Source organism: Candoia aspera, chromosome 9 (assembly GCF_035149785.1).
Source record: "Candoia aspera isolate rCanAsp1 chromosome 9, rCanAsp1.hap2, whole genome shotgun sequence".
Lineage (NCBI taxonomy): Eukaryota > Metazoa > Chordata > Lepidosauria > Squamata > Boidae > Candoia > Candoia aspera.
In genome coordinates, this window is record NC_086161.1 from 13071712 (window position 1) to 13143800 (window position 72089).

Below are 72089 nucleotides of genomic sequence, written 5' to 3' on the forward strand. Positions count from 1 at the left end.
TTTGAATGGTAGGGGCTTTTCAGAGTTTCAGGAAGGGAACTTTGGCACCTGAGCTGCAATTCTACTTCTGGTGGTGGGTAAAATTAAAGTTATGTGCACAGCTATGTTCTCACCCCCATATGCTCCAGGGTACCCTCTTGGTATCACATCTGAAGCTGTGCATAGCCCTAGTAGATGCCTTTGTGTGTGTGCTGGGAATGGTTACACAACGCCTTTACCCTTTAATCCTACTTGTTGCCTTTCAGTCCTTATTACGGTTAAGCAATTACTCATGTTGCAAACATATAATTTTAATTTAAACATATAAATTGAATTTGAAAATAAATAATGAAAGGAAAAAAAAATCTGGTTTCAGAGAAAGTACTTTTATTTTTCTATACAAGGACAGGATAGGCAAAAAAAGTTAAAAGGCCACTTACGAAAATAGTCCCGCTCGTCTTCTGAAATCTAAGAGAAGGGTTCATTCCTCTTCCTTTTCAGGCCCCTACCTTTGTCACTTAGCCGCCTATATGGAGTGCCAAAGGCCACAGCGTGGCTCCCTTTCTCCACAGTATTGGAGAAGACTGGATCTTTGCTGCTCTGCTGGGTCTACTGTATTAACAGAGTAGTGCCTCTTCTACCTGCAGAAGGCTTTCTGCTTAAGTTGTATGTAAACACTGTAGATTTTGCAGAGAAGGATCTAGCAGAAGTCAGCAATAGCTCTTGCTTTTAAATTGCAAAAGGGATCCCTAAGGAGCAGGAATCAAGACAGCCCAATTGGCAGGGGCTGGCTTACTATAAAAAAGAAGGTCTCATTAGAAATTGGAGATGCTATCACCATCTGTGGATTCTGACCAACAATTCCTAGACAAAGGGAAGACTTTGATCTCACAGTTGGCATCACAATCACCAGTGACGGAAACCTGGCACTAGAGTTCTGTTGTTCACCCTGGTCATCCTGGGAAATTCAGACTTCATGTTTCAAGGCCTTCATACATTAGCCATCAGAAATATAGATTCTCACGCAGTTCTGATCAGTCTTCCCCAGAAATGGCTCCCAGATTGTAGATGGAAACAAGGCCAGCTTGCCTTCCATCTTGGCACTGGGTATGGTCCCCACTGCCTTCTAAGAAGGTTAAGATGAGTATCCACTTGGAAATATCTCAGACTGTGACCACATGTTGAAGCCCACAATCCCAAGGCAATAATCTGTGTCAGTAAAGGCTCTTTGGGGGAAATGTTGTGGGCAGGAAGATGGTCACACTAGTTCATCCAGAAGGATTCCAATGCTCTGGTGAGGCTCTGGGGGACCTGCTATAGGTTTATTGCACATGGGACAGACACATCGAACTTCTAGCCACTTCACAAGGCACCTGCAGGAGAACATATGATATTGCCACTAATTAAAGCTAAGCATGTTTGAGCAGGCTGGTGTATGCTAAGATGGGAAACAGCCCAGGGACTCTGTCTGCATCGCTTTGAGCTCTATTATGGAAAAGAAGTAGGATACTGAAGTAAAAAGCAGGATTATTCCACCCTAAAAATATTGGTTCTAAATCAGGTATGCTGGATACCTGCAAAACATGGAAATGTCCTGAAATAGAAGATACACACAGGTGCATCCTGTACTGGAATTGTATTCCCTTAGAAGAACCATTTTTCTTCTTCCCTGATCAAGCTCACCCATCCTTTCCACTTTGGAGCTCAGTCCAAACGCCTCCCCCAAATTCAAGTGAACTCTCAAGACAAAATAGGCCTAGGCCTAGATGTTCTTGGCATTAGTGTTTGCTTCAGGCTCTTGGCTGTAGCATCCTGGCACAATTCCTGAGTGTGATGAATTAGCCCTGACAGGTTTTTATCCATTTAATTCAGGCCTGTGCTTAATCTCTTTTCCCATTTGCTGTCCCATGGCCCAAACATCTTAAAATACGAGAACCAGCCTCCCTCTTTATCATCCAGGATGCCCACCTCCTCTTCCCCACCAAAGACATGGAGTTATGTCTGAATGAAAAAGGCGGCTGCTTGCCAAGCCGAAAGGCACAAAGCAGCTTTCGGGGCCGTCCTTGGCAGCTACTCACTTTCTGTGGAAGGCATGTTGGCATGGCAACACTCCCAGCTCATCTTTCACTTTAAAGTCTTCCAGGCAGACGGCACAAGTCTGCTGCAGAGAAAGGGGGGGAGAAGAGAATGGGCAAACATCACAAAGCAGGAATCACGCATGCTCACCTGTTGTAGATCCCACAGCAAACTATGGCTGATCTATAGTTTTGTGGGCAGATCAATAGTTTTAGTGGGAAGCAGAGGGAAAAGCTTAGAATGGGAGGGTATCAGGAGGCAAAAGAAAGCCCCCCATTGTTCTGCTGAGTCACTTGCTTCTAATCACTATGCAGTGGATGTAGAACCACTTAGCTCACTGTTTCCTTCAATTTTCAAGGCTCCTTGACTATCAGAGCAGATCGGCATTTACCTAGGCCTTGTTCAATAGCATCGGTCTACAAATGTGTCTTCCACTATCCAGAAACGATGCAATCTAAAACACATTCTGAGAATGTGGGGTTGCATAGAACTGGGAGAACATCTGTTACGGCCAAAATAGCCCTAGAAAATTATTTTGTATCATATTTGATTATGGGTACATTTAGTTCAGCATTATCTACTCTGCAGAGCCTCATGTGGTGCGGAGTGGTAGGCGGCAGTATTGCAACTGAAACTCTCCCCATGACCCAAGTTCGATCCCAGTGGAAGCTGGATTCTCTGGCAGCCGGCTCAGGTCGACTCAGCCTTCCATCCTTCCGAGGTCGGTAAAATGAGTACCCAGCTTGCTGGGGAAGGTGGTGACTGGGGAAGGCAATGGCAAACCACCTCGCTCTATAGTCTGCCAAGAAAACGTTGCGAAAGCAGCGTCCCCCAAAGGGTCAGGCATGACTCGGTGCTTGCACAGGGGACCTTTCACCTTATTATCTACTCCAGCCTTCCCCAATTTAATGCCTTCTAGATTTATGGAGTCTGCATATTCCAGAACTTCCAATTAGCCTGGTCATGTTGGTTGGGTATTCTGGACATGGCAGTCCCACCATATATAAAGGCTATCAGCTTGGAGAAGGCTAGCAGGTTCCAGCACACAACTGTTCTTGAGAGTCTCTGGAAGAGGTCTTCCCCTATCATCTACCATCTCAAAGGCAGATTTGGGTGTACAGATCTAAAGTAATTTGCAGTAGATTGTCCAAGATTTCTGATTTCAACAATGGTAGCAATAATATGAATCTTGACCCTCTCTCCTAAGTTATCCTGCTTTTATGGGACATCAGAAGATAATTTCTGTTTGGAAAGACAGCAAGAGCCATTCAGCTTTGGAGTTCAGAAAAAAATTTCTGGGTTCAGAATTCTTTAAATCTGTGGCTGTGTTCACCTACTCTTGTCAGGTGAAGAAGTAGTAGCTGTATTTGCACAACATATTAAGCTTGATTAATTTTAACCCTGATTATGATTTTTGCAACCTAGTGAATTGTATTAGCTTATTGGCCAATGTATTGGGAAAGCCTGGAAAATAGCTTAATTCAATAACCAGATTAAACAGGCTGGGCAGATAACCTTTGTTTCTTGCAACAGACTCTCTTTGGTGGGGAGCGCAGATCTCTTGTAAAAGAATGAAACAGATTCTGTACGTATAGTCTGCCTGACCCTGAGCTCTCTGATCTTTAAACCAGAGATGCCAAGGTATGGCCTTCTTTGAATTCTACACTCAGCTACATTGTCAGATTGGATATTTTTCTCCTTTTTTCTGCTGTGGACTTCGCTTTGTTAGTTGGATCACCATAAAGAATTATAGAATCATATCGTTGGAAACAACTCTGGAGGTCTTCTAGTCCAATTCCCTGCCCAGAGCAGGAATTCTCAGACAATCCCTGACAAATGGCCACCTAACTATTGTTTTAAAACCAGGGTGACAGGTTCCTGGTTTTGAAACAATAGTTTCAATCATCCTCCCCAGCTTTGGGTCATCTGCAGATTTGCTAAGCATCCCTTCTATCTCCTAATCTCATTTATAAAGATATGGAAGAGTGTTGGGCCAAGACAGAATCCCAAGCTACCTCACGGCATACTTCTCTCCATGCAGACATATATTTGCATAACCACATCTATATATGTTTGAACTAGAAAGAAATGCCAGGATGTCTTGCTTTAATTATTGCTGAGAAATTCAGCTCTTTTGATTCATCAATGGATTTACTCACCCCATGTAAGTTTAGCTTTCTGGCATCACCTTTCAAAACCACCTGGAAGGAAGGAAGGAAGGAAGGCAGGCAGTAGATTAGGATCAGGGCACTGGTGCTGAATGACCAAGGCAACTATATTAATCCTGTTGAACATTGCAAAGACAAACAGCAGCAGCTGCTAAACAGCAAAAATGTTGGTTGATGCAGAAACCACAGCACAACACAGACAGACTTTCCGAGTTGGAGAGATCTGGCCCAGATAATGTAACTCTGCATTTATCTGCATTAGTAGAGCTTCTCTCTTCTCAAACTTTCTTGCCCTCCCACAAGCATAGCATATGATTTTGGCTCTTTCCTTGCATTATTTGGAATTTCTGATCTTCAAGTACCATTTTGCAGTATATCTGGTTGCAGAATAATTGCACCTCCCCCCCAAAAGATGCATGAGATTTCTTGTTCTAATCTAGCAAGACAATTCTAAAGTATTTAACAAATTCTGCACATTCAATATCAGTTTGGTAATTCCAGTTGTTGTAATCCCACCATGTCTGGAAGGCACCAGGTTGGGGGAGAGACTATGCTAAAGAGATCCTGACTGTGTAGCCTTAGTTTCTAAATGTAAACGTATCCTGGTGAAACTGAAGCCTTTTCTATAAAATGTAGTCTGCAAAAGCTTCAAATTGTCTTTAGTTTCCAACACATGATAGATTAGAGGGCAACTGAATGGCAGTGCTTAGTGCTTCAGGTTACTGTATTAGCACTGACCCAGAGTTACCATCAGGAGGTCTTAGAAACTTGGTTTATTCAAGCAGGGTTTCTTGATGTATTCCACCAGAGTTCATGTGTGCTTATGTGTCCTGCAAGGGACTGGCAGTATACTTTTGTACATATGCAACCCCATATCATCACCACTAATAAAATCAGGTTTATAGGCAAGATGGCTTTATGCCAGTGGGTATATAGCTGGCATAGTCTTGGGTGAGCCTAGGTGGACATGTTTCAGAAACTCCTTCATATGTTCAGTATTCCAGATACCAACTGCCTGAGGAAGATCAGAGTATTCAGATGTTTTTAAAGACAAGTTTGCAATGGTTTTTGTATCTCAAAACTATGAATAGGACTCTTAAGATGAGCCAAGAAGGTGGCATTTCGGCTCCTTCCTTCACCCACTTGTAAATAAAGCCTTTCCCTTGAAAGGAAAAGGAAAATGACTTAAATTGCTTATTTACCTCTTTGTATCCAAATCTTTCACTTTGTGCTTGATGCCGAAGTTTGCTGAAGAAGGAAAAGGAATATTTTTAATAAGCATCAATGCACATCTGCAGTTACCCTGATTATGAGGACAGTTCTTGATTTTTGAACTCTGTCCCTGTTAAATCACTAGTCTTTAAGATATTACAAAACCTTTTGTTGTTATCATGCTGTTAGAGATTGAAGCAATAGTTTCTCTGGAGCTTGCTCTAATTTAGGGGGGGTTTTGCCTTTGAAAAATCTGCTTTATATGCCTTAGGGAGGTACTAGCATTTTCAACTAGCCTGAACTTTTCCTAAGATTGGCAAAAAGTTTACATTCCAGTCGCTGGCAATTTTGCCATCTGTCATGGAAAAAGACTAAAATATATTTCTAGTCCCATCCTGCCTTCAATAGCTACCTGTCGCCTGATGGCAAATATTGCTGAATGTGTTACAGATTTCCTATAATAACAACATTAAGATCCATTGTGGGTTTAAACAGCCTATTAAACATTTGTATATTTTTAGAAAAGGAAACTGTGTTCATCAGTTTAGTAATACGCATTAGCAATCAGCATAGGAAAAAGGATCCCTGATTTATTTTGTCTTTTATTATTCCATATACATTTTACCTTATTTAAGCCCAATTCTCAGAGCAATTCACCACTAATAAAATCAGGTTTACAGGCAAATTATACAGGAGTCATTATGATGGATCTTATAAAATGCTGGAGAAAGTGTTTTCTGACTGTTACAAATATAATGGATAAATATACAGCAGAACGTGAAAGTTGTGAGATTCCTTTCTTCCTTCAAGGATAGATAGAAGTCTCTAACTTGGAGGGTGGGGGGAAACTAGGTATCAGATTCTCCCTCAAACTTCTCAGACAACTTCTGGGACAGACTCTGCATCAGAAAACTGGCTTAAAAGAATAAATAGCAGAGGTTTGGCAAGGGGAGAACCAGAAGGGGCTGTAGATCACAGGGGTCTTGAGTTTTTAGCATATTGTAAATGCACTTTATCATGACTGCAAAGTAGCAGACAATTTACACCAGGCCTGGTTCTAGTTCCACTGTGTTCTTTCCTGTGGTTTGTGGTGGGAAAGCAAACTAACAAAGCAAACCAGGAAGTGGCTGGAACAAAACAAACGTTTGTCTACTAATACTTGTACCATACTGGTCTGCCATTAGTAGCAAGCTGCAGAACCTCAGAAGTCGGTGTGCTCTGTCATTAAGGCTGCAGTATTTTTTGCATCAATTAATCTGGCTAATGAACCATGAAACATCATAGCTCTAACAAGAAGCCATGCACATCTATGTGTTGCCTATAACCTGTGAACCTCATTGCTCACGGTTTGTTGGGAGTGGATCAGCCTAGAAGTGCCATCAATGCCATCAAGCAAACCAACCAACCAACCAACCAACCTCCAAATGGAGACGAATTGGTACAAATGGCTACAGTAGTTCCTAAAGCCATTCAGCAAAAAAAAACAAGAAAACAAGGCAGCTGATGCTCACATCTTGATAGCTGATAGCATCTGCTGCATGAATTACCCCTGCCCTCCCAACAACTGCAAAGATGAGCCAGCAAGAATCTGGCTTTTCTTTAGTCTTATGCTGCAAGAGTCAGCTGTCACTGGGCAGTAAAGCTCCAAGTGTGTTAACAGTGAACCTGGCATGTCTCCTGGTGCTTGAAAGTTCTGGTCAAGGCATAGTTACATTGTGCCTGGGGGCAAATGTCCATTTGCTGCTGTGGAAGACAAGCCAACTGGTCTGAACTGCAGGAAGCAGAAAATTGACTCTGAATAATCATTCTGTTCGGTGTGGACAGAGATTTCTTTGTGCTCAAGCCACACTACTTCGGGACCAGGGGCAGGATAAGAAACAGACACTGTAGCTGTTGATATGACTGTTCTAGAAGACAAGAGGTTAATATACGAGGCTACAGGATTGTAGAAGAAAATAAAAGGAGAATGCAGACAGCTTTGCTTGATTAACTTTGGAAGGAAGAGCTCTTTTTGGAAGGCAAATGGTTCTGCAGATGAATAATCTGACGTTTCATCCCAAAATTAACCAATGAAATTTAAAGGAGGAGTAGGGTACTTTTTTGCGGTCAAAGCAAAATTGTCTCTTTAACTTGCTTTTTAGCCACAAATAGCATGTTTTAGCAGTATGCATGTTGGTGATATAGTTAAATCACCAGAGATATTTTTGAGGTAGAGATGGGGGGGGGGGTTGCCAGTGAACTTCAGTAGTATGATTTTGGGGAACTCCAAGTGTAGCCCCAAAGGGATGGGAGCTATATGTGGCCCGTGAAACCACGTTTGGGAAACATATGAGTCAGATCATTGGTTCACTTAGCTCATTACTTTGACAGTAGCTGCACCTTTCAGAGTCCTCCTTTCAGCCTGTATCTTCCCAACTATTCCTGGAGATACTGGGCATTAGACTTGGCACCTTTCGTATGCTTTTGTAAGGAGATGCTCTCAGCTACTGCCTTGTCTCATCTAAAACGTTAATCTGTCCATGAGGAAGGATGCAAGCAGTAATGGTTGGTTTTTAGAAAGAAGAGTTACAGGTGTACGTTTATATTCCTTAGCAAAATTCAGTAGTGGGAATGTCCACAATGCAAACATGTGGAATACCCATATCCTATGTTGTATGTGTGATCAGCAAATAAAGGAGGCAAACGACACAAAACAACTGCTGAGATAGGTGGGAGTTGCCATCCTTGGCCCTAGAAATGGCAGTTTTCCTACCTCCTGATGTGTTTTTCATGCAGGGAATTTCAGTCCTTTGAGACAGAAGAACAGGATGTGGCAACTGTGTTTGTTCCAGCAGATCTCGATGACATCATAGCTAGCAATGTAGAGTCTTCCCCTTGGATCTCTTCATCACTGATTGCTGGATAACACCTCCCCACCTCTTGCTTTTGTTTGTGTATCGTGGGTCTATTTGGCATACAGAACTTAGGGAAATCAGAATAAATGTGCATTGCCTGTTCAACTGCCTGCACAGATGTATCCTGCTATAATACAAATATATAAAGCTGCCTTACATCAGATCAGGAAGCTGTTCCATCTTGAGCAAGACTGTCTATTTTTGCTGGTATCACCTGATTTCTGAGACTTTGAATTGCAGCTGCCAATCTGGGACCTTCTGTATATCCAAATCATAATCCGTACTTCTCTGCAACAGCTTCCATCTGGAAGGTTTCCTGAGGAAAAAAGTGCCTCCACTTCCTACTTTAGTATAAAAGGCCAGCTGTTTTGAAGACCATATTGGGCTTTCAGCCATATGGATTATGATCAGAGAAAAATGAAGAATTTGGCAGTTCTTGACCATAGGAGCAAGAGTGCTGAAATCGAACTTTAAAAGTTGGAGCACGTGTGGTAGATAGCTACTTGGGCCCAAGTTTTGGACTCAGTTCTGCAGAATGGATTGTGTGGTTGGATTGCCACATCCACAATTGAGGAAACTGTAGTCCAGTTGCATTTGAAGGGTACCAGGTTGGAGACAGATGGTGTATTGATCCACTTTCAAGTCCTAAGATCTGAACTGAGCTAGCAAAGCAAGGTTGAAGAACATTCTGAGCCCCTGACTGAGCAACACAACATTTGAAAAGCTTGCAGTAAATGTTAAGGAAACTTCAGTCATGATTTATTAACCTAACAGCTCAGTGTTCACACTTCAAAACTAGGAGAGCTGGAGTTGGACCTTAAAACCCTGGGAAACTAATACTCATTGACTGGCTGGGAAAAATGCAAACCTGACCACATCTTTCCTATATCTTTCCATTTAATGTTCTGTGGTCCCAAAGCTCCAAAATGAGTTGGAAGACAGCAGCTCTGTGTCATTCATCAGGCTCTTTCTAGACATTCTGGCTGCAGATGACAGCAACGTTTAAAAATAAGCTTTCCATAAATAGATTAAGGAGCCAGGACATCTTCCATAGAGACAATAGATCTGTTCCAGCCTTCTGAATAAGACCCTCTTCCCCCAACTTCCTACCATTTCCTGCTATGGTTTTGAGCAAGCACTGGTCCTCTTAAATGTGCAGCTTCTTGCTGGTTGGCTATTATTCTCAGGATTGGCCCACAACTATAGCCTTGGAAAGGTTTGAGCGCTCAGCTCCAGAATCATGATGAAGTCCCATTCATCTGAGAAATGATGAAAATATTGGGGAATTTTTAAGTTAGGAAGCATGGGATTAGCTATAGAGGAGAAAAATAATGCAATTGTGTGCAGCTGATTTGGACCATGTTTCCTACAGTCCCTTGAGGCCTGATGGGAGTTGAAATCCGAAATGTGGATGGCACAGAGTTGCCTATCTCTTAGGGTTGCCTGGTTAAATCAGTGAGCAAAGAAAAGAAAGTAATTTTTCAGGCGTAGTATTTACAGCCAAAGAATGTGGCATTGGCCAGTAAGTCAACAGTAGATGCCATGATGCACAATATAGTTTCTGTGAATGCAATCTCAAAATTAGTAAGCCCGCATTGTCTTAACAACCCACTCGTACGGCCCCCAGAAGCAAGTGAGATGCTCAATTGGATGGGTGACTGCTCTGACCCAATAAGGCACTTTTAGTAGCTAGATTGTTTTGTGTTTTTTTTCCAGATAGTTTTTAAAAAAGCTGAAGTTTAAGATTTGTACCAAGTCTCCAGCCACTGTATTGTTTATGCCCATTGTGGGGGTTGGAGTTTAACAACGGTTTGGTTTGAGCGAACTAAATAGAAGCAGCGTCCTTTGTTTACACAGAAATGGCTTGTCAGCATGTAGCATGAGTTGCCCTGGAAATTTTATGAGCCAGACTTGTTTTAAGATGACAAAGGCTCCAAATTACATTCAGAATTTTCTACTTTGTATTTGCTTCAGGAACACTAAATCTAAGGGATCCTGCAGAACTGGGATACATTCCTTCTCTACCTAATCAATTAGCATAACTGACATAACAATGGGCAAAATTTTCTAGTGTTTCATTCTTATACCCACCAGTTGTTACATATTTCATGATGGACATGAGGCTTCAATCAAAGCCAACAGAGAAGATGGACAAAATCAAGAACAGCACAGTTGCTTACCTTGAATGGACAGGGCTGACTTCATGTCCTGGCCCCTCCTCAGTTCAATCCCAGCATGTGATTTGAATGCCAAAGAGACACACAAGCTTCCATGGGCAGTCCCTTTGCATGCAAAAATACCCAGGTTCCAATTGAAGCAAATATTTGTAGCTCAGGGTTGAACTGTGGAGTCCTTGGTGCTCTCTGAGCCTTGTTGTTTTCTTGCAGATGTTTCACTGCCAGACTAGGCCACATCTTCAGCAAGAAAACAACAAGGCTCAGAGAGCACCAAGGACTCCATACCCAGGTTCAGTTCTGGCCCTCGCATTTAAAAGAATTAAGCAGATTAGCAAGCAAAACAACTTTTACATGAGACTATGAAGAGCCTCTGCTTAGTAAATCATGATTAAAATAAGGAGTGGCTTATTATAGTATGATATATAAACCCAAGCCAATGTTTTATCATGGAAGAATCCACAGTAAGCTCCTAGGGACCTCTAATTGACCTTGGAATTTAGTTTGAAAACTGCTGCTCCCATTTGAAGAGGTTTAAAATTATTAAACGTATTGATTCTTCTTCAGTCTGCCCCCTAGTTAGGTTGAAAACAGCAAAAGGACACGAAACTGCAGCCAGTTACTCAGATGCATTTGTTGAGTTTCCTCTCTTTTGCCATCTCACTCAGAGTCCCTTTGGAAACTTGACTCACCTAATGAAGTAACAGCAGAAAATGAGGCTGAGCACAAAGATAAAGACACCTGTGCCGAAAATCACCATGTAGATGTTCAGTGGCAAGTCCTGGAAAGTGATGGGAGGCATGGTGCACGTTTTGTTGGTATAGATCAACCCCAGACCACAGAAGCATCCTAGAAGTGAGAAAACACAGGAAAGGAGGTAAAGGTTGTATTTGTACCTAATGCTGAATGAGGATCTATTTTAACCACAATTGGTTGAACATGTCAGGAATAAGCTAGGCTCAATCTTGCAGATAAGCAAAATACTCAGAGCTTGTACAACTAATTTTAGAATTGATTCTTCATTTCTTCTGCCAGTGCCCAGGAGAAATGTGTGGAGCAGAAGCTAACAAGAAGAAGCCATGATTAAAAGAAGCTAGGACTGCTAAATACTGGGTTTGGGGAGGATGGATTTCCTCATCATATTCAGCCAAAGACAAGCTACTGTACTTTATGGCATAGCTTATAGCATCATAGGTGAATCAGGCCATAGACTCAGCAGAATGAAAAATAAAAGGCAGAAAAGAGGAGAGACCTATTTCAAACTCTAGTAATTTTTCTCATTAATCCTAGCATATATTATTTTATTAGTATATATCATGATATTGCTTGGAACATAAATCTTACTAGATCTTTCATCCATAGGCTTTTCCTCAAATGATTTCAGATATCAAAACTTGCAGGTAAAAGGATGAAAATTATGTTGACAATAGGCCTGATATCCATGCATAGCATCCATATGTAGCTATTCTGGGAACTCAGTACTATTACAAGGTTCATTGACACCAAGTACAGGCAGATTAAGAGTAACCATTTAAATTTCCTACAATGCTTTAGAGCACTGTTGCTCCAGGGCATTGTGGGAAATTTAAAAAGGTGGTGACCAATACAGATTGGATGATAACCCTCTGCTGCCAAACATTATTGCCACCAAGTAAAGTTAGGAGGGGTGCCTCAGGCATAGGAGAGGGTCATATAGATAGCAACATGACAAGCCTTCTCTCAACAATGTCCAGAAAACCTGTCTGTGCTAATAAACTGAGAAACCAAGGAAAGAATTCTGTGCGAATTGGGGCAGCCATTGATTAGAAAACTGGAGAACTTCTAAAGCAGAGATGGGAAGCCTGTGGTCCTCCAGTTGTAGAACTGTACCTCCCAACATCCCCCACCACTGGTCATTTTTGCAGATGCTACTGGTAATAGAAATCCATCAACAAATGGAGGGGCCCAGGCTTAGAGTTACAATGTTAAGCAGCGAAAAATGTGCATTTCCTTTAATGTATTTAGCTAAAATATTCCTACCCTGCTCTGGGGCATTATGACATTTAAAGTGGTAGAGAAAAAGGTAGCAGGAAGAGACCACGAATATCAAGCAAAAGATTCCTTCCTCAAGGAGCTTAGTAGCAAAACAGAGGTATGCTGGTAGTTTACATACTCTAACCACAAAACCAGACTGCAAGTGGCTATGCCTTGAAGAGAACACCAGTATTGGAGGGCATCCATTGAAACAGTATTCTCCCAAACGGCAACTTAACCATGCCTCCTAAGGCAGAGGATGCACTTAAAGTGTCAGGAGATCTCACCTCCTCTTATAGCCAGTCTGGATATATTGGATTAAAGTCCCATCCTCACCAACAAAGATGTTAGGAGCATGCTGGCTGGAGACCATGGGAATTAGACTCCCAGGGAAGGGGCTAGAGAAGCCATGGAGTCCACCTCTGCCAGCCCAAAGTAGGAAATGATGAAAGCATGATCAAGTGAACTATTTAAAGAATCATTACACAAACAGAAACTCTGTTGATTTCACGCAAGGCACAGATCAGTTGGGGGCAGTAAGAGGAAGACTGGCTTAAAAGCCCTACAAACACAACTCAAAACATCAAAACAGGGTTAGTAGTAATGCAGAAACCATAAGCAAGGTATAAAAATGAAACGAGAAAGGAGATTCCATTCCAAAGCAGAGATAATTAAATGCTGGCCATTCAGCACCAAGCAACAGACTGAGTGGGGAAAAAGGTGATTTTCAGGATGAATGCACTGCCTTAATTATCTAAACACAGAAGCATATGTACACACAGCACTTGACCCTTGCTTTTCCCAAAGTGGGTGGAGGTGGCAGAAATAAGGTAGGAATTTTAAGAGCAAGCACAACATGTGCACCTCAAGAGGGGCTGAGCACAGGGATGCTCTGGGGAAGAGGGGTTCTCCTTTGACAGAGACCTCATTTTGTAGAAAAACAGTGAAGCTTCCTTGCCTTCTCCAAACACTTTCTCTGGATGAGCTTCCACATTCTTGCTTTCCTCTCAGTGCTGCTGGGGAGTAACCTTGGTAGCAAAAGCCAATATACAGGCTGAACAAATGAAAATAAAGGAGCAGCTTGCCTTCCCTCAGCCATTACAAAGGCCTGCCGGGATGATGATTCTCAAAAGGCCAAAAGTTAGAACCCGGTTTGACATCTCTCTGGCCCTAATCCTGCCCTGTGTTCCTCCAATGGTAGGTTTCCACAACCATTAGGTAGAACAAGTCTTGTGAAGTTGTCGCTGCCACCTATGGCAACTGCATTCCTGGAGTCCATTTTCACCCTCATTCAGTGTTTTCCAACTTTAAGATGTGTGGACTTCAACTCCCAGAATTCCCCAGCCAGCCATGCTGGCTGGGGAATTCTGGGAGTTGAAGTCCACACATCTTAAAGTTGCCAAGATTGAGGAACACTGCTCTAATTAAAAGGCATATTGGCTTCCATTTAGTGATTACTTCCAGGTCCCCATCTTGTGGGGGAAATTGAAATAAAAATAGCTTACAAAGGACATGATTTGCTCAAGCCCCTTGAAAGCTACTATGACTTTGGGTCAACTAGGAAGCCGTTTTTAAAACCTTCATGGAATAAAAAGTTTGACTTATCTTCTAGTGCTTCTTGACAGTTTCTCCTGCTCCAGACATTGTGTTTTAGCATGACTGGTCCATGTGCTATTGCTGCTTCTGAAGTTCTGGAAGGGTTGGAAATTTTGGAGGAATGAAGTCCTAAGGCAATAGCTTTCTATTTTAGAAGAAACAAATAACTTCTGGAAAATTTCTTGTTCCTGGTAAATAGTGTGTAATTAGTCTCCTATGATCCTAAACTGAGGTTAACACAACAAAAACATAGTTTGTGTAATGGACACCTCGGAAAATGCTTAGTAAAGGTTGGTTTGGTTGTAGTTAAAGATGCTGCAACCAGTCAATGAATCTAGGGATACATTTACTTTTTCACACTGACACATCTCATGTTGGATGACTTGGTTTATGAAATAAATGAAACAAGCACTAAATTTGGAGTCATGCGTCATTCAGATTGATAGATCTTGCCAACATATAAAAGCATGAAGCTCTGATATCATTCGATGGCACAGATAAGCAAAAATTCAGAAAATCAAAAAAGAAGCAAATACCGTTTTGAGAAATGTATGCATTGCTTCTCAAACTTGACTTTTTATTCTTCAACAAAAGGACAAGGAACAGCAATATGGTCACATTTTTTTGAAGGTGTTCTGTGCATAACATAATTTTCCAGGCCTTTCCCATTTCTTTGTTTTTATTCCATTGTCATGATTATTAATTTTGAGGTTACCTTATATCATTAATACTGTTGTATGTTCTCAGATGAGCTTACTACAATGAAATAGAATTTACTGCCTTTCAGAATAATCATGGTTGAGTAAGACTGACTAGTAAGTCTACTTCACATCAGTACCACTTCCTGTCTTCCCTGAGATTACCCCCACAATGACTCTGAGAAGGGGAAATTGCATTCAGAGAAAACACTTATGCCAGCTGGGATTATAGATCCCCAAAATCTAGGCCAACATGGTCAAAGGCCCAACATTTGTAGCAGGTACCTGACTGGGGGATGGCTGTTCTGAGGATGCATGATCTCCTAACTCAAGTTGGAGGATGGCTACAGAGGAATTATCACAGAACTGATAATATACCAATAAGCATGAAAGCCGGCTGGGTGACTTTAGGCCAGTCCCTCTCTTAGTCCAACTCACCTCACAGGGCTGTTGTTGTGAGGAAAATAGGAGGAGGAAGGAGTATTAGGTATGTTCCCCACATTGAGCTATTTATAAAAATAATAAATGGGGTAAAAAAAATCTAAAAAAGAAGTAGATCTGTCTCAGTGCAACTGCTTTGACTTGTTGTTTTGAACTTACACTTGTCCTCTAAGATGAATATTCGGATAAATCTTAGGAAACTGCACAGTGGGGGGAAAATCACTGCTTCTTTAATAGGCTACTTCAGTGAAAGCTGATTAAGGACATTATTCAGGAGGAGGCACAGATTGGTTCAAGTGTTGCGCTATGCTCCGGAGTAGACCCTGAAAAACAGCTTGGCACAGAATTCAAACCCATTGCCCCCTGTTAAAGACAATTTTTCCAACTGCTGCCGATTTTGGAAGATATACAGGCTAAAAACAGTTATATTCCATTAAGACCGACGTTACTGACATGACTAAGAATGCTTCTACTTGCTCACATGTCAAACCAGAAGGGGGAAAGGTGTCTTTTGAAGAAGTCAATCTTATCACAAGGATGCAGGTTTAGCAGGTTGGTTTCCCCTGCCATCATTTCTGGCATGTTCTACAAAACCACATTTCTCCCCTTTCTGGGCCTGTTCCACTCTAGTACTGCTCCTAAGGAGACGGCAAGATGAAACTTGCTCTTCTTCCTTTTGTTCACTTGTTATGCAGTCAAGGATGGTAGGTGATTAACTGTAAATAGTAAAATAGAGGAGCCCAATTGAGTAGATGGTTCGTCACATGCTTCTTGCTGCATCATTACATCATATCATTGACCTATCTCGCTCACTCCTGCCTGCACAAACAGCAGTGATCCACCAAGCAGGATTCTTTCCCAGTAGGAACGAGAAAAACATTCCAAATGCCGTCTGTGCCCCAATCAAAACATGTAACTTTCAGGTGTCTTTGCCCATGCATGCAGTGAAATGGAGCTGCTTGGTTCCAGGCAAGGGAGGGAGCTGGGAAAAAACCAAGGACGTTGGCAGCCAAGGAGGCAGAAGAGGGAGGATAGGCAACAGGAAGATTGGGGGTGGGTGGACAGGCCAGTGGGGAATGGTGTCCCAGGAGCTGTTGAGAAAGCAGTGGTACTTTCAGAGAAGGAACAGAACTATTTCTCTATCTAGCTGGGTATGGTTGGCCCTGACTGGCTGGTTTACAAACCTCTGACTGAGGTTTCTTCCACCACCTGCTCCCTAAGACTGTCCATTGAGGATTGCACAGATGGAAACTTGGCTGTTCGGCACACAAGGAAGGTGCCCAGAAGCAGGTTGCCTCATCAGTTGAGCATCAAGGTACAGGAAGGAGTTTTCTTCTTTCCCAGCTTGAACACAGTTTGACTACATTATTTAATAGCAATAGAAAGTTTATCTTGTGAAATTCAGGGTAAGAGCACTGAAATTAAGGTCAGCCTCCTCTAAAGGAAAATGAGAGAAATGCAGAGCTTTCCCCTTCTGTATTCCCAGAAAATTTAAGATATAGCCTCAACTCCCCACCCCACCTTAAAGGCAAGTTATTTGGGAGAAAGTGGACTTTCTTTTAGGTTAATGCAGTATTGAGAGTAATGATGTTTTTCTTTTGTTTTGGATTCTAATGTTTGTCTGATTGCTTTAGCATACTGTAGTCCAATGTTTCTCAACCTTGGCAACTTGAATAGAGGTGGACTTCAACTCCCAGAATTTCCCAGCCAGCATACGGGCTGGGGAATTCTGGGAGTTGAAGTCCACCTGTCTTCAAGTTGCCAAGGTTGAGAAACACTGCTGTAGTCTGTCCTCCATTGCTTATCACCTTAAAGAAAAGTTGGTAACCAAATTGCATTACACTTCTGGTACAAACTGTAGAGGCAAAGTTGCCCTTAAGTTGATCTTGACTCCTAGTGACTTCATAGAGGCATCTGCACACATTGATCTCACCAAGAGACTAGAAATTGATATTGGCATAGTGACAGGAGCATGATTCACACATTTTTCTGAGTCAGAAAACAGGGGCTGGGCTTGCACACAACACAATCAAAATCAACATGCCACAGTATGGCTTACAGCAAAGCATGAATGTAGCCAACATGTAACTCAGCTTTCCTGTGTTAACTCTTCTTTCCCACGCTCTCCTTCCCTTCTGGAATGAAACTGGTAAGTTCAGGATTAATGGGAGCAATCTTAGGTAGTTGCTTCTGCCCAACAGGACAGCCAAAAAAAAAAAAAAATCAGAATTAATAGTTATTTGCAGTGCCTCTTCTAAGCATTCACACCCAGAGAAATATCAACAGACTAAATCATCCAGACAGTAATTTCATGTAACCTCCAGACTTGAACACAGCTCAAGCTTAGCTGATCCCAAACTAATACCAGTTGTAAACTTTTAAAGCAAATGTTTCCTTACACCAGCCCTCAGCCAAGAACTTTGATTATGATTGATCAGCTTGCCTCCCTCCAGATCCTTTGGACTCAGAAAAGTTGTGGTCCCAAATTTATAGAGGGCGGGGTTGCTTAGCTGGTTTTTATCCTAAAAGTGAAAAGGATTTTCCAAATCCTTATGTGGTTAAAAGGATACAGTTCATGTAAAAGATTAAACTAATTTTAGGCATGAGTGATCTCAATAAGAGGAAGGAAGTTGGTTTAAGGGGACATAAAGCAAGGCAGATTATGGAATTTGGGCATTCCATAATAACCATAGGATGCCAATTATGGAGTTGTGTGAGGGGAACCTGGGCAGAATAAGAAGTCCCATTATCTCCTGATGGAAAAGTGACATGAGAAACTTCAAAGAGACCAAGTGTCCATAAGTAAGAGGTGGGATGTGCTTCCATAATATTTCTCCCCTCCCCACTTTCAATGACTAATTTCACACATTCAGTTAAGCCATTATTTAATTCCATAGTTTGCTGAATAAATTACATTTGCTAAGCTTGTATAAGACACTAAACCATAAACCATACTTTGCAAAGCACAATGGCTGATTTGCACTATTAATACACTGGTTGCATGGTCTAGATTTGGACTTGGCATTCCACCATCAAGGTTATTTCATGAGAAGTCTGCTTTTCTCTCCCTAACCAGAGGAATAGGACATTTTAGGAAAGTCATCTCTCAAAGGTGGAATCACCAAGCTGCAATACCAGGAATGAAGCACATGCTTATATCTTAAAAAAAAAAAAAAGCCTGAAAAAAGATGGACATTGATACAGAAGGTTTGCCCATGGATGGACAGGTGATGCATTTTGATTTCCCAAAGGCAAACCAGTGTGACTTCTTGAGAAAAACCCTATGAATGGAGAAGCCCGTTCCTCAATGGATCAGGACAGCAGCTTGAGTGAGGCCCCATGCGGTTAATGGTTTATATCTGAATGTTCCAATCTTCTAGCAAGTGGACCAAGCCTCATCTGACTATATTGCGGGAGGGAGGGGTTACTTCCAAGCAGAGGTGCCTAGTACTGTGTTACAAAATAAGCTTTGGTCCTCCACATATATACTTGTCAATGTCAACCTGTGCCTAACAGTGAAAACAGCCCCAGTTTGTTTATTTCTAAAATCAGAGGCTTGCTCTGAGAAAGAGAAATGCAAAATGAAGACGTGGGCAAGCTGTAGCAGATGGATGTCCTATGACCTGGTTGTAGTAATTCCTTATCCTGGCATTTTGGAAGGCGCATTATACCAGCCTGACCCAATACTAACCTTTTCAACTGCAGCAGCTCTTAGACCCCCCACTGATCCTTTTGATCTAGAGAAGCCAGGATCTAGCCTGGAAACCTTCTGCTGTTTTATCACTGGGCTCCATCTCATTTCTTAAAAGCCCATTTGTTCCCCAGTCTTTCAGATTTACAGTCTCCAGACCTGGGCTCTCAATTATTCATAGCTCTTTAGATGCTGCCAAAGTGTTTCATCCAGGACTTCACTTCTAAGAGCCTAACCAGATGTGGGAAGGATAATCCATAATACGATGCCCAACTTTTTTTCCCTTTAAAGTAACCATTGAGAGTGTTGATTTGATTACATGAACTGTATCCTTTTAACCACATAAGGATTTGGAAGATCCTTTTCACTTTTAGGATAAAAACCAGCTAAGCAACCCCTGCCAATCCCAAGAAAGACAGTGTGTGTGTTTAAAAACTTTTCTCCTTGTCCATTCTCTTGATCTCTGAAAGTCATAAGTAGCCTTTTCTGGATTAAAAAAAAAGTAGGCATAATAGAAGCACCTTATTCTCTCACTTCCAGTGGTGCTGATACCAGCTTTGGAGTGTGTGTGAATCTGGCTTGGCTCACTCATGGTGTTAAGTCATGGTTTATTGTTGAATGAATCAATCAGACACTACATTGAAACAAAATACATTACTGGTGATGTGTGAACCCAATCTGTGCTCATGAGTGTGTCTGCAGCTGGGCTTCTACATTTTCCTCCTAGTGTTTTTCCTGCAGGTGCAAGGTCTGCTCTTTTTTTTTTTGGATCAACCAAATGTCTATACCTTGGTTGCGACAGGAATCAACAGACTGGCTTGTCACCTGAGCCTGATGTCGTGGGCTGAGAGAGAGGGACTGGCCCAGAGTCACGCAGCTGGCTTTCATGCCTAAGGCGGGACTAGAACTCACAGTCTCCTGCCTTCTAGTATGGAGCTTTACCACTAGACCAAACTGGCTCTCCAAGCTGGGCTTCCACATCACTCTGAGTTAATACTTTGACATTAAGTCCAGTCATGTCCGACTCTAGGGGGCGGTGCTCATCTCCGTTTCAAAGCCGAAGAGCTGGCGTTCGTCCGTAGACACTTCCGTGGTCATGTGGCCAGCATGACAGTCACAGAACGCTGTTACCTGCCCGCCGAAGCGGTACCTATTAATCTACTCACATTGGCATGTTTTCGAACTGCTAGGTTGGCAGGAGCTGGGACTAGCAACGGGAGCTCACCCCGTCACGCGGATTCGAACCACCGACCTTCCGATCGGCAGCTCAGCAGCTCAGCGGTTTAACCCGCAGCGCCACCACATCCCTAACAAGTTAATACTAGTCTCACACTAAGCAACATTCTCTTCATCCCTCACCTTGTAGTTGGGGACAAAGAAACCTGCCAGTTTTGCTCATTTCCCACTGAAGTGTCTAAAACTGCCGGTTCCTTCAGTCCCGTTCACAAAGCATGATAGTGTGTTTGCATCGCCCAAAGACCAGATTCTCACCCCTCTGCGGTGCCAAGTGGAATAGATGACAGTTGTTTTCAGCATGGCAGGGACCAGGATGTACCTGCCTGACATACAGCTGTTAAAGGTGAGAAGCCTGAGAGATAGAAATCGAAACATGCTCTGCAAGATCAGAGAGTTCGGGGCGTCTCTCTGACTTTTCAAAAGTAGGCATCCAAGTGCTCTGCCTGGAATGGCCAAACCTTTCTGTTTCTTTCCATCCTGTTTATGAAGAAATTTGCCTCATTTGATAAGCTTCTACTATTTCTTTTCCTTAAAATATATATATATATATATATATGTGAATTTATCACTCATCTTTATCCTCTTGTCTGCAATAAGGGGGAATAAAAAAGCCTGCTTACCAACAGGGTTGTTGAAATATTCAAGTCAATCTTTGAAACATTCAGTTTCAAAGAATGATGCAAATGTCGAGCTATTATAAGCGGCGGGGGGGGGGGGGGGGGAGGAAACCAGAAGGGTTTTCAGCTGGACCACAGCCACCGTTGGAAGAATATAAGAAGTCCCCTGATTAATGCAAGGAACAGAGGTCCTGCTGAGAAAAAAAAAATGGAGTTGACTTAGCTAGCGGACTCGCAAACCTAACTGTCTTATATGGACGCCACTGAAGGGATGCTAAAACATACTTTGTTTACTGCATCTTGTTCGCAGGCAGGGCTGACAGTGGGGAGACGGGACTTTTGTCCCAGGAACAGGTTTGTTCTGGTTCCATCCAGGAGGCTGCAGGTGGTGGAGGAGGCTGCCGTGAAGCAAAGCTAAGCAGAGGGGGTTAATTGAGTCCCCGACTTTGACTCCTTAGTGTTGGTGTGGATACTCAGAATAAACCCATCTCTCCTCCCTGTGTTTCCCTTCCCTGCCGTTGTCTTTGAAGCACATGGCCCTGAGACTGTGGGCTAGTTAAATTTCATGTAAGTCAAAGAAGGAGGTGAAGGAAGGAGGGGGGGGGAAAGAGGAAATGAAGAAGGAAGCCAGACAACAAAAGCTGCTTGAAATAATTCATCCCGGGCAGAGCCTTGCCCTTTTAATTAACCATTTATAAAAGCAGTCACCATCTGCTAGGCTTGTGAATGAAGCCAACCTCCGCCTTGCCGCAAAACAGGATTTTAAGCAACTTCCCCAAGCTCCGCTCTGCAAGGTAAGAGAGTTTTGGGCTTCTCCTTTGTGCCTTCAGCCAAGATGAACTCACTCCTCTCCTCATTTGTGGGGGGTGGGGTGGGGTGGGGGGACATCCCAAAGCCAAATACAATGGGGTGAAAAAGTTTGAGCAGAAGGAAACCTGCCAGCCAAACAGTCATCCTGGGAGTACAAACATCCACAAAATGGGATCAGCTCAGCAATGTTTTAGAGGTAAGTACAGATAGTAGGCAGTAAGTGCCGGGGCAACATTCACAAGATTGGCTTCGCTGTTTTTACTGTCTGATTGCCATCTTGAGAGTGTGGCTATTGGATCTGTTCAAAGTGCTTGGCTTTGCTGCCTTGTTTGACAGGGTAAAGAGTTTTGCGCCTAGATCTCTGCAAGAAAATCCAGCTTTATTGTTTTTGTCAAGAGAAATTGAAGAAAAAATAATAGGGAGAATCAGAGCAGGCATGTGCAACCTGGTGTCCACCTTTTGTTTCTGTTTTTAGTTCCGTTAAGTATTTGGCCAGGCTGGCTGTGGCTGATGGAAGTCATAGGCCCAAACTGGCAGCACTAGACACTATTCAACAGGGAACACTGTGAACCCAGTGGAACTAATGATCTGACAACCTTTCCTTACACTTGCCCAACAGAACCCAGATATTGGATTAACCCAGAGTCTGCACATGTGCTGAATCCTAAATCAGCCAAAGGGACTGGGTTTGCACAAGCTGCTAACAGCTAACAACAAACCAAGATGAACACTTACCAGATCACCCGGCCCAAGATCTGCAAGCGGTGCAAACCTGGCTAGCAGGTTTTTGACCTGGCTGCGTGTACAGCCCTCGCCGTCGTAACCCAGAAAGGCCGCTATCCCACTTCTCCCGCAGGATTGACTTCAGAGGGCATAACCGCAGGGTCGACTGGTTCCCCCGCAAACCGATGTTTAGGAGGGAAGGGAACACATCTCCCCTCCGATTTAGAGGGAGGGGACCCCGATGCTGCGGGCCTAGCCGGAGGACCCACAACAAAGGCGTTCAGCCCCGTCTCTTCTGCGGCGAATGGGCCCACTTCAGCCTAGCTGCTCGGGACGGGGCTGGGAAACCTCAAGGCGGTGCTGTTTCGTTACGCGGAGACAAAGAACAGCGACCGATCCACTTCTGGAAGGGGCGGACTCATCTCTCCCCCTCCACCCGCCGCAGCCTCCCTTCCTTTTGATCTCCTAAATACAACGGCGAGAGGGGGGAGGATTCCACCCCCCCGCCCCAGGACAAGCATCGGTGCCCACAAGTGGGTCTGGCCGCCCCGTCCGCACGGAAGACGAGAAGGCTGATTTCACGGGGACCTGAGAGAGTGGCGGTCTTGCCGTTCCCCATCGCGGTCGTCGGTCAGGCGGACTCACCGTTACACCACTGGAAGGGGTGCATCAGAGGCCCCAGAGCAGCCGCTCGCGGAACGAAGGGCACAACAATCACCCGAAATGCGCGGCCCCCCAGTGGCAACTTCGCTTTACAAGGCTCTCGCCCCGCGTCCTCCACCCAGCCTTGGAGCGGGACGCCGCATTCCAATTCCGGGGAATCTTCCCTCCTCGCCGCGGATCCTCCGAAGGGAAGTCTTCCAGTTCGGCCGCGGGAGGCTGTTCCGAACGCCCGGGACCGAGGCGACCCAACCCGGAGCGCCCTACCCGAGCCCCAGCTTCTTTCTCGGGCTGCGTTCAACACACGGCTTCGGAAACCGACCCTCCGCCTGGTCAACCCCGCCCCCCCGAGCCAGCCAGCCAGCCAGTCGGGGCCCTCGACGAACGGAGCCGATTAGCATCTTTCCTTTTGAAGTGGGCCAGGAGTGGGTCGGGATTGGCTGGCTTGGAACGTGGCTCCAGCCTATAGCGTTCCGGACCAAAAGAGGAAGAACGAAGAATGAAAAAAAAAGAAAGAAAGAAAAGAAAAGAAAATAGAGAAAGAAAGAGATTGACCAATCGTTGCTGCGCTTAGAGTCGTTCGCGGCGCAGGTAGCCTGTTGGCGGGGCGGAAGGCAGGGCTTGGCCAATGGAGGTGCAGAATCCCGATTTTATTAATTTTTTAAAAGGACCACCTTTCCCACTCTTCATCTTAAGGGAGATGGCGAGTCTTCCTTCTTTTATTAGATTTCTATCTCTCCTTTATTTTGTACAGGGCGAGATGGGTCGCATCATGCTCCATCTTCCTATTTTCCGCACAATAACACCCCTGTGACTGCCCCAAAGTCACCCAGCCAGCTTCAGTGCCTTAGGGGGGACTAGAACTCAGGGTTTCCTGGCTTCTGGTCCAGCACCTTAACCATTAGACCAAACTGGCTTTCACGGAAGAGCCCCAACAACCCCATAAGATAGGTTGGACCAAGTCAGAGCAACTGGCCACTGAGTTCCATGGGCCAGTGGGGCCTTGAGCCTGATTCTCCCTGGTCTTAATCCCACCCTGAACCACTTCATTAATGGCATTCCATTATAGAAATCCAGGTGTGTCAAATGGTTTGGACCTCTGAAAACCATCACATGATTTTTAGCAATGGCGATGGTAAATCACAAACGGGACATTTGAGAGGTCCAGGAACAGAATGGTTATTCCTTGAGCACCCCCATTCTCATGGTGTCCAGGAAGAGGGCAGCGCTTAGCAAATCTTGGCTGATCATGAAAAGTTAAGCAGGGTGAGAGCTGGTTATGGTTAGATGGGAAATCACTAGGTAGGGCTAGACTGAGAAACTATATCCTAGAGGAAGCTAATGGCAAACCCTCTTTTATTGCCAAGATAACCATATGGAGATGCCCATGAAGTCACCAGGAGGAAGATGTATTTGACTTGAAGGATATGTTATGTTTTATTTCTTTTATTTGATTATTTGTTGGTCCATTGAAATCAATGAGCTAGAAAACAGGAGTGTGGAGAAAGTCAAAATTCATTCTGGGTTCTATCTTAATTTTTGTGCTTGTGTGTATGTCTCCAAGTCATTCTTGACTCCTGGGACCTGCCTGGACAATTCCATGCAGTTTCCTTGGCAAGATTTCTGGAAGTAATTTGCCATTGCCTTCTATCTCCCTGCAATATATGTTTTCCCTCCAGCCCTGAGTGAAAAATACTGATTCAGTTGCTTATTTGAAATACTGAACTCTACTTTGAACAGGTCTCTGTCATACGTGGGACAATTTCCCCATTACTTTCTTCTAAAATAGTGTTCTCAGGTAAAAGTGCAGGAAATCAAGTAAAACAAAGCTAAAGATTTGCTGCTTTTGGAATCTGAGTCTGCTTTCTGCCTTTCTGTACCTAATGCCAGAGCCATCACTAATAAATGATAAGGAAGGCTACAGTGATGAGTTGTGTGTTTTTATTAAACCTGTAAAACCCAATACTTGCATTAGAGGAAGCCAGGAGTGTCCTCACAACAGCACTTTGGAGACCAACTCTAGAGCTCCTCTCAGCAGAATGATTTGAAAGACCCACCAAAGTAGCAGGAGAGGCTTAAAAAAAAAGCCTTTGAACTTTTTGTAAATTTGCAAATATTTTTATTTGTAATACATTTGTTATTGGTTCGTATTATTTGTTCCTGTACAGAATTCCCTGCCCTTCATCCCAGCAAACTGCAAAATGACATTCAACAATCAGAATAGAGTATAAATATATTTAGAATTGTTGAGTTGGACTAGCAGTAGCTTTGCTGAATGTGGGGAGATAAGCTTTTTGAGGAATGTTTTGAATGTTGAGAGGTTGTCATAAGCTATCTCACCAAAGAGCCATTTACCTGGAGGTGATGTGATAAAGTTCTTGCCTGCATCCCATCCATTGACTCAGAATACTCTCCCTGTTTCCCATTGCCTTTTCTTTCTGAAGATGGACACGCTTCCAAACCAAGTCCAGGCCTCCTTTGAGCTGACATTTTTATTTTCTAATCATGCCTATTGTATTTGCAGGGGGCTGAGATGCATCAAGATGATGCCAGAAGATGGAAGTTTGCAGCATAGGTGGATTAGAAGTTAAGAGGTGGGAAGGGGAGGCTGGTAGATGTCAAGGGAAGTGTTCTGGAGCTGGTGGGCACCGTGTTGCTAATGTCTGCTGCTGAGTGCCGGTAGAGATTTCTCAGGCCTAATACTGAAGATGTGATGTGGTTCTTCCTAGAGAAAGCAAATCAGTCACACAGGCACTAGTTGAATCCCCCCAAGTCAGTGGATTGCAGTGGAGAAGGGAATGACTGCCTGAAAAGTCCTGAAATGGAAGATTCTGCACTGTAACATATGGTGGCAGACTCCATATGTGAACACTGAACCGTCCACTGAGTTCGAAGCCCCCATATAGGCCTTGCACTTTCCTCTACCTACTGGGCTGCATTACTAACCCACTGTCAAACAAATCTGACCTTGTGGGCCACACCTTGCTGACTTCAGCTTTAGCAAACAATGGTGTCCCATCTTAGGAGCTACAGAATAAACAACGAGAAAGGCCACTACGACAAAGCCATGCAATGCAGCAAATCCTTTGCTTATGTACTGAGCAAGGCTTGGCTGTCTTCTAGGAGAGGGGTGAAGGGAGACAGTACTCTTGGGACCCACACACTGGAGGGGTGTGCCTGTGTGTGAGAACTGAAGGAAGGTTGAATATTTGGAATGATTGGATAGATCAACTGTTGTCACACAAGACAGGGAAACTCATTTATTACTAGAGATGTACATCGCAAGAGTTCAATAATTTTGGTGGAAAATCATCATCAATCATCATCACCACCAACTCTGGCAAAAGAGAGAAGTAAGAGGAAAGGATTTTGAGGGGGTGGGAGTGCAAACAAACATTGCATTCAGAATTTTTAAAAGGCCTAAATCATAGCACCCTATTTCTCAAGGGCAAGAGTGAATAGTTTACAAACTTAATCTTCCATGTGGCAAAATAATATTTAACTGAAGATGATAAAATTCTTGAGATGGGTTTGCTTGCCCTGAAATCAAATCTCTTGTCTCTTATATTTTATTTATGCATATAAATATTTATATCTCATACATTCTAATGCATAGACAGTTCTCAGATGGTTTCATACAGCATTTAAAATCAATTTAAAGTGATATTCATCTACCAACAGCTAAGATACTTGTTGCTTGTCCCTTTTTTTTTTTAATTACCACAGCAAAGAATTTGATCAGTGCAGCAACTCTAGATATTTTTTAAAGCTTTTCCTACCAGGGTTTTTGCCCCAGTTGTGATTAAAAGCACTTCTAAAAATGCTGACATTGGAGGAAAGGACTGGACAAGGAATGACAAGTAAAATCACTGCAGGTGGCAGAATTTAGCAAACCTGAGCTGATTTTGAGAAGCTAACCAGGTCAGACTTGGTAAACACTTGGACAGGAGACCACTAGGAAATTGAAAAACATCCCAGAAGAAGGTGTTGGCAGATTATTTCTATACTGTTGCTAGAAAACTGTATGTCTGTATCCAAATAGTAAACAGGAGCTGAACTTGACTAAAATGAAAGTCTACCTTTTACAGCACTATTAATGCAGGTGTCCTGTTTGGTTAACCTCAGTTTTTTAAAAAATTAGAAAGACTCTAGTAGTACCTTTTCTTACCAGTATGTTTTATTAAAAGGCTTTTTAAAAAATCTGTTCAATCATGTCCAATTCTCAGAGACTGCCTTGACAAGTCCCTGCAGTTTTCTTGGCAAGATTTTTAGAAGTGGTTTGCCATTGCCTCCTTCCTAGGGCTGAGAGAAAGTGACTGGCCCAAGGTCATCCAGCTGGCTTTGTGCCCAAGGCTTGACCAGAACTCATGGTCTCCCAGTTTCTAGCCTGGTGCCTTAACCACTACACCAAACTGGCATAAAGTTTCATAAATTCCTTCTGATTTTTTGCCACCATGGACTATCCAAGAAATGAGGTGGTCCTGCACCTCCTGATGGCTGTCCTCACACCCCCTCCCCGCCAACAACTGTGGGTATACAAACTGGATTCATATTGATTTATAGTCTGAGGCTGCAGTCTTTATATGCCTTAGGCATATATCCCTAAGGTCCATGGAAAACAATGGGCATTTCTCCAGAACAATAGTTGCAGAGTTTGTGGGTGTGTTTGTATGACATTGCTTTTAAATATTTGCTGAAGGGAATGGTTTGCCATATGCTAGCGTCTCTGAGTAATGTTGCCATTTCAAACAAAGCCTGGGCTAAACGAGTATTCCATTCTTCATCTCCAGCAATATTTCTCTCTCTGTTTGCCTCTTTCTCCCCCCTCCCCCTCCCTTTCTGTTTTGTCAAAACAGGAGCATTGCCTGTGAAACATGAGCAGTGCGTCTTTGAAGGAAAATGGTAGACTTTTAGGAGTGGTAGATCTCCCTTATTCATTTCCCCATTTGGCATTTGAAACTTCCAGGAAGCTGCTGCCCATCTACTATATGTGGGAGATTTAAATGCATGCAAAAGTTGCCTATTCAACAACAACAGCAACAACAACGAAAGAGGAATTTGATTTGCCAGCCTGCCCATTTCCACTGTAACTGAGAGAGCTAGCCTTAAATTCAGCATGGCTTACCTTTGAGGAGGTGTACTTGGGATTGTACTTGTGGCAAGTAAAAACAGCAGAAAGCGACACTGATGTTTGTGAAGCCAGCCACACTGTAAGGTTTACCATTGATGCTTTTCTTCTTCTGCCCTGTCTTCAGCTGCCTGACAGATGTGAAATATCTGCTGTTTTCTTTTCCCTTTTCATTCCCACCCCTCTTTCCCATCTGCATTTATCTTATATTTAGCTTGTAAGCCAAAAGGCAGAGATCACCTGGTTTTTATTATCCTGTGGACCACTTTGGGATGAAGGGAAGAATATAAAACATTTTCAGCAAAGAAGTAATGGCTGGAACAGCTAATTTGGAACTCATACAGGTCATTCTCTTCTCCACTGCAGTCCACTGACTTGGGGGGGGATTTCTGTTTTTAACATTGAGACCTTTTAACACTCTGCTACCACCCACTACTTAGTCACGGTTCCTTGTTACAAAAAGTCTTCTCTCTAAGACCAACAATATCATAAGAAGAATCCCTGGTGGCCCTCATGGCACCAACCATGGAGCCTGTTGGGAATAAAACTTACCACAGAAATATTGGGAAGAGTGTTTAAGTATCACATCCTACTATGCAGGAAACCCATCATTTACTTCCCCAGAACAGTAATTTAAATGCAGAAAGATAAAAGGAGCTTTCAGCCTGCTAATTAAGCAGTAAAGATGAGAAGATAGCCTAGTAGACTTTGTAAAAACTGCATCTCACTATACCACCTGGAACTGAGGTATCCTCAGTATGTTGGCTGTACACGGAAGAATGGTCATCAGATGACCCCGATTGCTTTGGGTATTGGTGAGTCCAGCCCTTTGAGGCAATGGCTACTTAAATTTCAACAAGTGTGCAGTTCCTCTCTTTCTTTGTGTGCAGAATTGTGTGTAATGACTGCACACAAGAAGAACTAAGCGTTGCCTGCCAATAGCCCAGTCTGGCATTGATTAGATTCTCCTAAATGAGGCTTTAATTTATTATTGGACTACAATGCCCACCACTTCCAGCTAGGTCATCATTTATTTCCTTTCTAAATATATATGCTGCTCTTTCGGGGATTTGGATCCAGGGCTATTTTGCAAAATGAAAATATCTCAAATGTTCATTATCATCCTTGTAGTACAACTCCCTTGTCCTGCCGGATCAGAGCAAAATTCTACTGAGTCTTAACATGTTTGCCAGAGTTTCAATCAGCTGACTTTGAAATGCCAGTAAAAAGGCACGCAGGCAATAAAATGAATATCTTCTGGAGAAGCTGATCTCATGACCTTCCTGAGAGATAAGTACAAAATACATTTGTATGTCTGTAAACAGGGTGAGGCATTTTCTGTGGTAGTCTTAGTGCATTGGAACAATTTTGGCTGGAAGAGGATGAAAATCATGCAGACAGTTGGTCAAAATTGTTTTGTATTTTTTGAACTAGTGGACTGAAAGCTATATACAGTATTCAGTGAGCTGCCTTACTCCTTGTCTCCAGATCTTTATTACACATTTTCTCTCTTTAGATGCATTTAGGCAATGAAAAAGGTCAGATGGAGGAGTTTCTGATTTCATTTAACTCCTCTCAGACTTTCCAATTTTTGTTTCCAATTTTTCATGATGATAAAACAGGCCAATTCAGTCCTTCTAGTGGCTAACCTAATGTATCTTGAGAACTTGGAAGCAGGACAACCAGTATTTAAGATATGCTGCCTTCAATTCTAGATAAAATATATTACAGTACAATGTAATATAAGCTGTCAGAACCAGCAGCTTTTGATGGTTCTTTCCTCAGCACACTTGTCTGGACTGGAAACACAACTTCTTTCAAATCAGGAATTCTTTGATTGCCATCTTTGGTCAGTGGAGGCACACAAGGCTACTCTAGAAGTGAAAATCTTTGTGTATGTCTTGGCAAACTTCTTCAAATAGCTTAGGGAAGGTGAGAAGGGTCTGACCCTATAACTAACCTCCATGACTCCCAGCATTTGTCACCCTGGCACATATCAGATGGGCTTTTGGGACTGTGGAACAGCAACAACAGAAGGATCCTGTTCCTAATAGGGAAAGACGGAAGCCAAATAGAATTGCATTTTTCCATTTCTCTATCTCTGACTAGCCAGCTATCATCATTTCTCCAGGTTCTACTGCCCCTTGGTGCTTATTCTGAAGTATGACAACCTGGTTCTTTATTAAGCCTGGCATTTATGCACATGAAACTATTGCACTAGAAATGCTGATGCATTTTGATCCATCCTCCAGTTTATTTTAAGGCTAAATGTTGCCATAAGGACTCCAATATAGGAAAAGCTTTCAAACAGCATGCAGGCAAAAAAAAATCTATCTTTTGATCTGGCTCCCCATGATTGGTTTTCAATGAAAGGAGTAGGAGAAAAGGCATGCCTGCTGTTCTTTTGCCTTCTGAGCTTAACCCCAGGACATTTGCTTTCAGAAGAAAAGACTTTCACTGCAATTCTCATGGATGAACTTCAGTGTTACTTCCATTTACTTAATACAATACCTGCCTTTTGTCCAAGGCAGGCTCCCAGCTGGCCTGGCAGATCCCTCCAAAGCTAAACAGGGTCAGACCTGATTAGTACTTGGATGGGAGGCAATTTCAGGACTGTAGATTAGATTGACAAGTCCATAAACTATCCTAGAAAAAGAGCAATGGCAAACCTTTCCCATAATGCTGCCAAAGAAACAACACGTCCATATAGACACCAGGAGTTGAGCTCATCTTGAAGGAGGCTTTGCTTTTTTAACCTATTATTTTATAGCATTCTCTCCACTGGTCTGCACCCTTTCTGTTTCTATTAAATACTAGAGGAAGACATCATGAACCAAGTTCTCCCTTGTTATGGTCAAGAGGTTACTGGAGAATTTCTCTCTTCTCTAGAGGAATCCAGAGAAATCATTCACCTAATTTCTCTGTTCACAAATTTGGTGGAAAATTCCGCAAGTCTCTTTGTGCCCAGCTCTGAAGTGAAAAATAAAGACAATTTAGTGCCCTTATGTTCTGCAGAACTTTATTTTGATTGTTAAAATACATTGGGGCTTACCCACTTTTTAAAAACAAAAGCTAGAAGCAAATAGGAGGAAACCGGTAACAACACATATCACTCCATGGGAATTTCAGCATTAAAGCTTCCTCAGTATGAGGTTGGGACATTGTCTTGGAAAATGGCTTTTGAAAGCCAACTGGGAGAGGGAGAAATAAAACATCTTCCTCTCAGAAACCTGAACTTGTTCACCTCCAGATGACACCTGAACCTAACTTCTGAGAACATTAGAGGTTGATGACCTTGTACATCTTGAAATGTTATAGCTGAACTTCTGTGAGGCAGGGTCTGTGGAAGGTCAGGGTTACCTGAGCCCAAAATAAGGCTAGAAATACCTCAAGTCTATCAATAGAAACTACGCTGTCATGGTTTCCCAATGACTCATCCACTTATGGTCTCTGCTTCAGCCTGAGGGAGTTGTCCAGGGTAGTCAACTGGCGCAGGAAACCCCGGTTGGGAATGATGCCTCGGTGATCCTTGACGGTCTTTATGGCCTCCACCAAGGTCAAGCGGTGGTAAATCATGAGGTAGGCAAGGACCAGAGTGGCTGATCTGCTTACCCCCACAGCACAGTGAACAAGGATCCTCCCTATGGGAAGAATGTCAATTTAAGAAAATGTCAGTATCAAATACCAGTCAAAGAAATCTGGGGCCCAGAGATTCAGGGGAAGTAATTCATCTCAAAGAATTTTTTTTTCACCTGAAATATCCTCACAAAGAATCTAATTCCCTGTACTACACCACATCTTGTTAGCTCTCCATCATCATTTGAGATTATTTATTCAATCAATCAATTTATATGGCCAACCAACTCACAAATTGCAAACCAGAAACAAGCAAAATAAAAACAACACAAATGACAACATACCACAATTGATGCCAGCCTAAAATCATTCAGCTTGAAACTACTGACAGGTTCATCCAAAACTCTGTCTCTATACCTGGGAGGAAAAACCAACTCTTCAAGGCCTTACTGAAGACCAACAGAGTTTGAGTTATCCAAATCTTGGGGTGGGGTTGGGGAAGGGAGTATGCTATTCCAGGAGGCAGGTGACATAACAGAGATGACACAGCTCCTGGGTCCCACCAGATGACACTGTTTTATAGAGGGGATCCAGAACACATCCATACTGTCAGATCTCATAGGAAGGGCAAAAGGCTTCTTGGCTACGGTTGCTACCAGCTTTTTAAGCAGAAGCTGTGAGTCCAAGAGGATTCCCAAGCTGGTTGCCATTCTGTCTGGGGGACAGTGCAACCCCACCCAGAACTACGGATGGAAAGTCCCCAGATCCAGGGTCCCCTAATCCCCAGAGGCACTCAGTCAAGACATCCAAAGCCTCCGGACATTGACTTTATCTGTAAATCAACAGCACAACATCTGTCATGTAATGGACAGCCTCCCCAGTTTTCTGGGCACTGTCTTTTAATGGGACTTTTTTCAGATCCAAAAATATGGGCAGCCCACAAGGCTGTAGGGTGAGGAAGAAACATGTAACAATAAGGTAGGCTCAAACAAGCCACCAAATAAAATTGAAAGGAAATTGAAAGTGCTCATGAGAATGGGTTTGCTTTCTGGATGAGGGCAATGGCAGAAAGCAATTTTATTGTTTTAAAACAATACCCTACATAGACATGTTCATGGAGTCACCAGAAGTCCAACTTGATTTGAAGGAGTCTTTACTTCTTCTGCTTTATTAGTGTGTGCTCTGGCTCTGATTTAGCTGGAAAAATAGCTTAAACATATTACTAAAAAGCAAAAGAGGAGAAGAAAACAAATCTGGTAAACATGGGGCATAAAAATATGAATCAATACATTTTGGGTAGCTGTTATATGCCAAACTCAAGCTGGATCTATGACAACCTGAGAATATGAATTGAATCTCAGCAATGTTGCATTAGAAAGATATTCTGTTATGTGAAGAGCTGCAATATCAATTGATTGTGTGAATGAATGAGAAACACACACATATACCTCTTCTAGTCATAGGTCAAGTCAACCTTTTCCATGGACTCACCTCCAGTCCTGCTCAGTGCTTTGTGGATGAAATCTGCTGCTGGCTGAAAGTAGGGGCTCATATCGAAGGTGGGCGAGTCATGTGCCTCAATGCCTAGGTAGCATATGCCAGTGCCTTCATAGTAATCTGCACCTCCCCGCCACTTGCTATGAGAAGCATTGAGGATGTGAGTGATGTTCAGTCGTGCTAGCTCCCGCCGGTTGGCTGCTATATCTCTACATGGGGGGAAAGATGAAGTAGGGGGTGTCAATCACAAATTCTCTCATTCCTAGAATCACTGCTGCTATCCACTCCTTCTCAAGTGTCTCCAGTCTGCTCTTAGATGGCCTTTTTCAAGAATATGTGTTGGAGTTTTACTAAGCCAGTTCCTAGCAGGTGGCAGTCTTGCAGTCAGGCTCATGGCTGGGATCGCTGATGTTCACTTCCTTTTGGACCAGTTAGCACAGAGGCCCAGAAACCACTGTGCAAAAGATCCTCTCTGATCTCTGATTCCTGCTGCTCTCTGATTATCATTTGATGGAGGAGCCTTTCAGGCTGAGCTACACAATAATCTCTTTATCCAACTGGATGTCTCCCAAATCTTGGGAGAGTATCTCCACTGCCCCTGAAGGTTGCAGGTGAACATCCTGTGCACCCAGCAGCTTTATGACAATTCTCTTCTCCATCACCATCTGCGTCTCCCAGAATCTGCCACCTGACACAACTGCCCCAATGGCTAATGGTAGAACTGGTGATGATGGAACTCTGTCTCCAAATATGTTCAATGTAACTACAGTGTATAGTTAACAAGCAATTTGTGGTACTATAATACGTTTTTTCTTTCTTTTCCCTGTCTGAATCCTTTCCTTAATCATCACTAGGTTGTCCCTTTGCTTCTTCCCCACCTCCAGGAAGAGGTCCTGTCTCCAATGTTTGGATTGATACGTACTGATCTCCCAGGTAAAGTCCTGGCCACACCTCATCAGCATGGTTACAGGCTGTCTTCCCCGTGTACAGGAGTCTCTCCAGCTCAAAAACACTGAGGATGGGATGGTTGACTGTGTCATCATGAGTCCTCCAGACAGGAGGTCTGGATGTATTCCGGGAGAACCGAGACATGAAGGCCATGGGTGCTGCTGTGCCCCTTGTTGCATCCCGGGCTGCTTCAGGAGGCTGGGCTGGGGCTGGGACAGTGTTTCTGCTGTGACCACCACCCACGGTCGGTTTCTAGTCTGAAAAAGAATGAGGAATGGTATCAGTAGCATCATAACACTGCTAGGTTCCCATGAGGTTGGGCACTTCCTGTATCTGCTGCATTCTGGATGTCTGTTCTGACCCTGTAAAGAAAAGAAAAATAAACCAGTTTCAAGAAGATTTCTCCTTCTACCTCACAGTGGGTTAGCAGCTGAAACTTATTTCAGCATTAGTGTGAGCAGGCGGTAGGTGGGTGGATAGGTAGAATTTTCTAACATACCTGAGGGTAGAAAGCTTTCAGGGGCTTCAGGAGAGGCTGTAAGCCATAGGTCACTTTAACATTCGAGGGATGGGACGGGCTGATGGGCAGCCCTCAGAAATGGTACCTTATAGGCCTAAAGTCTCTGGGAATGGGTGACCTACAAATATAGTAAATGAATGAATGAATGAATGAATGTTTGGCTAATGGTAGGGCCATGAACCAAAGCAATTTCTTACCCTGGGTTCAAGTTGAGTTAAAATGTAGGTCATTTCCACTAAAAAAAAAAGTGGTTTCTTTCTACACAATAGGCTTAAACCAGTTTCTGAATAAACCTACTTACTGGGTTTGCAAAATATCTTGAGTCAGAATCTAGCCAAGCACCCAGGCTCATGCAAGCAAACTAACTGGTCTTCAAACTCACCAAGCTCAGCATATTGTGCCAATGTAGCCACTAGATTTAAAGTTATGGGAACACAACCAATGATTTCTCTTTATGGGCATCACATCCATGTAGGAAAGCAGTGTGTATATGAGAAAGTCATTGCTATAAGTGCATGCAGTTAGGACCCAAAGCGCTCTTAGTGTGCATTTTCCTATTATTTTGCAGGTGCTAGTTCTCTTGGGTGAAACTGGTAGGCATAAAGGAAAATCAGCCATTGAGTTACATTAGTTCCTCTGCTAGGGGAACAAGAGCTGGCACATCAAACTTCATTCCAACGATTGATGGATTGTTCAACTTAGAACAATGTACATCTTTAGTAGATAATTAAATCCTTGCAAAAATGATATGATGGACAAATAGTAAAAACAAAATATGAAAACCCAGGGACATAAAATGCTGGGAAAAATTCAGCCAATGGGATTATCAGCCATTGAAATCACAACACTCCTTGACCCAGCACCTGGAGAATGACCCAGGTCTTTGATGCTTTTTGAAAGGCAGGCAGGGGAGGGACCACCCAAATCTCAAGGGGATGCTGATCCAAAAGGTGGGGGCAATGCCTGAGAAGGCATGTCTCCTGGGTCCTGCTTAAGTGATGGGACTCTGCATGCCAATCTGGTCAGATCTTACTGGACAGCCAGAAATAACTGAAGATAGGCAGTCCAGGAAATAACCTAGCCCTGCATCATGAAGGGCTTAATGGGTGAGAACCAACACCCTGAACTGCAAAAATAATCAGTTAGTGGATAGCTTGACTTTTCTGCAATCTCTTTGTCCTCAAGTATCTTGGATTCTGTAGCGTAGTGTAGTGCAGTGATTTATGTACCGGAGGGGTGGGGGTGGGGAAGAGGGGTTCCTCTTCTCTAAGCAGAGAAGTCTCCCGGGGACATTATTAAGCATTGCACCCCCTCCTGGCCTTGGGGCCTGGCAAATGCTCAATATCGATGCCCTCTGGAGCAAGCTCAATCCATGCACTTATTATTAGATCCATCTAACTTATAGGTTATTGAAGCATTCTGTGAAGATGAAGAGAAAAACCAGGAAGTAGGAAAAAGAGGCTGCTTTTGTCAAGTAGGAGAGATGGGACAGGTCTGATCTGATCTCCAAAAGGCCTATAAGGTCTGCTGAAAACCTAGGCTAAACCATGATGCCCTTGACATATTGATCAGTGATGGCTGATCAAAGAGTGAAATACTATCTGCTGGATCCTACAGAGTCAGTATCTTTCACTCAGCCTGTTTCCATCTGCTGAGCTTCTTCTTTTCTTTTAACTCCATACAGAGTAGTCCAGCTTGGGCAAATTTAGCCTAGTTTTCTGTTAAAACAAATAGACAAGCTGAGCCCTAAATGCCACCCCAGAACTTATCAATGGGTTTTCTAACATTTTGTACCGGCTTTAATGAAACTGCCATGTGCACAGAAGGTGGGGCTGACTCCCTTCTCTCAGTGCCTGAGCTGACAAAGTTGAATGAATCAGGATCAGGGTGGGCCCAGCTGCTGCTTTCCTTCAAAACAAGGTTTTGCCAGCACAGCTATGCCAGTACAAGGACTGCCAAGGGCAGAATAGTCATGAGAAGGTCTGGCAGGTGCTAACACTTTGGACAGAAAACTAACAGCTAGGGAGGAGGAGAAAATCAAGGTGTTTTCCTCCTGTTGCAAGCTCTACCTCTGGTTATAGCAGCTTTGATTTCTTCCTGGGAGGACCTGGAGAAGATTTTGAAGAAACCCATTGTATTCCTGGAAGAAGAGACTGCGAGTTCTAGTTTTGCCTTAGGCATGAAAACCGGTTGTGTGACTTTGGGCCAGTCACTCTCTCTCAGTCCTCCTCACCTCACAGGGTTGTTGTTGTGGGGAAAATAGGAGGAGGAAGGAGTATTAGATATGTTCCTCACCTTGTGTTATTTGTAAGAATAATAAAGTTGGGATAAAAAAAAATTGGTCAGAAACTGGCCAGTGACAAATGCAAGTTTAGAGACTCAGTTCTTGGCATCTTCACTTAATAAAGAATGGCATAGTAGATGATAAGGGAAAAAATCACTTGAGTTCATGGAGAAGCACTCCTATAGAATACTTACTGAATCTGGTTATTGGATTTTCTGAGTTCATAGGATACAGTGAACGATAAACTAACCAGATGGGCAAGGTTCACCCAGCATGCTAAGAAACAACAACAACAACAAAAACGAACATTACCCAAACTTATGCAGATTCATCTGCCTAGTCTTTTACTGACCAGGTTAAAGATGTGGCATGAACATAGCTGGAGGGATTCCAGAGCTAAGCAAACTTGTGCCCTTGAGATGTTTTAGACTACAGCTTCCATAATCCTTGACCACTGTCCATACAGGATAGGGTTTATGAGAGGTTTAGTCCAAAGTACCTAGAGGACACTGGGCTGCTTGTCCCTGGATCACAGCCAATACTAGGCTAGGCCAGGGAAGTGCAATCTCTTTTAGAGTAGGGACATAGTTAGGCTCAGAGAAGAAAATAGCCAAGGTCAGGTCAAAGAAGTAAGCCAGAACAAAAAATTAAATGTACCACTCTCATGTGTTTTTGTTTCTTTTCATCTTCTAATTACATTAAAAGTTCAACGGTAGCTTTTGGAGGTCTTTGAAGAACCATACTCAAGACTTTAAGGGGACCAAATTACCTACCTTTAACTAGCTGGACCAAAAATTGGTTGTGATATATAAAGCATCTTTTTGCATAAACAGGTTCAGAATAACAGAATGCAGCTCCTTTGCTTTACTGTGGGACCATCTGGGGTCATTCCAAACTTTCCGGGGCAACACAGTTCAGAATGTTTCCAGAGAATGTGTGAAATCATACAGAAGATAGATCACAATGTGTGGCATTCTGTTTTCCCAATGTTGAGTAACCACAACCAACCTCCACAGAACCGGGAGTTAAAAGAACTCTGATCTTCCTCAATTTAGACATTGTGCCTAATAATCACGTCATCATAAGTCTGCCAAAGGCTACTGTGGTTACTGTTGATATATGCAATCCTTTCCCTAGTTCCCCAATTACCTAGCATTTCTCTATTGTTGCCAGAAACCTCTTTTCTGTGCTTGGAAGACGTCCAACAATCCATTTCCCAGTTCTCTCCCTCAGCCAAAATCAGGTTAATGGAAACTGCGAGTACCATCCACTTTTAGTAATGGAGACCATCTGGAGACGTTGGTGCATGTTTATTTATAAATCAAATGTATAGGCCGCCCAACTCATAGTGACTCTAGGTGGTGTACAAGATAAAAACCATCTAATACAATACAAAGAAAAGAAGGCGATAACCCAGAGAATAATGCACTAAAGAAGTTAACAAAATTCCAACAGCAGCACACACTTCCTTACCAAGTGCCTGGAAAAAAGGCTGGGTCTTTAAGGTCTGTTAAAAGGACAGCAATTCTGGGCAATTGGTCTGGGCAGTTCAAACTTCTGGGGGGTACTATTCCAGAGGGCAGATGCCTTGGCAGAGAAGACATGCCACCTACTGTAGGTCCCTTCAGATGACACAGCTTTAATGATGAGAACTGAAGCATGCCCACTCTGTCAGATCTACCAGACAGGCAGAAAAAATGGAATAACGTGATCCCTCAGATAGTCAGGCCCTGTGCTGTATTGGTCAAAACCAGCACCTTGAACTGAACTTGGAAGCTTACTGGTAACCAGTGCAGCTTGTGTAGCAGAGATGTTACATGGGTGTACCAAGGTGTACCACAACATTCTGCTTGCACCATGACATTCTGTACCTGCTGCAGTTTCCATGTAATCTTGAAAGGGATATGGTTAGAGTGCATTGCAATAGTCCACACGTGAAGTATGGGTAACCATGACATGATATTCCCAATTTCGGAAATGGTGCAATTGGTACACCAGACAAATCTGGGCATCTGGGAGTGGACCCTTTTTAGGACGGTCTGAGTATTGCACATTCTTGGAAGTTCAGATTCAGGAACACAGGAATATGCTTTAGATCAAATCAGACTACAGTGTTTTTCTCTTTAATCCTGTCCTGTCTATTCTGACTATCAGAATCTCTCCCAGATCTCAGGCAGAAGACTCTCCCATTCCTTGCCACGTGTTCAGGAGAAACGAGGAATTAAACATAAAGCTGAACCCAAACCCTTATTGCTTTGATACTGATTGTTGTTTTGGTCTCAAGATCAAGATTCTTTCAAAAGATTCTTTCAACAGTCTTTGCTGCTGAGCATAGCACAGGGCAAAAATCTCAACAGCATGATGGAAACTCATCAACTCTGGGTTATCACTAACCTTGGTCATTATAAAGTTGTTGAAAGGGTAGAGCTAGAGACGAGGCAACTAATAATTCATCCTACTGCGTGGATCTTTAGCATGTAGGGATATTTTAGCCCACTCCCTACTTTATCACATTTACACAACACAGTTGTGTAATGTTTCACACATACTTTTTTGTTCTTATTTATCAAACACCCTTGGATAAAGGCCAGTGCCATTATCTCTGTATGGTCAATAGAGAACTGAAACTGAGAGGGCTGAGCAGAAACTTGCTAGTGAATTCATAATAAAGGTTAAGTGTTTGCTCTCAAAGTAGCAATTTTTCTGCATCTTCATTCAGCTCCCAAACTATAACAGGTGTCTTTTGAACTGTATCTTTTGCAGCAAGTCTAGTTTGTATATTCATTTTTTTAAAGTAGGTTTGACCATTTCAACATGCTGAGGCCAAGCATTTGGGGGTATCTGTTCAGCTCCACCTTTCCTTCCTCACCCCAGTGTTGTACGTGCAGTGCATTTCTCTTTTAACAATCCCCATGGAGTGTTAGCAGAGAGAAAAATACTGATTTGTTCCTCCTCATTGTTCAGCTTGCCTCACTTCCTACTCCTCCAGCCTCATGTGAGCAAATGAAGAAGCCATGTTCCATCCTGTGCATTACACAAGGTTTTTCCAAGCATAGTAGGTAGGAATTATCTGCTCTATCTTTGCAATCCCTGTGTATGGAAGACCATTAACATTTTCACTATTTACCTGGGCAGAAAACTAGGTATCCTTTGGATTAGAGGCATCTTGGCATCTTGCTTTCAGTATTCAATTCAACCTCTAGATGAGGTCAGAGTTCTTCACCTTCTCCACACCTTTTCCATCCCTTTGCTCCTATTGCAATGCTCTCTGGCTCTTGGCCCAATGAACATTTTAAATGTAAAAGGACCCACTGAGCTCTGACATGCATTAAAGGAAAAGGAAAGCCACTGAGTGCTGTGAGGGCTGGGATGGTTAGGAAGGAAACCAGTTCCTTCAAGATCAGAGATAAGGGGACAGGGGAGGGACGTGACCTACAGAAGCCACATCCAGGTACCTGTCACAGTGAACTGGATCCCTTTCCTGCATGAAGTTACTTAAGGGGGTGGCCAAGAGCACAGCTGCTTTCAAATCACACAGCCTCAGATCTTGGTCTCTCTCCCTCACCATCCTTGACCTTCCAACACAACCATACCCTGATGCTGCCCAAGTTCAGCCACAGACACCTGCCAGATGAAAACATGCACAATACAGAAATCTCTCCCTCCCCTGGCAGCTTCTCAGAGACAAGAGAATCAGACATAGACTTCTTTGGCTCCGGGGAGGAGGGAAGCGATCAATTCTGCATGCTTGGCAGTCAACAAAGAGAGAAAAGCCGAAAACAAGGAGGGAGACAGCCCGCTTACGGTTACCTTACCTTTGTCAAAGCTGTGATTTTTCTCAGTAGGCTGGCAGATCTACCCAGCCATTTCTCCCCTTCTTTGTCCTGCTGCTCCTGCTGCTGCTCCTGACGCTATGGCTGCAAGGAAGAAAAAAGGCTGCAGTCTTCACATCTATTTTAAGCCCTGGCATGTCCAGGGGCACATTTGTTTCCTATCCAACAGTGGATGGGAGAGAGTCGAGGCGGCACAGAGGCGGTTGCTTTGACTGAGAGACACGTGGAAGCACACACCACACGGGGAGAACAGCTACCCTCCCATCCACTGCGTGCATGAGATTTCAAAGCATGTGTGGCTGCTTGTGCTGGCTCAACAGGAGAAATGCCCTTTGCAAAGCATTCCTGGGAAGTATAAATCAATGTATACAAATTAAGGTGGGCCCATTGTCTAACAGGGAAGTGGGTAATTGAAGGTGCCCCCAAAGGGCAAATTCCAACTAGGTCTTGGTTGCTAGGCCAGGTTTGAAATCAAGTGGGGAGAACCTGTTTTGGTCAACATAATAGGACTAAGAAAAATTGAGAAAAGGCAATGGTTGTAAAATATTACAGAGTTATAAACCATGCTAGAGTGAGGATTTCTTTTGTGTTCCTCTCACTCACTTACCTTCATTCTGATGGACAAGAAATTATTTTAATTATTTTTGCAAAGGGGAAGAATAGTTTGGTTTAATTATCATGGCTGAATGCAAGGTTCTTCCACTAGACTTCAGTATAAGGTGAAGAATGTACTTCTCTGATGTTGTGCAGCTTTCCTGGCTTCCAAACCTTCCAAGGAAAGATAAAAAGACAGAATGGTCCACATGGATCTTTTTCAGATCAGTAAGTATGAGCAGCTCTAGACACTGAAAAATGATGGAGAAATGTGTAATGAAAGAGTCAGCTTTTGTTATTTTGCAACAGCAAAATAAGCTCAAAAAGAAGAACCAACAAGTGAAATTTGGTGGAAATTTGAATACACCCAGAACTCTTAAAAAAAAAATTGCCAGTAGAGTGTTTAGGTATTCCATGTTATGGACATACCATTTTTTCAAAGACCGTCCTGTTAACTTGGTTTAAAGATCAGAAACACAAAGAAGGGAGAATGAAGCTACCAGTCAGTGGAGAACATCTTGATAACAGACCACGGTGACATAACGAGGAAGTTTTAGTTTTCTTTCCCTCTCTGTGTTTGGGTGTATATAAAATGAGTGTGTGGCACAAGTTTTCCAGTGTTTCAGTCAGGATTTAACTTCAGAAGTTTCCAGTCCTTTTAAGCCAGCGTGCACATTTGGAAAGTGAAGAAGGCTAAGAAGTTTTCATGAGTGTCATCACAAAATGGCAGCCACCTGGGATACCATTAACAGTGATGAGGTTAAAAGGGAGATTAGTTGCCTAAGACCCCAAGTTTCCTTGATCTGGCTGGTCTTTTCTGTCTTTGCTTCTTAGAATCTTTCTTAAGTTCCTTTTAGGCTTATTCCGTATTTCAGTGTTTGACCCAGTTGCTCCTTTTTCTGTTCTCAAATAATTTCTTTACCCACACAAAAAAGCAGACTCTGTCAGCAGCGGCAGTCCCAAACTGAATCCTCGACTCACAATCAAACAATTACAAGTTCCTCCATTACCCCCAGGATATACCCAACCTCCAGTTTAAGAACCACTACTGTATTTTGTATATTTTTTCACCAGCACACCAAATTTGGGCCACATGCAAGGAGAGGCTTCAAGTTGCTCATGCTTATGGCATGTTGGAAACTTTGCTTTTCTATTGCAGTACTGAGTAGGTGCCTGGGCACAAGGTGGAACCCGTACTTATTTCTATTTTCTCTCTGCTGGCCTTCAGTTTCTGGACATTTCTGTGCAAGCTGCTTCTATCTCTTGAGGCTAAATCGGAATCAATGTCAGGAACAGGGGTGTCCACAAGTGTGGTAAAAGAGGTCAAGTTGGCGGCTATGATGATGTGAAGGAAGCTCCACTTGGTTGCATTGTATATAAAAAACAAAGCGTCTGTTGCCATGTAACATGGTCAGGAAAATAGGGATTCTCAAGTAGCCTTGGGGAGTCTAGCATCCAAGCAAGGTCTGCTATGTAAAATTCTCCATTTTTAAAAAAATATAATTTTTATTAAAGAGTTTTAAAATGTCATTGGAAATTAATCAAAGATTTCCAAAATGTTATTGGAAATTAAACTCATGGGATCTGCCATTTCAATTTCCCAGAATGCTCTGGAGCTGTATTCAATATGGAAATTTAAAAAGCCAGCTTCCAGCACAGAATTAGAGTGCTGTTGCTATTTCTGCTGAGATCCCCCCAAGAGAGAGGAGCCACACCAGAAGGCCTTTCCTAAATCTGGGCAGAATTAGTTGATAATATTTATAGAGCAGGATAATATCTATAGTATCTATAGCAGTGTTTCTCAACCTTGGCAGCTTTCAATGTGTGGACTTCAACTCCCAGAATTCCCCAGCCAGCATGCTTGGGAGAAACACTGATCTATAAGCTGTATTTGTGTCTGTTTAATTTAATTACTAAATTAAGTCACTTTCTGAGTTCACATAAGATAAGGAATCAAACTAACCCAATCTTGCTAACCAAACTTTGTATATTGGCAAATGAATTTACTTATCTTTAACAGACCTGGAAAAATATATTATGCAGACATGACCTCTAACTGAACGTAATAAAATGTGTGTTTCCTTAAAGCTGGGTCCAACCAAAGACGGGAGTGTGTGTTGCAGCATGGATGTATTACACGAGGAAGGGAGTGAGCCACAATCCAAGATCCATAGTAGATGAGAAAAGTCTGTTCTGCTAATACCAAAGTGGCCAACTGTGGCCTCTAAGCCTTCTTTAACTCTGCAGCTGAATTTTGGTATGCAAGCCCCAAACCAGCAGGGTGGTTTCCTGTCATATTCAGATGGGGAAAATAAGCACTAAAAATAATAATGCCAGCCTTAAAATAGGCACAATTAAAAAACACAAACAAGAAAAAGAAAAGAAACTTTCCACTCCCAGTCATATGATGGGGACCATCATCTCCCAAGTTAAGCAAAATGCTAGGCTGCACTTTGGCCTCCAAAAGATTCCCAGTCTTTGACTTACATCATTGCACACTGTCAGAAGCTATTGAGAAATCACACACCCTGAGCTGAAGTATATTTAAGCAGAAATAAGCACACTTGGATGATTGTAAATCCAGCCTGCTTTATTAACTGTATTTGTAGGCACCATTCTAGTCCATCAGATTATCCTGGGTGAGTAATCCTAGGCAGTATGGCTAACTCCCTTCTGCTCTACGCTTTTATTTCTTTAGTATAATCAAAAGGCTGCTTTTCTGCACCCTGGACTCTCTCTTCAGTACATTGCTCATATTCAGAAAAGGAGTTTGTCTAATCCTATCGCTCAACTGTAAATCTGCATTTAAAGCTAAGAGGCTTTGAGAAATGAAATTAGGTGGATAAATGTTTTGGCTTTGTGCTGCCAGCCATCCAGCCACTTGCTGGTCATTTTCACTGACAGGCCTGTCTGTTGGATTTTCACTGGATGCTAACTAGAAAGGCTCTGAAAAAGAACCAGCACCTGCCACTCTGACTGGTAATGGAAATGGAGGTGTCTTGAAATGCCTGGGCAGCTGCGTGGCACCACATGTCAACAGCTTGTCTCCAGAATGAAGGGAAATCAGGCAGATGTGAAAATTGGAGCTATTTCTGTCTCATCCCCCGGACTTCTCAGTGATTAATAGCTTCTTCTACTTTCAGGGAGGGCAGAAGGATAGCTTGCTGGCTATATGGATCAGGCCATTGTTTTAATTAAATGTTCATTCTTGGCATCTAGAGGTAGATCAGGCTGCCCAGAGAGCTCCATCGGCAAGCAAGAGAAGGAAATCAAGAGATAACACACCCACTGCTGTTGGACTGGCTGTGTTTCTTAACAAGTGACAAGCCATAATTCTAGAGGAAGAAGAATTAAACCAAGGAAGAATACCTAAGAAGATGCCTGAGAATTTATGTAGGTCATTGCTTCTCTTGATCAAGATAAAGCATTAGAATATACTGAATATTGGTAAATGAAACAGTCATGGATTTGGAAGAAAGTCATGCTTCTGTTTAGTGTAGCAATCCTAATTAAAGCATCTCCAAGAAACAGCTGTCCAACTTCTGCTTGGACAAATCCAATGAAGAACTGCCCATCATCTCCCTAGGTTCCTGGTTCCACTGCTGAACTGTTCTTATTGTTAAGAAGATTTTGCAAACATCCAGTTTAAGACCATGATTCCATATCCTACGTTATAGGGCTATAGACAATATGTGGAGGAAGAAGCCCACAATGTTCGGTTTTTTAAAGGTCTTCCAGGCAAAGTTTGTGGAAATTAGCAACAGAAATACCTTTTTTAAAACTCAAAACTTGCTCCACACCCACCAACACACCCTGCTGCAGAAAAGTGGGCCTGGAGCTCCAAGTAAACTCTGGAACCCTGTTGTGCCATGTGCCTCTCAGCAAGGATTGTTTCCACCTGCCTGGTTGTGAGGAAACAAGAATTGCCCTTGCTGCCCAGTCAAACTCTGCAGTCCAAGCTCAAATTGAACAAGAGGATTCTCCCCACCCTGCAGCTGAAGAACAAGGTTGCAAAGGCAGTCAGCCAACCGGAAAGTCAGAAAACAAGCAACTGTGCTCCAAAACTGGAGTAACAAATGGTTTTCCTGCCAGCCCTGTTGGATGCAGCAACAGCCCTGGCTTAATGTCATTGGCGTTGTTCACTGGTACATTGCTCATGCTGCACGTGGTTGCAAATTTTAAACAGTTTTTTGGGGAGGGGGAGTATGTGGGCAGGATTCTCTATTTTTAATACAAAATACTAATTAAGCCAATGCCTGTAATGGACTAGGAAGGTACTAGATATAGCACCTTGTCTGGCTGAGCAAAAGGTCCTCTATTATTGGCATTTTTCCTGTTGAGTTATGCCCTTCTATACAGAAAGAAAGGTACACAGTACCTGCCTGGCATTTAGCTACCAAAAATGTGGGGCTTCTCTGGAAAGAGAGAAGAAAGAAAAGTGCCAACCCCAACATAATGCTCCATACATAGTGGGACACACAGAGATTTAAGTCCAGTGTCTAACATTTGAAGCCATTTGCATGGAACAGTTCCATTTACCAATTGCTCAATTTCATTTTTTCTCCATTCCATTTATGATGAAATTTACAGATTTGGGGAGACCCTCATGAAGGACACCCAAATGGAACAAAATCTCACTAGTCTGTCTCCTGAAAATATTGTACTATGGTTGCAGCGCAAAATGTGAAGGAGTGAGCTATAACACACAGACAGACAGACAGACAGACAGACAGACAGAATTTGAGAACAACAGCAGACAGCTCTGTAGTCCTTGAACTGAGATTGGAGATATTTAATGACTGTTAATGGAGTATTGGGTTTCTGAGACTAAAATCTAAGCTAAAATGCAATGGCAAGGGTATTTGTCCTAGATACTTCATTCTTGAAGCCTTTTCATGGCATCTAAATGAATCAATATGTCCAATGACATGTCCCATGCCCACTGCCAAGGCCCTACTCTCTGATAGGAATGCATGAATCAGAGAGAAAACATTTCAAATTGTTAATGTAGATTTGCACACTAATTCTGATATATAATTTGATTTGGCAGACTAATTTGATTTGATTTGATTTGGATGTCCAAATTAGGTCACTGAACTGAATTGATTCAGAATGCTAAAGAGATGAGAGGAATGTTGAAAAGTCATCTGAATCATCAAACTGATGCTTTAAATGAATTTGTTGATTTAGTACGGAAATCCAGTTTGGAGATAGTGCAGAGTTTCAGATTTCATTTTATTACAGTAATTTCAGTTTAACAAAACACAAAGCACCAGGCTCAGGAATGATCTATAGATTAAAGAAAGGGTCTCCAGGCCTTTAAGTTCTTCTTAGAAAACAAAAATGGGGAGCGGCTACAGACCATTTTTTTCTTTGGCAGAATACCCATCTGCCCAGGAAAGAAAGACAAAGGTAAGGTTGGGTAGTACAGACAATCTTGAAGGTCTCAAGAACATAATGAATAGCAACCACCTCAATCTGCCTTTTGATGAGGCACTTTGTTGGAGTGTCTGAAAGATGCTTGGAAAATCTCAAAAGTGCCCCATGGACCAAAAAGTTTGGGGAACTCCACTTCATGATTATTGAAAGCAGAGATTTGTACTTAACCCTGACAGTTGCATAAGTTCATTTAATTCTCATTAGCTCCATGCATACAAGCTTCCTGATAGGCTATTAAATAAGGAAAACATGTCAGAATAGGCAGTTACCATTATTCTTTAAAAAATGGCAAAGTATCTGTCCACTGATTTTTCTCCCTGTTTTAGAATCACAGTAGTTTACATAAAGCAGTAAGGTACTATGACCATTTTCACATGTAGAAAAGGAAGGGTGGGTGAGGGATGTCTTGTTCTAATTATCCAACTATTAAACAGTTTCTGACAGCTGTCACAGCAGAGATCTTTTGGTATATAATATATAGTTAGCAGGCCAAGTCTTTTGGAGCTACTTATTCTAGAAATCAAATCAGGTCAAAGAGACACCCATGCATTTCATATGCAGGGTTGTCAGCTGATGCCTGTGTATGCTAAAGTACCCACACGCCCCATGTGGTACCCAGGGCTCCCCAAATGTATTTAAAATAATGATTTTAAAAATACATGGCTGAAATATGCTGAGCCTTTGGTGATCTTGTCTGCATTTTCATGAGATTTCCTGAGGGAATGTCCCAATCTCTCAAGATTGCCCCATTCACGAATGGCAAAGCCTGTCTCATAGGATCTTGTGTGAAATCTAAAGAGATCTCATGGTGGGATAGTAGATATCATGAGATTTAAAAAAAAATTGGGGAAGGGGGACCTGTGGGGTATGAAAACATTGCTGATCCCCACTGTACTCATTTTGCATTGCTTATTCTCTAGATTCTTCATAAGTCAGTTTTCTCAATCTTTTCCTTGAGTTGAAGCTCTGGAAATAATCACAAGCTTCTGAGGACTTCTCCATAAACAATCCATTGAAAACACAGAGCCAGCAAGTATTACAGCACATTAGATTCCCATCATGATATCATTGGGACCCACAAATTAAATTATATTAAAAAATGCCCAAAGTCATTCCAGATCACCACATCTTGCAAGATCATGATGTTCCCACTTGAAATCTCATGAGATTTTGGAGAAGAGCATCAAGATCTTTTGGGATCTTAAGTGACAATCTCAGATTTTTTATAAATGGATCCTTTTTAAAATGTCCTTTAAAAAATTACTTTGGTCTCTGCATCAGTGGCATTTGCATCACAACCTAGAACTCAGGTGATCCCTGGACCATAGACTGAGCACTGTGGCCAAAGTTCTCCCACATATTATATCTAGAAACTGCAGGCTACTGAAACTCGCATTGGGAAAAACATGTAAAAAATATAGCTCTACTGAGCAATTAATTATGTGCCATCAAGTCATTTTTGACTGTTGGTGACCACATAGATAGATTTTCTCCAGGAGGTTCTATCTCTAACTTACTCTTTTGATTGATTATGGGCCATCAAGTCGTTTTTGACTCCTAGTGACCACACAGAAAGACTTTCTCCAGGAGGATCTGTCCCTAACCTATTCTTTCAAGTCTACCAACAGTGCACTCATCGCCCCTGTAACTGAGTCCATCCACCTTGCTGCTGGTCATCCTCTTCTCTTTCCTTCCACCTTTCCCAGCATTAGAGCATTTTCTAGGGTACAGGGCTGGGTAAGCAAACAGTATGTAGAAGCATTTGGAGAAGATCCCAAAACTAGAGGGCTACTGTCTGCTTTAAAAAAGAAAACAAAGCCCACCACGATTCAGTGGTTCCTGGGCTATGAAGGCAATGCAAATGTCTTTTCTTAAACCCAGTTGGTTTCATGTTAGCTGTACCACATCAGCTTTTTCTTTGCTGAAGTTTTACAAAGTCTGACCACGAGGGGCTGCTCTGAGTATACAGAAATCTCATTTCTGTTTCAGCAGATTAAAATCAAAATAAACAGAAATGTCCAATGTGGGGAAACAAATAAGAATCAAGGAATTTTTCCAGCCATTTCAGTTTTCTATTCTCAAGGCATACCTGCTCTGCACACCACCGGTAAGGTAGTTTCTTTGGAGAGCCACTGTATTTATGGGGAAAATGTCATTCTGGCAGGAGTATTTTTTTAAAGCATCTGCCCTTTACCTAAAGTTCAGGAAGAATCCCAGTGGGAATATGTTGAGAAACAGTGGTGCAGCAGTGTCATAAAGTCAGATCTCTTGAAAGCGGCACAGCTTCTGCAGATGGTACAGTGTGGAGAACTCAGTAGTAAGGTGAGTAGCTAAAGGTCAACAATCACAGATGGTGTATTCCATGCTAACTAAATATTTCAATCCATGCTGATTTGGAAGATGCTGTGCATTAGTAAGGATCCAAGAGACCCTGAAACCTGCTTTTTTATTCATTGATTGATTGATAGATTGGTTGGTTTGTTCTTTCCATTTCCTAGTTTTGACATTTCTGTTTTTCACTATGGAATCAGGAGAATTCAGGTATGTGCATTTGAACTGAACTGCTCTGCACAGTTGTTCTTTCATGGACTGGTGTTCAAGCTTCTAGTGAGATATAATTATTAGGTTTATCCTATATCTCTTCCATTACATAATCTGGGGTGGCCTCCTTCAGATTTCCCCCAATCTTCCATCAAACACTGATAACTCAAACTTGTTTAGCTTCAAGAAAATGTTGCATCATGTGCTCTTGACTATAGTCTCAGATCTTTGTTAGATTATAAAGGACACCAGTCTCTTGAGAAGAGTGGATGGTTCCCTTTCATATACACAATGCTTTATCTTCCCCACAGCCCTGCAGATTACATTTACCCCTGATCTTGCAATAGCCTGTAGAGCTACTGTGTGGATAAAAGTGAAGATAACACCAAGAATCATCCTGTCCCAGGTTCCCAAGATGTAATACATACACATTTGGATACAAATACAAATATCTAAACGTTGGTGCATCAGCAATATTTGTTTGACCACCGATAATACACCATTTGGGGAAACATTATTTTTTCTGGGGTAATAAATAGAGTTTATTGTATCAATGAATGAAAGAGAGGTATTCATGCTATGCATTCATTGGCATTTGTCTCTTTCATTATAACACTTTGAAGTGGAGGTGAATTTCCATTCCACTGGAGTGTGGAATGAAGCTTTCCTTAAATCTACCATAGTTAGCTCCCTGTGGAACATATCTGAAAAGCTTGATGCAAAGCAAGGTAAGCAACAAGCTAAGTATATTTCTTCAGCAATTCTTGAAAGTCAGCTGTGAGCTTAAGTGACCTCAGAGCTGAAGGTCTATCTCTAGCATTGCCCCCATGAGGGAAGTTATTCCCATTTCAAGTAACTATTCTTAAATATAGGACCCAATGGAGGTGGGAAATCTCCTGTTGCTTTTGATTATAGGATGGTGGAGCTTCCAACAAAAAAAACTATCCTTGAATAGTTATGGGAAATAGGTGGAAGGCAGAACAAATATCTGCAGTGAAACTGATACCAGGAGGGTTGGTTCTGTTGGAAGTTCTTGGCAAATCCAGCATGCCTCATTTGCATGTGAATTAGCATGTAAATTAAGTTGCCCACAATGCAACTCTGAGGAAGCTGTTTGTTGCCACTCCCACTCCCACTTCCTCTTTCTCTCTTTCTCCCTTTCTCCACCCAGGGAGAGGCAGCATGGATGCTGCTCTCTTCATCAGGGCCATTTGCTTCGGCCTTGATGAGGGATTCTGCCCCTTTCTTTCACACACCTCTTGGCAGCTGTAGGGCTGAGAGTTTAGGGCAAACTATGTAATTAGAAAGAAAAGAAGAACAAAGGAACTTCATCTTTTTCCACCAAGATGGATGTAGCAGAAGCAACAACGAATAAAGTCAGGAAGCTTCTTTTTACTTCTTAACCTAATGTGTCTAAGTGTGTGATTCTTTATGCTTGGGAGGGCTGAATGTGTAAGATCCATAACCTGTGTTTCTCTGGCATGCTCACTGAAGCTACCTAAGATAATTTTCTTTTTCTGTGCCAGCTTCTAAGCTGTGTTATATGCTCTGCTCCATTTCAGTGGTTCTAGCAGGCCACTGAATTGGCTTCAGGTTCTTTTTCTGAAGATCCCTGGCAAAGTGGACATTTATGGATTCCTCGCAGAAAATGATTTATGTCCACAGTTGTCTCCAATTGTTGGATGAGTAGGTATTTAAGTCCATACTCTTTCAGTCCATTGGCGAAGATCCTCCTAATTCATTGAATGATAGATCGGTTGGTTTGTTCTTTGTTCTGGATTGGATCACTTATTTTGATCCAGATTTTGACCTTTGGTTGGACCGGCAGAACTCATATTTAGCAGGGCCAGGACACAATGTATATTAAATCATATAGCTGATAATAAAAATTGCTTCACATGTGTTTAATAATTTCCCAGTTCTGACAAATGATAATGGAGGGGGAAAATATCAAACTTCAGATGGTCACACGAGTCCCTTTGCTTGCACACCCCTTATTTAAATGTTACCCAGCTGCTTGGAAGCCAACTTCTCCCATGCATTGTAGTATTGTTTCATAGCTCCTAGGTGGGACAAATTGCTGCAAAGTCTATCAAAATACAGGATTTGGATCTTAAATACCCTTTAAACATTAAACTAACTGAGAAGAAAGAGATTGAGTAAATCGGAAATCACCGCTGGTAGGGAGGAATCCTTCCTAGCATTAAAGCAGCACAACTTCGAAGTGTAGGTATCAATCAGATCAAGCATTTTCCCCCCAGATGTTTATCAGGAAGAATATTCCATAATTTGGCACCATTCCTCCAAAGAATTACTCCAAGTTTGCAAAGCAATTATAATTTATTGACTGACCAGAAGTTGGTATAATATTCAATGTTTTCTAGTAGTGTGCACTGCAACAATGCAAATAGAAATCTTCTCTAATCTCTTTCCATTTCTGTTTCATATCTGGCTTCCCCAAATATAGGGCTCAGAAAGCCTTGGTTGAAATCCAGGAGAGCTTTTGAATGTTAAATTAGACCACACCTGGTTGGACTACAACTCCCAGAACTTCATATTATTGGCCATGCTGTGGGTTACAGGATTTGTAGTCTGACCCCTCTGCAGGACACCAAGATGTGTTAGCATTAGGCAGATTGCTTTTGAATTCCATCCTGCTTTCCTGCAAAGACAGAATCCCAACCACTGTTCTAAAAGAAAGGACCATTCTTCTTTCACGTATATCTCATATGACAAGATCCTGCTTACCTCATGATCCATCTTTCTCAATTGTCAGGCCCCGTGTGTTGTGCTGGGGAACATTTTCCAGCTGATGACATTTTTGTACCTTAAACAGGCATTCAGTGTAATAACACTCTCAGGAATAAAAATCACCCAATGCACCGCCTTTCTTCGGCAGCCACCCCCTGAGTTGAGCACAAAGGAAGATTTAAATGTCACCAGGAAAGCACTGTGCACGTCTATCAAGAAATAAGCTTTTTCAGGGAGGGAGCAGAGCAATTATCGTGGCTGTCATGGTTTGGAGAATAAAAGCTCAGAACAGTCACATTGAAGGGGATTGGGAAGCATCTTTCCAGGAGGATTTTATGACTAATCGTTTCTCCAGCTCCTTCAGGACAAAAGCCTCGGTGATTCTTCACTGGGCATGGACCCAGTAAATAAACAGGAGCTACATAAGAACACTGTTCTCTTGTGTAGTTCCTGTCCATTGCAGTGGACATTGCAGTGCAAAACCTTTCCAACATATTGTGTCTGCCGACTTCATTATACAAGTCCTGCTACGCATTGCAAATGGGTATTTTTGCTTTATTACAGCCCATCATGTCTAAGCCCCAGGACAGATGGGGCTTCCAAATCTTTCCCTTTTCAAATAAAGCAGAGTGGGTTCAAATAGAGGCCTGTCACTCTATATCTGTGTTTCTCAACCTTGGCCGTTTTAAGATGTCTGGGCAATGCTGGCTGGGGTATTCTGCAAGCTGAAGTCCATACATCTTAAAATGGCTAAGGTTGAGAAGCACTGCTCTATATGCATTAAAGTGGCCCTGACATAGAAAGCCAGAACCACAGGATTGGAAGAGACCTTGCAAGTTTTTTAGTCCAACCCTCTGCCTAGGATGAGAACCCTCAGACTTCTTACAGGTTGACAGAAATAAGGCGAAATCAGTTGAATGATGCCTGCAAGCCATGCCTTCCATCACAGTTTCTCAGAAGTAGGAAGAGGCTGTGCCCTGTGGAAATGTCCATGCACAGCTCCTTTGATGTGTACAGGAACTGTGGCCGGACAATATTTGCTCATAGGGAGAAGGGCTAGATCCTTCACGCAGCCACTGAACGTCTGGCTTGCAAGGACTCTGGCTATCAGCTGCACCAGTGATACCCGGAGCAGGGCTTGTAGAACTATGAAAGGCAGTTCATTCTTTTTCTTTTTCTTTCTGTTCAGTTGTGTCCAATTCTCAGAGACTGCCTGGACAAGTCCCTGCAGTTTTCTTGGGAAGGGTTTTCAGAAGTGGTTTGCCATTGCCTCCTTCCTAGGGTTGAGGAGGGTGACTAGCGCAAGGTTGCCCAGCTGGCTTTGTGCCTAAGGACAGACTAGAACTCATAATCTCCCAGTGTGTAGTCTGATGCCTTAACCTCTACACCAAACTGGCTCTCCAGGGAACTCTGAGTGGGCAAATTACAGGCTGAATTGTCAGGTCTGTGCACTTCCTGAAAACCCCAGAAGCTGCCACGGAACAGTAGTTCTTGGTGTGATCAAATAGGAGAATGCTGAAATACCAGAGGAAAAGTTGCGTTTCACTGAGTATTCTATTGTACAGAAAGATGGGATATAAGTTAAAGGATTCTTTTCAGTTATTTTTTTAAAAAAATGAAGAATTAAAACCCCATTTAATTTCTGATTGGGCCATGTGGCCTTTCTGGAATATGATCCCTGGCAAAGCATCCAGAGGCCAAAAGCATTGCACACCTTTGCAAGGGGTTCTGTGCGGGGGCTTCCATAATGTAAAAAGGATGCCTCAACTGTGGAATTCTCTCCCCGGTCCATCTTTCTTCTTATTCTGCTTTTGAAACACTGGGCAAAATAAACTGTGCCTCTTCTTCTAAGATGCATTTTCCATGCTCCCATTTTGCTTCTCTTACTGTGGTTCTTTTCAGTGGTTTCTTACATCATTTTTATGAGTGATCTTCTTCTGAGTTGATCTGCTGTAAACCAAGTCGTTGGTTTTAAAAAGGCTGAAATTTAAAGCAACTAATCCTGTTTTCTAGTCTGAGCATCCGAATCACAGGAGAATTGCCTCACAATCTTTTATAGTAGGGAAAAGTGGGAACTAGGAACTTGAATAGCCGTTTCTCATTTCCATGGAGACAATAGTTGTTCAGTCTGCCCAATGCACCGGATATTAAAAATTAACTAACAAAAACAAATCCAGTAACAACAAGTGGTTTTTTTTCAGGAGGAAAAAAAAGTGTATCTTACTCAGACACCTCACAAAAGAGAAAACGAACTGGAATTGGTAATTGAGTTTGAGAAAGGGCAAAGCCCATCAGCACGTGTCATCTGATCCACTTCTGAGAGCTGTAACCTTTAAACAGAGGAAATTCAGTCCAGGTGGGAGGAAATGTCCCCTTTCCCATCAATGGCTTTTGTAAGTGAATGATTTTAGTCAAGAGCAAAGAAGATAATGAAGGACAACACATGTGTGTTGGGGTATAGATCTCTGGCTTATTCATGTCTGTGTAGAGATAAGGAAAAAAAAACCAAGAACAAAATCTGACTTTTTGGGAGTTGTCATTCTCAGGGACAAACCAACTAACAAATCAGAATCACCACCCAACTTCTCATCAGGGCATCACACAAGCCAGAGAAATACAATATAATTGAAGTTCATCTGGGTGTGTGCAAAATGCTATCTTGCTGTTATGCATCCTTGATACCAAAACCAAGGAAAGCGACTGGGACAGCTTGGCCGTATTTTGAGCCTTTGTTGCTAAAGCACCCAAAAAGGTAGGCCACCTCCCACCTTATTAATTGATCCTAGCAGAAGGTCTCATGAAGAAGACTTCACTTCACCATCTTCATGAAGCAAGAGAATAATGAAAAGATCCCCATCCTCAAGAGAACAAAATGCAGTAGATGCAGATATAGTTGCTAGTTATCTCTTTTCAAGGCCTACCTGTCACCCCTCTGAGATTGCTGCAACCTAAATTTCTTGGTGCCAGGACAGATGCACTGTTTGGGTTGAGGCTAGAGACCAAACAGCATAAGCAGCCTGCCTTTTCACATGCCACTATTATATTTTGGGCAGTGGATAACACCATGGGACAATTCTGCACAAGGCAACCAGGGAGGAAATGCCTTCAGCCCTAGCAGTCCTTCTAGTCCTATTTATTTTCTACTGGGGGAAATGAGTAAAAAAACGGGTGAAAAAGCATTCAGCCAGAAAGCCAGATCAAATCTTTGACTACAAAACTCTGTTGCCAAAACAAGGTTGGTTTAGTTCCTTTCAGTTTCTAAGTGGGAAGGGGATTGTTTAAAATTCTGCTTCTTCTGCTTTTACCATTTTTCTTCATCAGTTTCTTGCAAGTGGCAAGGGCAATTTATTACGGGCACGGGAGACCTCAGGAATCTCCGGGAGACAGATTCGCATTCCCGCGATCGCCTTTTTTGCACAAAAGCGCTTGTTCTTGTCAAGCTCTCCTGCTTCCTCTTTTGCAGAGGTGAGAATGGATGGTGATGAGGGGGGGACATCCATTAATCACTGCCCTGCTGAGAAGCAAGACTCAAGCCAGCCTGCTGATCACGTTTGATTGGTGCCATCATTTTTTATACCACCTCTTCTAGATGTGTGTTTGTGTGGGGTTGCTAATGATCTGAGGGACCTTAGGAGCAAATATTAAGGGGACAGCCTTAAAACTAACAACAAGAAAAGCCTTCCGTGGGATGAGTGTGGGGGAATTTATTTAGGAGCTTATACTTTTTCTAATGGTATGGAAAAGGGGGAGGGGGGGCAAACTGCTAAATCTGAGATGGAGTCAGAATCCAAATCAAATCAAATCCTTGGATCTACACAGAGGTCTTAAGCTGCAGTTAAGTTTAGTTTACTGGCTGATACAGCATCTATTCTTGCCATGGAAGCAGTATATTTTATCCTTCACCGAAGCAAAATGTCTTGGGCTGCACCTTGATGGAAATCCTTTCCAAGTCATTCAGAAGCTATTCCGCTGTGCTCAGTGGGGAACATCCCCAGAAATCCAGCTTAAGCTATGCATTATCTGTTTATAGCCAAGGTAGCTATCTTGTCTTAAGTTTCTCAATTAAAGTTTAGGCAAGTAATCTGAGGACTGCATTATCATTTTACTCACATAGGACTGATGAAATATGGCAAAGAAATGGTTGAATGCAAAGCCCACAGGCGAAGTGTAAGTATCACATTCAAAAGGTTGACTAGCAAGGCATGATCTAGGCAACAGCAAAGGTTAATTTTCTAAAAAGGCCATTACAAAGTCCAGGTTTCCAGTTTAGGAATGGGCTAGTTTTTTATTGATGGAATTTCAGTTTCTGACTGGTCTCAAGGTCTTTTCTAGCCCACATCCATATCTAGCTGGTACTAATTATTCTCAATGTGATGCATGGATTCTGAGTAGAAGTGCTAATGCTGTCCTTATGGATTTGTAACTGTATTATTGCCCAAGACCATAGGATTAGAAGTGGTGGGAATCATTTCCGCTATAAATTCTATGCTGGAGCCTGGCTCTTCAGAAGTAGTTTTAGAAAACTCTTCATCCTATTTGTAAGAGCTGGTTCTCTGTCTAGTAGCTGTTCCTGAAACAATCAGCAGGTAGAAACTCTCTTGCCTTCACCAAAGAGACCAGACTCTGCCTTTTTACAATGAAGGAGCATGAGAAAGAAGCAGAATCTTGCAGCCTTAATTGACTTATATATAGGTTTCTCATTTGAAACTAGAGTACTTGCTGGGATTTTTGTATTGTTACTTTAATCTTCTTTGTAATAAATTGTACTAATCAGAGCTCTTAAGAGACTCTGCTCCTTGGACTAACTACTTCCGGCTCAGCTTGTTTTACAAGATGGCTGGTACTTTTGTTTCTTTTCCTTGGATTAGGATTTTCTGAGGTGGTTTTGAGATTAAGAATGTGTGTTTTTCTTTTGTAATAGCATGCATGCTTCTGAACTCCTGTTGGAAAAGAAAATATGAATGTGTGATTTGTGTGTTTAGCAGGCAACTATTTACTATTATGTTCAAAAGGTGTCTTTGTCTTTGAGAGATTTGAATTTGAGTCACTAGAGAATGACATTTATTCCCTAATTAAGCAATTTGTAGCTTTCTGCCAAAACCTGACTAAGCCTGGTTAAAAGCTGGACCCATATCAGATAGACAGTAAGCAGAGCTTTGTTGTAATCTAATGCTTCCTTTGCTGCTTATCATATATTCATACTTTTTAATTTCTTTCTCTCTCCCCTCTCCCCGGACTTTGTGTTTTCTCCCTTTTATCTAACATCCTTGCAGTATCTTCTATTGTCTGCCACCAATTTAAAACACAGTTCAAAAGCTGTAGTTGGTTTCAATTAATCCGCCTTTGGGATTATTGTAAAAACAAAACAAAAACCTCAATTCACATACAAAATAGCAGAGAGATCCCTTTGATGGTTTCCATGGTAAAGTACTAAATGCCTGTTTGGGAAGAGCTGAAGAACTTGGAAAATTCGTCTGGCTCTCACCTATTATTTTGTGTCCCCCACCCAAATTTCAGGGGGTGCTGATTGAAAAATGCCAGGTTGCCACCATCAAGGTCTAATACCAGTCTGTAGGCCATACCAATAAACATGGGGTGTGTGTGTGTGTGAATGCAGTGAAGCAGCAGCAACTGCATTTTTTTCTTTCTTTGGAGATGCACAAATTAGCCTATTTTCAGTACGTACAATTTTGCATCTGTTTATCTGCATGTTTATTCCATCCCCTTTTCTCAGTAGCGTATAATTTTTAAACCAGAAATTAGCATTTAAATACATATTTAAAAATGTATTTTATCTTTGCATATTTCTAAATGTAAGTGGCTCTATTTTTCCCTGTCCACGTGTATTGCCAAGTGTTACGAACCCTCAGCTCAAAAGTCTGTTTTATCCAGAGGAGGGAGGGTTACTTGGGGTAACCCTCCAGTCTCCTGCGCTCCTCTAGCCTGACAATGAGGCTCTGTTATCACCCTCGGCCCAGCAGTACGATTCCAGTAGCATTTCTGCCCCTCAGCCTTACAAAAGTCATTGGCTACAGAACATCATACAGACCTGGCACATGAACATCAAAGTGGGCCAACTGAGAAAGGCCATTGTCAGTCTTCACAACACTTCTGCTCTGATGAAACAAGCACCTCCCACAACGGGGCGGAGGTGGTGGTGAAGGAGGAGCTGGTGCAGCTCATCAAGGCCCCTTGCCCCAACCCTGAGATAGCTTGCTTTCTGGGCGCACCAGAGCCTCCATCTTGGGGCCTGCTGCCATCAAGGCAGGCTGAAGCTGGGAGTAGATCTGGCAGAAGCCTAGTGTTTTCTATGGACAATAGTATAAGCTTTCTCCTATGTGAACTTTCTGATTTGCATGGAGGAGGAGCCAGAGGGAGGTCAGTGATCTGCAGGGCTCCGATTGATCTGCTGCAGGATTACTCCCTTCGACCTGGCCAAGTGGCTTTCTACCTCCTTGGCCTTTCTCCTTTGGCAGCTGGGAAGAACTGAGCCTCTTCTGACAGCCATTTTCTTTTTGGTTCTGGTAGGAATATCAGCCTTGTGGAAACATACTTCATGAGGTCAATATCCTACTGGTAACCTGGTGGCAGCATGGCTTGGTAGCATGCAATGAGGTAAGGGCTGGGATCACCATGGTGAGGGATGGCAAGAGATGGAAAGGTAGGCACCAGAGAAGCAAAAGAGTCTCCTTCCTTGCTCCTTATTCCCCAACAGCAGTAACAGAAACCACTGTCCCCACCCTCGTGAGGACAGCAGCTTTGCTGGCCTCATTTTCAAGGCATGGCAAAAAGACTTCTGTGGGGGAAGTGGTTTTCTCTTTACTCCTCTCTTGATGATGGGAGGAAAGTACATCACTGGGATTGTGAAGAGACCCCAAGAGTTTTTGTGGTCTTGTGTATATGTGTGTTATTCCCATGGAGCTATCCCTCCAGGTCAAGCTATGTGCTCCAGAACATGAATGGCTGCTGCTTCATGGGACTTTACTTAGGCTTGCTGAGATTTTCCTGATACAACATTACATCTGCAATGACAGGACAGTTCTAGGCAGGCTGTGAAAGCAGAGCAGAGGCCAACGACCTACAGCATTTCTTCACCAAGTCACCCTGATGTCAGGAGATGAGAACAAGGAGCTTCTGTTGCTTGTTGTGACCCAGTCCTCAGATCAGAGAGTGGAGGCTGGAGCAGAATCAGGCCTTGTGACATCATTGGGGTCTGCAGCTCCATTCTCTGATCCATTGCGCCTGAGTTCTACATAGCTATCAAATTAAGGAACATAGGGCCAAACTGTGGAGAGGCACAGATTGCAGACCCAACAGAAGGGATTTCAGAGACATCCTGTGAACCAGCTGACCCGTGGAATTGCTGGGAATTTTCTAAGACAGTCTCAGAAACAGGAACAGTTGCTGGAGATAATATTCATTTTAGCTGGCCTTGCACCCCAAATTTGGAAACTGTGTTCCATTTGAACCACAAATATTTTTTTGGGAGAGGTGATATATCAACTTGTGCCTGGACCACAACTTCTCTTCTGGCCTGACACCTTTAATATTCAGTGCAGTATTTCTTGGTTTTTGCACCTGTGGATTGATTTGAATAACTTTTCAGCTCTAGCATCTCTGTCGGACTAATTTAGTTGCTCTCAGCCTTCATTACTATTGTAACTATTCTCTCAGTCCCTGCAACTAGATTGTTATGGAAACCTAAACTATCTGTATATTTCACATAGACCCAGTTTGGTGTAGTGGTTAAGGCATCAGGCTAGAAACTAGGAGACTGTGAATTCTAGTCCTGCCTTAGACATGAAGCCAACTGGGTGACTTTGGGCCAGTCACTCTCTCTCAGCCTTAGGTAGGGGGCAAGAGCAAACCACTTCAGGGACTTATCCAGGCAGTCTCTGAGAATTGGACATGACTGAATGGATTAAAAAAAAGATCACATACATCAAAATTGCATGTAAAAATATATGTATTCCTGCTTTCTTTATCGTGTTCTATGCATACAACATGGCTATAATATTCATATACAAGAACCAGTGATCTTTGGAGATGGTGGTCCAACTTGTTTATCTGGGATAAAGGATGTATCTTGGTATCTCCCATTGCTTTAGCTTTAACAATCATCTTGGATTTGCAGGACCAGTGATAACGGATGGTTCATTTCCCACATATTTCCTGCTTTATTGAGCTTTTGCAAACATTATTGTCTCTGGGGAAACAATAAGTAAAAAAGAGAAGAGCTAGCTATTCGAACTAGAGCACTGTAGCTGCTCATTACACCCACAGCTCAACACCACAGCCAACTTCTTTTGTATGGATAATAAAGTACGGTCTGAAAGGCAGTATGGAGTTCTAATTTTCTCATTGTCATTGGCGGCAATCACATAATTAACAAAACACTGGAGACAGGCATTTAAAACAAACTATGCACATGATGGGAGGAAACAGTCTCTGGGAATTAAAATAGAAAGAGCTTTGTTCATGAAAACATAGTTTTGGGCATCCAAACATTGGCTCGCTTCTTACATGCACTGAAAATCTTGAGGGATTTATAGAGGAAATGGTGAATATTCTAAGATCTGACAAATTCAAATTCTACCAATAGGACACCAGATTCGACCAATGAAACAAAGTATGCAAATCGAGCACATCTGCATAGAATGATTAGCATCCATGGTTAACAGAGAAACATAACAAACTGATGCCAGAATAAATTTGTTAGCCTTTTTGATGGCGCAAGTCTCTGCTTCTGATACAAATGCAAGAAATGGACAGTAGTGTCTGTAAGACAGGAGGTAAGAGAGAAGCCTGAACATTTGGTAGTTCCTAATTTGAAAAATAATTTGCTGTTGCTCCAGGGAAAAAGACTAAAGCATGGATGTGGCACAATTCACTTAAACTTTGGGAGAAAAGTCTTTATGCCACATTCGCTTCAACAGCACAAATGGGTGACCTCTTAATTGCTGTAATTACATGAGGAAGAGCTGGATGGTCACCTGTCAGTGATGCTAAGGCCACAATGAGCTGCCAAAGTCCATTCTTGCTAAAACACTATTTGCATGTTTTTCCTGTTATTTCAGGTGGGAAGCACATCAAAATGTAATGTAAAGTCCAACGTGGGTTTAATTTGGTCTAAAAGATAAAGCCCCCTGTAGAAGGTAAAAATTTCTACTTTGACCCATGTATGTGACACAACTCTATCTACTTTATGTCATTCCTTCATTCACCATGGCCTTTAGATGTGTTCCTCCAGCAGCAGTTGAAAAAGTTGTATACACTGCTGTAACTATAACTTATGCAATGTAACTTGTATGCAGCACAATGTTGGATCAAATGACTTCTAAAATACCTTCCAAGTCCTAATATTCAGTAACCATACCATACCAATCAACCATACAATTAGAAAACATCTCCATAATTCTGGTGGATTCAAATCAAACTTGAAGGAATATATTTCATGTGCTTCGTGCTAGTTCTGCTCAGCTCAAACTTACTGAATCCCTGTCAGGACTATCAAGGCTGTATAATATTAAAATTTGGAGTTTTTTAATAGTAATTTTATTAAAAATTACAATAAAAATACAAACTAATACAAACTAAAAAGAAAAAAAGAAAAAATTGAAGGAAACATAGAAAAGAAAGAAAAAAATAAGAATACAATAAAGAAAAAGAAATATATGAAGAAGTGACTTCCCACCTTCATCACAACAAGTATAAACAATTTTAATAACTTATCACCTTCTCTTAAAATACAACAAATGATCTCTTCTTCCCACATCCCATCTCTTATCTATAAACAGATCCTTAAAGTCTCATCATTTCAAGTCCTGATCAGAAAAAGTTCATTAAGGGTTCCTAGAGATAACAACATACCTGTTTGAACCTTGATCAAATAAACCAACTTTATAATGCTTCCTTTTACTTTTTAACAACCTTGATCTTTAATTCCTTAAAATAATGTTCTCTAGAACTTTATTTGTTTTCATTTTTTCTTTGTCCCTTTTCACAAAATTCTTCAAAGCTTTAACAAGCCACTTTTGTAAATCCAATATAGGAAGATTATCCAGATTACTGTCTTGGTTTGTTATTTGTACATCCCTTTTAATTATTAAGACATCATCTGGTTTCTTTTTTATGTCCAGTGACACAACTTGTTCCATGTCATTGTTGTGGCTTATCATTTTTAAGTCCACCTTCAGATCAATCTTGTCTGATAAAACCTGTTCCTCTTTCATAACATCTTTGAAACATTGTCTATCTACAGAGGCAGACACTCTTTAAATTCACTTCTGAGTCCATTGTCCAAAAATGTCCTTCAATATGTCCAATGTTAAAGTATTTTGCTTCATTCTGTATTAGTAAGTCAAAGTGTTCTTCTCCTTTAATTGTAATTTTTAGTTTCTTCTGGTTCCGTCTAGTGTCCAACCTTCAAAGTCTCATCCTATCAAGTTTTTTTTAAAGATAATTCAAAACAAAAGCATTTTCCCACAGGAAGGATTCTTACGATTAATTCCAAAATCTTATTTCAAATCCATCTGGACCCTTGTAACTTTCCAAAATCAAAGCTTTCACTACCGTTTTGCTGTTTATTCCAAACGATTTTTTTAAAAACTTGTATTTAAAACTTCTTTTGCTAAGGATTGAAGGAAACTCATTCAGTGCTGTAAAACCTGTCAATACAAAGGTTCCTAATAGCTGAAAAGCAGTTAACAAGCAGTATCCAAAAGTGATTAGAAAATGAAGTATGCAAATCCAGTGTCCTTTTGGAAGGTACCAACCATGGTTTCAGCAAGAAGGTTATTCCCTCATCTCCCAGAGCTCTAAACCAGATAGAGACTGCTGTCTTGCAGTCTTCTCATGAGGAGCAACTGTATGGAGCACTTGTGGGTGATCTCAAGTCATCTCCTTGTCTGGAGAGGAATTATGAGGAGCTGGTCTATTTCCCGACTCTTCATTTCACCACAGTCAACTTCAGTTTGCCATTTCTTCCCCTGAAATCTCAAGACTGCATAATATCAAAATTTTGGATGGATTCTGAAAAAGGGCTGAAGTACATTTACTCAGAAGTAAGTCCCACTGAGTTGTGTAGGTTATCGTAGAACAAGAATGGCTACCAGCTTCAGTCCATAATTTGTCAAAAGAACCACCATGTTGTAAGGAATCCCCTTTTAGATATAAATCACAGCACAGTTTCCATAGTAATCCAATCCCCTCATAAGGCAAAGAAGGCTATATCAGTGTAATCAGCAATCTTCTGGCAGAAAGAGCAAGCAGTGATATGAAACCAATAACTTTTCAGGTTCAGTGATCAGTTATAGGCAGCTGATGACTTTCTCAGAGCAACTGTAATTACCTGGTGTGGATGCTCTTGGCACACAGATAGCAAAGGCCTTGATTTCTTCCATGTCCTCCTGAATAAAATATTGTTTTGATATCTTCAAGCACACTCCTGAAATCTTTACATAAATATAACCTGCTCTCAGTTGTCTGTTCTTCAAATTTGATGATCCCTCACTCATACTGTGAAATGTACAGAGATGCATCAGTTGGAAAGAAAGCAGATTCAAATGTCAGTGCATCATGCTTGCTACAGAATTATGTGTCCAGAGATGGGAAAGAAATGTGCCATGGAATTCTTACCTGGAATGCCCTGATTTGCCTATGCTTACCCCATTGCAGCAGAGACAGCAGTAGCCAATAAGGTTTGCTGTCAGCTAATATTGTAAAAAATGACAACAGCATTTATTTAAGTAAACTGCAAAATAGTTAGAGGATGTGAGTACAAAGCAATGCACTCACATCTTTTAAGCAAATGCATATCCAAAATCTATGCAATAACTTAGATTTTTAGCAGTTAAAAAATATTTTATGGAAAAACATGGTGGCATGGGATTGCACGCAATGGTTATGTGCCACCAAATTTACACTGTTTTAGTAATTCTAGGATCCTCATATTGAGGTCTCCAGATGATGGTTTAGACCAGCCTTTCTCAACCTTTTGACCCTGGAGGAACCCTTGAAATATTTTTCAGGCCTCAGGGAACCCCTGCACATTCAGGCTCAAATATAGGCCAGAAGTTACCAAATTATTATATTCATTTCATGTGTAGGCCTGTATATATGCATCAATGGTGTTCTTAAACTGAAAATAAAGAATGAAACTTACCTGTTTAATATGAAGTTGCCCGAATTTGAGATAATTTTTTAAATAAATTGTGATCTCCCAGGGAACCCCTAGTGTCCTCTCACAGAACCTTAGGGGTCCACGGAACCCTGATTGAGAAACCCTGGTTTAGACAATATCGTATACTTTTCTTCAAATAATTTTAGTTTCCAAATTGTGAGCCTATAGCACAAACAAACAGAAGATTTGTTATGGATAACAAAAATATCACTACATATTGGACCTTCAGTTGACAAAACCAAGACTCCTCCTGTTAGTCAAGTGGGTTAGAAACTCAGCGATATAACATCTATTTATTCAAACAATTTATAGGGCTGCCCATCTCACAACAGTGACTCTGGGCAGTGTACAAAAATTAGAACTTAACAATTGAAACAATAACCCATGGCACCCAGGCGTCATGGCAAATGACATCTTCTAACCATCAAAAGATACCAACATGAAAAAATACATTACTTAATTAGGTTAATGTATTTTATTGACTAGTGGTCTATGATTTATCATTGATGAAAACAAGCGTTACTTTTGTTGATATGATGTGGTCCTGTAGCATAGTAGCTCATTTGGGACAGTTGTTAATTAACTTTAAAGTTAATTTTGTTTTGGAAAACTTGCTGTATTTTGTAGGTGCTTGTACTGTAATCATTTGAATTATATGCCACTAGCTTGGAAAATACCCAGGAAGAGTTTGAAATGGACATTATATGATTTTATGAAAAGAAAAATAAAAGTTGCATTATAGCTAAGATGCACAGTAAGCATAAAAAAGCAGATTATCAGTTGTATTAGGGAAAATTACACTAAAAGTCATCTATATTTCAAGCTTCCACATGAACCTGAGCAGCGGGGGGGGGGGGGGATGCTGTTGCTTTCTGGCCTGCAACAGGTTCAGACCACCACTAGGTGTGAGCAAAGAGAGACAGAAAGCCCCTTTTGCTACCAGCTAGTGGTCATAAGATTATAGCAGCCCAGATTTGTTAGCCTGAAAAAAAGTGGATATAGGGAATAGCCAGATAAGTTGTCTAGAAAAATACATAAGCAGTGCAATAGCTACTGGAGTTTTTGTCTGTCCTGCCCTCCCCTGGAGAAGAAAAAAAAGAAGAATTGCCATAGTGATTTCCTACAAGTGACTTCCTTGAGCTGCTGACATAAGAAGTAAATGTTTGACAGAGTGCAGATAAATCCTGATTCCTTAAAGTGTGGGGGGGAGGTTTCCTTTGTCTGAGAATCGGGCAAACATTTAAAGCAATTGAATGAGCTCTCAACTTTCGTACCCCAAGCGCATGAAGAAAGGGAAACCTTTGTCCATTTACCTTTCACCCACTTGACATATACAGCAGCAGCTTGTAGCACTTCTCCAAACTGAATTAGGGAAGGCTGAGCCTGATGTTTTTTAATTTCATGTCTTCTGAAAGAGCACCTCCTAAGCAAAAGTCCCTCTTTGCTTGGGGGTGATGTATAAGACCTTCTTTCACCATGGTATTGAAAGCAGTTTGGTTAATGGATGTGAGAAGACTTTCATTAGGGAAAGACACACCTTTGGGGGAGATGATGTGCAAGATGGGATTTCAGGAAGAATGTAGCTTAATAAGATGAAGATCATCAGAGGAAATTGGGAGCTCTGATTCAGCCTGGAAAGAGCTGACATAGTGCAAAACCCACTGTGGAAAGATTTTAGCATCTGGGACAGCTGCCTTATTCTAACCAGACTGCACAAACATTGGAGTTGACAGCCATGAAAACACAAGTGAGAGTCCATTTATTAAGGTTGGTGGCAGAAATGATGACAGAAAATATTTGCTTCTGCTGATAGATCTGCTTCATGTGGGCCATCAAAGATCTGTAACAACAGTTAAAGGTTTCCTTTGTAGAGGCCTGGGAGAGCAAGGTGTGGACTTTTCTGAACCCTGCTGTGGTCAAATTTACTTTGCATTTACCCTGAATGGGACACTTTTCAGTGCCTGCAGCCTGAGGTTAAGGATATAATGCTTTCTGGTTGAACTTTGAGGCATCGCTCTTTCTCTGGAATTGTGACATTTCTAATGAATGAAAAGAGCCAGGTTGGGCTTGGGAATGTGGATTTTGGGAGTGGCCAATGCCTCCTTGAAAAGGAATTACCTAGTTCTTAATTGTTCCCTGGATTTGTTTTGCACACCTTGAGATCCCAAGGCTGTATGTAGCCCCCTGAATCTTTCAGTATGATCCCAAAAGTTGCTATTGAAACTGTAATTTTTAATGTGAAAGAAGGGGAGAGATATGAAAGGTGAGGGAATTCACTATTTTAGCTATAGTTAATGTCTCTTTAAAAAAAAAACTAAATGGAAGGAAATCAAATGCTGTTTTTGGCCTGCCAAGGCTAGCCCTTAGCATAAAACTGGTGCAGAATGCAGTTGCCTGCATGCTGGAGAGTAAGCCATATTTACAACTGTATTTGGCAGGCCCTGAATTGCCTTCCAATAGGTTTTGAAGGGCCTACAAAATGTAAACAATTTAAAAAGCATTGTTTTTAACCTATAAAGTGTTAAACTTTGGGGGAGAGGGGTGGTAATATAAATCAATCAATCAAACAAACAAACAAATAAATCTTGGCTTCTAGGTACTTGTGGATTCTCCTTTTCCAGGTAGGATCAACCCATATGATACATTTGCAGGGATGTGTATGGTGGAAGGGGGTCTCAAGGTCAAGATGGTGACAGCACCTACATGATCAAAGCCCTGTCTCTTTGTATAACATGTATTACATGTGAAAAGGGGCAGGGTTTTGATCATGAAGGCATGCCATTCACTTTTTTTACCCCTCCTGTGGATGTCCTTGTATGTTTGTAGCAGTTAGAGATATTAAGTATTCCACACAAAACCAGGCTCATCTTAATAAGCCTCTCTCTGCATAGAAACAGCACCTCTCAGGCAAGAAAGCTGAGAAGCTGCTTGACCAACAGGTAGATATGGAACAGACACTTCCATATTTAGGTAGAGATTTAGGGTATACTTTCTACTGAGATGACAAGAGTGTCTATGGGTATGCTGTGTGATTCAAGAAGCATGATTCTGTGACTTAGCATCAAGCCTGAAGTCCTCAGCACTCCTTGGTCTAGCAATGTGCCTACAGTCATTTGATAAGCAGAGGTGTGGCAGCAAATGGGATATTATAGGCTGTTAGAGTGCATTATGCACTTCCCTCTAGTGACAGTGTGTACAAGAGAGATTTTGCTTATTGTAAATGTTGCTCAGTTGTTTTATCCAAATGATTAGTAATGTGAGTATGGAATTTACAAGCATGTAATTGGAGGTGTCTAAAGTTCTTTCTCAAAGAGAATAGTATCATACCAAATAATGGTAATGGCCTTGAGGGCATTTAGATTCAGGGACTATAACTATAACCTTGAAGAGCCTTGAGACTGGCTGGGAAAGATAATGGGTTGTTTTTTTCTGTCCCATTAAGCCATCCAACTAATTTCATGTGAGATGAACTGTCAGCTACAAAAGGAGTCCCCTTTAATTTCTGAAAAAGAAAAGTGTTATCATGTAGGAAGTCAATCTAGCATTAGCCAATATGTGCCTTATAGCAAACATCCAAAACTAATGGGATGATCTGTGAATTCAGTGGGAAGAGGATGTTGAAATGTGAAGGTCTGACAGGCTGCACAACTTTGCCAAGAGAAGATTGTAAGTTGAACAGTGAGCTCATTCAGCTGAGTTTCCCATGGTTTCAAATACAGTAAATGTATTGGGAAGAAGAGGATTATCTGTTTTCCATTCATAGAAACAGATCATCCATGCATTTTCTCCCTGAAAGCACTGGAGGTTGCCTTGTTGTTGGCTGTAGAAACTAGCTCATGATCAGTAAAATACATGGTGGTGGCTAGGATTAGCTACTGAAAACAGCAGGGAAATGACTGATGGAAGTAATAAAACAAAATGCCCTAATGGAATATAATTTCAGTAAACAGATGCCAAAACAAAATATGTTGCAGGAACCCAGATCAAGTGACAAAGATGCCTGCAATGAAGTTCTGGATAAAATGGACCATTGATCTAGCAACTGCCAAAACTGCCAACAAACCAACTGGGTGGAATGCATTCCTGAAGATTTGAATTCATAGTAGAAGAGGGGGCTAATAAAGAGAGCAGAATAAGACTTCTGGCAAGAAACAAAAGAGTTATTAGTTTTAAAAGGGAACTGTAAGACATTCACTTCCTAGGCTTTTTTGCTTCAGATTAAGTCTGCAGGAATGGAGATGGAGGATGAGAACTGAACCGGGAAACACAACACCAGAACAAGAGCAACAACAGGCAATCCCAAAGCAAACTGGGAAAAGTTTATACTGGATACAGCCCCTTAAGAGCAGCAGGCTAGGATATTGCTCCAGGAGATGCCTGGAGAAATTTGAAAATGTTAAGCAGATATGATCTTGAGTTTTATGCTCCTAACTATGCACTTGTCTGATGTTTTGGGAAACTTCCTCTACAAACCCTTTACTACATTTAGTAAAAATGTATAATGCAGGTTGCCTGGGCCATATTTATACTTTATGACTTGGTTGATGTTACCATGCAACCATGCAAGGAATTACATATTTCATTAGAAAATGTCTACCTGAAATACTCCGAGTTTATAGCATCACATAGCCCACACAGGAATTACCTATTTAGTTCAAGCTTTCTCTCTAGGCTTGGTGGGAGGATACAATTTAGAAATAAAGATTGTAGGTAGTTCCAGAAAATACAAACTGCTTTAAACAAGAAATAGTGGAAGGATATGCATGCATGTAGAGGCACCTGTCATCCACAAATAATATCCAAAAGAATATTCCATAAGTTTGTTGGAATGTTACCTTGAATCTCCTATGAACTTGTTAAGTAACCTGAGAGTTCAATCACCTGAAAGTTAGATTTAGTGGGAAATCATGCCTCCAGTGTTTGGTGATTTATTGCCATTTACTTATTTGCTGCCAGATTTCAATAGCACAACACTGGAAGGGGGTTTCATATGCCATAAAAAGAGGATTTGCGGGCTGCATGCCTCCCCTGTACCAGCCCTGATCTAGATTCAGTAGAAGGCACTTTCATAGATTGCTGTGCAGTGGTTAAGAAAGTCTTAAGTGTTTATTCCTGTCATGTTCACTGATTCAATGTAGTTTATACATCGTAACATTTCACATGCCATGGCGCTGATGCGTGTTTCTGTTTGGGAGGGAGCTGCTGTGAGACCTTGTACCAAGCTCTGTATGTGAAATCAGTACAATGGAATATGTTTGGGTTATGTTATCTGTTCAAGGCCTTTTCCCGCAGACCATCAGAAACCGTTAGGAGCACCTGGGATTGTGAACTTGAGAAGATTCTACGGGGGGGAAGGATTTCATTTGCACCGAGGGTTTTTAGTTTGAATTTGGCGCTCTTTCATCATTCTCAGCTTTCTCTGTGATCCTGCATACTATTCTTTAATAAATCAGATATCTTTGAATTCCTGCTCATGAGTCTGATGGTGTTTTAGAATAGGCAACCATTACAATTCCATACCTTTCAGATGATTTTAAAATTGGCACAATCAACTCCAAAACATATTATTAGTTCTGATGGTAACCTCTGCTCCTTGCTTCATGCAGACTGTTGCAAACATGAGTATTAAACATCACCATCCAAGCTGCTTCTTGGCTATAATTTGTCTTTCCCTTAAGACAACTAACACCACTTCTGCCACTCGAAGATTTGTGAGTGAGGAGTAGTGGGTTGTTACCCTTCTGGCCCACTTAATTACATTCTCATTTCTTTAGGAATGAAGCTGACATGCAATTATTTTCATGATTAACACACTTGTTCAGCTAATTGTAATTATACCTTATAATCACAGTTATGATCATTCATTACTCATCCCGATCCCATTTAGATGTTTTCTTTATATAAGTTTCAGAAGTTGCATTCATCTGATAATCCACTTGAGTAACCACACCAGCAAACTTTGTGAAGTTCCATCCTACCCCCACACTCATAATGGAGGTGTTAGTAAATGTAAATTTAAAATGGAGTTTCTGAAGGGCAAAGTGGGGAAAACATAGGAGTTCTGGAAAGAATTATCCTTCTGTCCATCTAGTCCCATGGTAGTAAACTATAAAGGTTTGGATTTTTTTTTCCATTCTGAAATGATGCTTATTAAGAATCCCATCTTAATAGAGCTGAACCAATAGGTTATACAAATTTAAACTCTTTGATTATAAATTCAAGCTCCTTAGTGCAGAATTAAAAAAAAATCAGGATGAGAATAAATAGCAGATTTAATATCAGCTTTCGGCCCTAAAATTTACTTTAAAAAACCCAAAAATCTCCAGAATGTTAATGTGGACATGAAAACCAATATAGGAAATGGAGCTCAAATCAAGCATAAAGTAGGATGCATGAATCATCCCAGAGCTGATTCAAATTTGTAATTAATTTCAATATGTTGATCCAATCTTATTCAGATTTATGAAACTTTTGGAAAGTTTATCTGCTTTGGAGTTTTGATTCATATCATTACATTGAATAGATTTGACCCGAAGATTCAATTCCATTAAACTATATGTGAGCATGTGCAAAAGTCCATTGTATCTTTGGATAGATTTGAAGGCTTTGATCCAACTTGTCATATTGATTCAGTCTGAAGTTTCAATAAAAAGGGTTGATTAAACCAGATTTCTTTCATGCCGAAGCTTCTAACAGAACTTTCAAATTGTCCTAGTTCATATTGTCCTCAGGACTGGGCTTCTCCAATATGTTGGAACAGGTGAATTCAATTTCTTCACTGCATATTCCATTCCCATCCATAGAGATGTCTGCCCTGTATGATGACCAGCTACTTAACAGCAGATGGCACTTTAGTCCAGTCCAGAACTAATTTGATCCATCGTGTTTGGCTGTTCAATCCTTCTGGATACATGAGTCTCACAGAAGGCAAATTCCTTATACCAAGATAGCTTACAAGCTCTAAGCCAAGCTCCTGATCTCTAGGATGTTCTGCAGCTTCCAAACCAGGACTTTCATTCAATAACTCCTTCTGCTGTAGAGTATTAACTGAACATATTAAGGGGCATAACCTTTTTCCTGATATCAGCTCTGACTCCAATGTTTAACTATATCTTGACCATGCTATGAGATAGAGTGGTTCTAATTTAAGGCTGGGTCAGGCCTGTGATGCATTTAGTTTGCTATTCAGCTTCCCATCGAGACCAACTAGATGCCTTGTAGAAGCCAACATGCAAGTGATGAAACTAGCTTCCTGAGATGTGGTTCTCCAGTAGATGCTATTTTCCAGCAGGAATGAATGGCCTACAGACCAACACTGAATCATTTTTTTCATCTTCCAGGAATCATGCTGTCCAAATCTGACAGCAAGTCACTAATTAATCAAATTGTAATTTCTTGCTGATTTGGGGCTACAGCAAAAAAAGATGCATAAGTTGCAGCAAGTCTTTCAGTTTTCTTAACTGAAAAAGCAAATACTGTAGAACTATGAAAAAGAACAACATTCCCCAACCACCACCCTTGGCCAAATAATAATTATATTATTATATTATTATAATGCAACTTCAGCCATTGAAAAGTTGCCAACCTCTGCTCTTGAGGCTGACCCAAAACATCATATCAAATAAACACTGCAGCACAGTTCACATATGAAAGCTGGGCTATTCTTATAATGCTCCTATTTTCAGAACATTAATAAACCCCTATTACTAAATTTTTATACTGCCAACTACCATAGTCTCATAATCCCTGGGTTCAACACAGCATAAAGTCATAATGAACCCCTCCCCCCAAGAATAATATAAGAATGGA

General features: G+C 41.8%; 2 protein-coding genes across 3 annotated transcripts; both read right to left on the reverse strand.

The window, feature by feature from the left end:
* Positions 1–349: 349 nt before the first annotated feature.
* Positions 350–23218, reverse strand: RNF122 (ring finger protein 122). The gene is made up of 6 exons (XM_063311146.1): positions 22974–23218; positions 11196–11352; positions 5426–5471; positions 4215–4256; positions 2058–2140; positions 350–1352 (listed from the first exon to the last, which is right to left on the reverse strand). Exons 1-6 carry the CDS (start codon positions 22996–22998, stop codon positions 1238–1240), a joined length of 468 nt encoding a protein of 155 aa, XP_063167216.1. The 5' UTR covers positions 22999–23218; the 3' UTR covers positions 350–1237.
* Positions 23219–31118: 7900 nt separating this feature from the next.
* On the reverse strand, positions 31119–40979 carry DUSP26 (dual specificity phosphatase 26). 2 transcript variants are annotated; one of them, XM_063310912.1, is made up of 4 exons: positions 40757–40979; positions 34112–34499; positions 33184–33398; positions 31119–31757 (listed from the first exon to the last, which is right to left on the reverse strand). In XM_063310912.1, the coding sequence occupies exons 2-4, from the start codon at positions 34288–34290 to the stop codon at positions 31558–31560; spliced, it is 594 nt and encodes a 197-aa protein (XP_063166982.1). In that variant the 5' UTR covers positions 34291–34499; positions 40757–40979; the 3' UTR covers positions 31119–31557. The 2 variants fall into 2 exon arrangements, with proteins under 2 accessions (XP_063166982.1, XP_063166983.1); XM_063310913.1 differs by having other exon boundaries at positions 31119–31770; positions 33200–33398; positions 40757–40975.
* Positions 40980–72089: the final 31110 nt, after the last annotated feature.

Excerpts from the sequence above, each read along its gene's own strand:
- RNF122 (XM_063311146.1), bottom strand. The coding sequence starts at position 22,998 with ATGCACCCCTTCCAGTGGTGTAACG. Across the intron at positions 11,353-22,973 it reads CCCCTTCCAGTGGTGTAACG|GATGCTTCTGTGGTCTGGGG; the intron begins GTGAGTCCGCCT and ends TCTCACTTCTAG. Across the intron at positions 2,141-4,214 it reads GAAAGCTAAACTTACATGGG|CAGACTTGTGCCGTCTGCCT; the intron begins GTGAGTAAATCC and ends CTTTCTCTGCAG.
- DUSP26 (XM_063310912.1), bottom strand. The coding sequence starts at position 34,290 with ATGGCCTTCATGTCTCGGTTCTCCCGGAATACATCCAGACCTCCTGTC. Across the intron at positions 33,399-34,111 it reads GGACTTTACCTGGGAGATCA|AGATATAGCAGCCAACCGGC; the intron begins GTACGTATCAAT and ends CCCCCCATGTAG. Across the intron at positions 31,758-33,183 it reads AGCACTGAGCAGGACTGGAG|GGAGGATCCTTGTTCACTGT; the intron begins GTGAGTCCATGG and ends TTCTTCCCATAG.